This window comes from Triticum aestivum, chromosome 7A (genome assembly GCF_018294505.1).
Source record: "Triticum aestivum cultivar Chinese Spring chromosome 7A, IWGSC CS RefSeq v2.1, whole genome shotgun sequence".
Lineage (NCBI taxonomy): Eukaryota > Viridiplantae > Streptophyta > Magnoliopsida > Poales > Poaceae > Triticum > Triticum aestivum.
The window spans coordinates 710,207,339-710,279,427 of NC_057812.1; the positions used below are offsets into that span (position 1 = coordinate 710,207,339).

The following is a 72,089-nucleotide window of genomic DNA, read 5'->3' on the forward strand; positions in this document are numbered from 1 at the left end:
TTAGTTTAGGAGAGTATGAGAGGGAGTACTTGTGTTCTTGGCAAAAATGTAAGTGTAGTAGTCAACTATCTACCAGAGTGGGAGAGGTGTATTTGTAGTTCCCAAGAAAAGTGACCGTTTGGTGCACAAACTGACCTACCCGGATGATCCGGATATCTACCTGGATGATGCAGGCATTGCCCGGACAGTCCAGTTAGGGACCCGAATGTTCTGGGTGGGTCAACAAGAACAACTCACGGGAAAGAGGTCCGGATGCCCGGGGGGACTCTAGGTGCAACTTGAAACTGGTGGTTGTGCAAAGGGCAAACCTGATGTCCGGGATGCCATCCGAACGATCTGGATGTAACCGGATGAAAATGCCATCTGGTTAGTCATCCGGGTGTAACCCTATGGACACACTCTCTGTTTAGTCATTCGGGCATTCCATCCGGGCTGCGGTCGGATGATCCGGATTGGGAATTGGACGATCTAGGCAACGCCTGGACGATCCGACTACCTGTCCGTATGATCCGACTTCAGCTCAACCGTTCGGGTGTCTCCTGGTCCTCTAGCCAGATGATCTAGGATAGAGTCCGGATAATTTAGGCGATGCCTGAATGATCCGACAAAGAGACCATGTAGATGAATATTTTGACTTGGGTTTTGGCTAAGTGGTTTTTCTGAGTGCAATTAAGTGAGGTACTGGTAAGGACATATACTGTGACGCCCCGATTCAATCGTACACTAATCATGCACGCAAACGTGTACGATCAAGATCAGGGACTCACGGGAAGATATCACAACACAACTCTAAAACATAAATAAGTCATACAAGCATCATAATACAAGCCAGGGGCCTCGAGGGCTCGAATACAAGTGCTCGATCATAGACGAGTCAGCGGAAGCAACAATATCTGAGTACAGACATAAGTTAAACAAGTTTGCCTTAAGAAGGCTAGCACAAACTGGGATACAGATCGAAAGAGGCGCATGCCTCCTGCCTGGGATCCTCCCAAACTACTCCTGGTCGTCGTTAGCGGGCTGCACGTAGTAGTAGGCACCTCCGGTGTAGTAGGAGTCGTCGTCGACGGTGGCGTTTGGCTCCTGGGCTCCAGCATCTGGTTGCGACAACAAGGTAGAATGGAAAGGGGGAAAAAGGGAGAAAAGCAACCGTGAGTACTCATCCAAAGTACTCGCAAGCAAGGATCTACACTACATATGCAGGGGTATCTGTGTAAAGGGCCATATCAGTGGACTGAACTTCAGAATGCCAGAATAAGAGGGGGATAACTAATCCTGTCGAAGACTACGCTTCTGGCAGCCTCCGTCTTGCAGCATGTAGAAGAGAGTAGACTGAAGTCCTCCAAGTAGCATCGCATAGCAATAATCCTACCCGGCGATCCCCTCCTCGTCGCCCTGTTAGACAGCAATCACCGGGTTGTATCTGGCACTTGGAAGGGTGTGTTTCATTAAGTATCCAGTTCTAGTTGTCATAAGGTCAAGGTACAACTCCAAGTCGTCCTGTTACCGAAGATCACGGCTATTCGAATAGATTAACTTCCCTGCAGGGGTGCACCACATAACCCAACACGCTCGATCCCATTTTGTCGAACACACTTTTCTGGGTCATGCCCAGCCGCGGAAGATCAACACGTCGCAGCCCCATCCAGGCACAACAGAGAGGTCAGCACGCCGGTCTAAACCTAAGCGCACAGGGGTCTGGGCCCATCGCCCTTAGCACACCTGCACGTTGCGAGGGCGGCCGGAAGCAGAACTAGCCCCCTTAATACAAGAGCAGGCTTACGTTCCAATCCGGCGCGCGCCGCTTAGTCGCTGACGTCACGAAGGCTTCGGCTGATACCACGACGTCGAGTGCCCATAACTTTCCCACGTAGTTGGTTAGTGCGTATAGACCAAATGGCCAAACTCAGATCAAATACCAAGATCTCGTTAAGCGTGTTAAGTATCCACGAACGCCGACCAGGGCCAGGCCCACCTCTCTCCTAGGTGGTCTCAACCTGCCCTGTCGCTCCGCCACAAAGTAACAGTCAGGGGCCGTCGGGAACCCAGGCCCACCACTACCTGGGTGGAACCACCTGCCCCTTCAGCCCCCATCTCCGAACAGTATCACAGGTAATGTAACAGTGTAAAGTATATAGTATATGCCCGTGATCACCTCCCGAAGTGATCACGGCCCAGTAGTATAGCATGGCAGACAGACAAGAGTGTAGGGCCACTGATGGAACACTAGCATCCTATACTAAGCAGTAGGATAGCAGGTAAAGGTAACAACAGTAGTAGCAAGGACAGGCTATGCGGCAGTATAGGATTAACTGAAAGCAGTAACATGCTACACTACTCTAATGCAAGCAGTATAGAGAAGAATAGGCGATATCTGGTGATCAAGGAGGGGCTTGCCTGGAAGCTCTGGCAAGAAGGACATGTCGTCAACACCATAGTCGAACTGGGGGTCGCCGGCAGTCTCGATGTCTACCAGAAAGAAGTAACGGAGGGGGAACACAATAAATAACAAAGCAATCAAAGTATAATATGGCAATGCACAGTGCTAGAGGTGACCTAACGCGGTAGTAAGTGATACTGGTGAAGGGGGAAAACATCCGGAAAAATATAGCCGGTGTTTCGCGTTTTTGGACAGATGAATCGGAGGGGAAAAATTGCGTGTTCGCTATGCTAGGGATGCGTGGCGGACGAACGGACTGCGTAACCAGATGCGTCTCGTCGTTCTGAGCAACTTTCATGTAAAAAGTATTTTCATCTGAGCTACAGTTTATTTTATATGATTTTCTAAAATTTAATTCAACATTATCCAGAACAGTGCAAGCTGATGTCAGTAGTCAACAGGGGTGTTGACTGGTCAAACTGATGTGTGGGTCCTGCATGTTATTGATTGTTAACTAACCTAACAGATTAATTAACTAAACTAAATGATTAGGTTAATCTAATCAGGAATTATTAAGTTAATTATTTCTTTAATTAATTGATATTTAATTATTATTTATTTATTTATTTATTTATTTATTTTTAATTTTTTAATTTTCGTTTTAATCAAAAAGGGCGTGGGACCCCCTGGCAGTGGCCCATCGGGGCCTAGCGGGGCGGACACTAGCGGGCAGTGGCGTGAGCGCCCGAACCGTCACGAGCCCGAGAGGGCGCTGGGCACGCACGACGCACACCGGCGCCGGCGGCCAGAGCCACTGGCAGGGCGCGGCGGAGCAGCAGCCAGCGAGGGGGGGTTCGGGAGGAGCGCCGGGCGGGTGCACGCAACCGAGGATGGCCGGGGCACGAGCGGGCGGGACGGTCGGCTGTGGCGGCCGGAGATGGGGCGCGGGTGCGCCGGCACGAGGGCGCCAGAAGTGCGGCGAGCGCGACGAGCGCTGCAGCAGCAGCGGGTTGCAGCGAGCTATAGGGGGAACTGCGCCGCGTGGCTGTGGCAGTGGTGGCTGGGCACGGCGATGGCAGCAGGGAGCAGCGGCAGGGGTCGGCGGTGAGCGGGCGGATGGGTTCGGGACTCGCCGTCCGACGATGGATTGGCGCGCTGAAGAGGGCGTTCAAGCGCTGGCGCTCGTGCGCATCCAACAGGGCAAGCGATAGCAGTGGGGGGTGGCCGGAGCACGAGGAGGAGCGGAGCTCTAGTGCGGTCGTCGATGGGGAAGAGGGAGGAGATAAGGCCGGAGCCTCACCGCGGGCCGTAGGGTCAAGGCAACGGTTGTCGAGGCGCGGGATGGGGACGACACGCGATGGGGAGGAGATCCGACGAGGAAGCATCCCGGCGACGTGGTGGTCGCGACGATGGTGCTGCTGCAGGCGCGGCGCTCGGGGCCGGCCATGGCAAGGAGGAGGCGAGGTAGGCCAGATCCTCAACGGGGCCTTGAGGATTCGTCCATCTCCGGTGGCGAGGCGACGGCACGAGGACGGCAGGAGGACCTGCGTGGCAGAGGCGGCGGTCCGGGATGATGGGGTCGTGCTGGGATCGGGTCCTCTTCGATCCAGATCGAGGGGGAGGAAGAAGCGAACGTGGGGGGCGAGTGGGGGCGAGGGGAGTGGGGAGTGGGGCGACGGGGGGTTAGGGTTTGGGGTACGAGGGGGTAAGGTGTGGCCGGCTGGGCCGTTTCAGTAGGGTCGGCCGGATGGGTGGGATGGGCCAAGGCCCATGGGGAGCCGAGGGGGTTTCCTATCTTTTGTTTTGTTTTTACTTTTATTTAATTTTTTACTTTTCTGTTTACTTTTAGTTTCCTTTTAATTTTGTTTTAGCAAAATACCAAAATGGCACCTAAATTAGTGTTGTAATTTAAGCCTCTGCAGTAACAAGTTTGACTACTAAATAAAATAGTTTAGTATTTCAAAATAATAAAAAGGCATTTAAGTAAACATTTAAATCAATGTTTTATTAATTTTTGAACATGCAAACACATTATAAAAATGTGGTTTCTCCTCCAATATTTATTATGGATTATTTGCCACCTCTAGAACATTTTAGTTTTAATGTTTGAAAACTTTATCGGTTGACTTTAATTTAAAGTTGAATTTGGATCGGTTCTGAACTAACACGAGATTAGCAACAGTAATCGAGGTGACGTGACATCATTAGCAGAGGGTTATTGTAGCTTAATTATCCGGGCATCACATATACGAAGATGGGTATGTGTAGGATGATAGTGACATGAAGATAACTTGAGCAAATCTTGAATGGACCCCTTCGATCCCCTTTTAATAGTGCAGAATCCCTATAACTCAAGGTTAAATGAAAAAGCCTACGCTTCTTTTCTTATTATAGTCATGCTTGAGTCATATCTCATTTTGATGTGTCCATGGTCCCTATACAATGATGCCAAAGGGACGAACGTCATGTGTATACACTTAGCAAACATAATTAGTCCCTGTATGTATTTCTTCATCAAAATCAAAGTATGATTAAGGGCATGATTGCACTTTCAGTCTGGAATAGAGCAACAATTTCTACATTAGTTGTCGACACCATGCAATTTAATTTACCTTTAGGATTTGTAATGAAACTCGATAATTGTTATGATGCTTCAACTTTAAATTGAAACATTATATCTGCCTTATGCTCTATGAGACAAGGTTATGAATTCAGTATCAAGTATCAAGGACAACGGTTTTTCTATATATTTGACTAATATATTTTGTTTCTTTGCACCAATTGTGAATGGGTTATTCATATTAGTTCTTGAAGGTGAATCTGTCTATAAAATAAATGTCAAGACTTAAGCCTAACATATGCGATTGCATAGTTCTAGATTAGATACTTGAGCCACTCATCATGTTTATAATTGGACGGAGCCGGGTACAGTATATGAATTACTTGGGTACTCTCCACATCACACACGCCACTATCGTTGTTTCCCAGCTCGATTCTCACTACTAATTAAGGGTTTTCCATGGACACAGTCACAGTAAGGGTTCTCCGTCAATCCCCTGTCAATTGCAAAGGCGGGGACGAGAGGATATTACTATCACCTCTTTACCCCTATATCCCAACCTTTACAATGACATTAACATGCACCATGGCCATACATGGCGGATATGCTGAGTAGGGGCCCTTCACAACATTAACGGAGGTTATCAAATCAAACATTCATTAGAGGATCTCATATCTCTATAAGCGTCCAACACCTATACATATTAGGGTTTACCCATAATCCTGAGAATTAAGGGGATTGCTCAGACATGAAGATAACAAGCATTATATGAATGGCGGTGACAAACATGAATGATAGATCAAGCAATCCTCTAGGGTTCGATATTACAATGAAATGGAGATGAGATGGCAGTGAAGATGATGATGGAGATGGTTGACGCCGGCATCTCCTTGTACGTGGTGTTGCTGATGGCGATATTCTCCTTGCTGATTTTCCCTTCGAACCCCTTGAGGCTAGGCCCTCACATTGAGGGACACAACGAGGCTGCCTCACCACCACCGCCATGACCGACAGGATCAGAAATGACCCAACATGCCAAGTTCAGCAAGAGGTGTTTGGTAACAATGCACACACCAGCTACCTCAGCTGCATATACCGAAATAAGAACGAAATGCGTTTTTCCTGAATGAAAACAGCAATTTGAAAGGCTCACCGAACAACAAAGAAAGCAGATCTGCGAAGGGCCCCTCTGTTTCTCTCCCGGCCAACTCGACTCCACCGCCGTCCACGGTCCACCCACCGTGCCGCCGCCGGGCCTCCCCCTACCCCGACGGCTCTCTGGAGCCTCGGCTCGACGTCGGAGCGGTGAGCCCCAGGTCAACATCGTCGCCCAGGACCCCGTTCTCTCCCGCCGATTGCTCGGTCGTCGTCGCCGCCGCCGGCACCACAGGTTCGGCCTCCGTAATCGCGTTACTGCATACGCCCAGCATCCACCGATGCGGCGATTTGCATTTCCGAGCATTATGATGCCCCCATTGCTAGGTAGGATGTTCATGGTCCGGTTTCAGCTTTTATCCCCAACGGCCAACGCCATCCTGATTCCTGAACATGTCATACATGAAAACACGCATTTTCCCGTTCCTGAAAAAGTTCCATCTCAACCGGAGGCAGATCCTTCCGCATTTGAGTCTAGGAACGGCCTTAGCCCATCTTCTACCGTACTAGTTTGTCAAGCTATGGTACCCTTGCTTCTTTCTTTTTCTTTTTACAGCATGTCCTGCTCTTGTTTTAGTCTCACATTGTTACCAAATGGCGCGCAGGAAGCCGGGCACTTGTCTGCATTGCAATGCCTTGTACTAGTATCTACAAAAAGTTGCTACGTTGTTGTGCGTGGCGAATAGAGTGGCTCCTACACGAACTTGTCATGAAGTTGTGTGTCCATGGCTTCAGCAGGGATGGGCTTGTGCATTCTATTCTTGCTATTGTGCTGACTGACTGAGTGAGTGAGTGGTGTAGCATTTATCTGAGCTAATAACTGGCTGGCTAATTATAGAACATTCTGAACGTTGCCTCTTTTCTCCCTCCCAGTCAGTTTAATAATAGATAGAGGGGTCAGTCCCTTGCTGGCTAATTATAGGAACATTCTAAACACTGTCATTCCCCTCATCTCTGTCAGTTTTCCCCAGAGCAAAGCAGTCTCTCGATCCATCTGGACCCAATCCCTCTTTGCTGGTAAGGAAATCTGTCATGCTTGGATCGCTGTTCGTTCGATTCTCTCTCTTGTTCTCTCTGCTGTGAACAATTAAATCTGTTTTCCTTCGAAGATCAATCAATCCCAGTCGACGCCATCCCATCCCATGCCCCAGTTTTGCAACTTCAATACTACCTGACCGGGTTTTGTTCACGTTTTTTTCATTTTCTTTTTTTAGATTTTTATTCACAATTCCTGGGTAGAAATAGTACCATCCAGGGGCGGTGCCAGGACCTCCAGATCAGAATGTCAAATGCATCTTAGAATTTTCAGCTTCTCCTCTTGTTGATCATCGCCCTTTTCTTTTCTTTTTAGAGTAACAGGGAGATCACGTCCCCAGTTCCATTATGCATGATTACTTGATCCTAGTCCTGACTATGTTGCTTGTCACGCATCTATAGGTGTTTGATCACAGGTTGAAATGGACCCTCCAGTTGCCGATCCTGGACCAACCAAGGATGAAGGTCAGCAACACATATCAGAATGACGAACGTTGTTTATCAACTTTAAGTCACTGATGGTGACTCCAAGTTATATGTTTGCAGGTGTTGGATCTAAGGGTGAAATGGATCTTCCAGTTGCCAATCGTGGACCGGTGAGGGATGAAGGTCAGCTTCTCCAGTGCCCATATTGTGATTCCGAAGCAATGCACAAACTAGCGCAATTCTTGCTCCCTGGTTTGGCTGCGGTCTGTGTCGACGGTACGACGGGTGATCTGTTCAGGAGCCCGTCTGTTGTTGCTGTTGACCTCAGGCAAGAAATGGTGGACTACGTTACACAAAGAAGTGAAACGTTCATAGCTGATACTCTCATTGAATCGGAGGTGGAACAAAACGCTGAGAATCAAATGCCAGATGACCCTTATGAGGTCATATCAATCTTCATGGATGATTTCAGTCGCACGAAGAGGAACATCATTGGCCATGTCTCTGGGTGGTTGTTGAGCGACAGCCGCGAAGATAAGATCGATGATTTTGTCCAGGAAATGGATATGACCCGCTTCTGGCCACTAGAAAGGAGAGAAGGGATCGCCGAGGTCCTCCTCAAGAATGTGGACATTAAAACTAAGTTCCACTGCCCTGAGAAATATGAAAACGAGGAACGTCTTGCTGATCACAAGGCACAGTGTAGCTTCAGGCCTGTCACTTGCCCGAACGATGGATGCCGAGCGAAAGTTTCTGTCCGGTGCATGCAGGATCATGATGCAGCTTGTCTCTTCAAGATCCTTCAGTGTGAGCAGAACTGCGAGAAACGGCTTCTGAGGCGTGATATGGATAGACATTGTGTTACTGTCTGCCCCATGAGGCCCATGAAGTGCCCTTTCGGCTGTGATTCTTCGTTCCCTGAACATAACCTCGAGGAGCACTGTTCAGAGAGTCTCCAGCAGCACCTGCTTAAGGTCCTTCAGGTGATTCACAAGAAAGGTTTGACGGCTGATCAGCTGAACGACCGTGCTCTAGAGCTGGAGAAGGTTAGGCTTTTGATCTTGCAATTTGCAAAGTGTAACATATCTTTCTTCACTGCCCTCTTATTTGCATTTTGTGTTGTCATAAATAAATATATATCTTTGAAACAAATGAATAGACTGAACATGTGTTATTACTAAAATGATCTGTACTTTCTGCAGTCTGAAGTTCGTGGTAAACTGGCTAAAGCTCGGGATGCAAGATCTCTTACTAATATTGTGAAGGATCTTGAAGCAAAGAAGACACCACCAAGTTGATTAGCTTGAAGGATCTAATATATGCCAGAAATGTGAGCTGGATATTGGCATGGATTAGTTGCAGAGTTGTTTCCACACAAAGTATATAGAGAAGTAACCTAAAATTTGAGTCTTTCTGTCACATCTTTTATTTTTCGTTATGATTTGCAGACAATCAGTTAGGTTTTTCCTGCGTGTTTTTGTTTGAACGGAAATCGATCCAGTTTTTTTAGATGTATTTTTTTTCCGTTATTGATGTATATTTGCAATTTTTGTTTCTATGTAACAAGAAGTACATGAGATGATTATGTATTTTCCTGAACAAACAGTTCTATGCTTGTTTAGAGCTTGGAGTGTGTGTTCTAGTTCCTGGTGGTCATTTGGAAACATAATTGATATTTCGTTCCCTATTACATTTTCTACATCAGCCCCATTTGCAGAAGCTCGTGATCATTCAACCAAAAACTGCAGCACCAGCCCACCCACAAGGGTTTTTGCCACAGGGCCGATGCCCAGCCAAACATTCAAAATGCATCTTCATGCCATATGAATCCTGTTATGGTAGGTTGCTCAGTTTGATATGGAGGCATTGTCCATGAAAGGTGGTAAACTAGTCTCTGGGATGCAGTGTTTTTCCTCATGTACTGATTTGTAGCTCATGTTGTTGACACTGGTGGGAAAAAATAACGGACTCACTGTAATGCTTATGTACCCTTTTGGGAACTGTCGGATAGATCATATTGACATTCGATATATGTATTTTCCAAACTTATTTATTAGTCTGTTGAAAATTTGACAGTGGAATAAAATGGAAAATATTTGTACTTCATTCATGGTTTCTTGAGTTGTTTGGAGGGCAATTCTTGGTTTGTAGCCTAAGGTTTTCATGCCATAACACCTCAGACATGTGTTTGGTTCATTGTTATAGTTGTGGCTTTGCCACAATTCCTGAACTATATAGTTCACATGCTAATTAATACTAGAATTCTTGCCAAATCTTGTGATGAACATTTTGTTCGCCACACTTTGCGTAAGAACCGCCGTGCCAAAGTTAGTCATCAACTAAACACAGTCTGAAAAACAGGGGACATGCCAAACTTTGATATGTGGCCTATGAGTAGTTTGATCGATTATGTTTTTGTTAAGTTTTTTCGCGTTGTCCAATGCAAATTTTTTGTTACAATTCTCAATTACAATATGTTATAAAAGCATAACAAAAAAGGGCATACCACAAAAGGAAATCTTAAAGACAAATCCAATGCGAAAAATTTCCAAACAGGCAAGTGCTATCCTTTGAATAGATGAAGAAGAATATTACCAAAAATCAGCATATTTCGCTTACAAAAATGTAGGACCACTTCAGCCGCTAGCATAGAGACGTACTCCCTCCGTCACGGTTTAGAAGGCGCGATTGGAAATTCTCTGGGACCTAGGTGGTTATCTATTGGTTGTGAGATGGGCTAAAAAATAGCATTCACACTACACATGCATATAGAAATAATATATATCGAAGTACTAATTAGCTACTAGAAATAAATGCAATGCGTCTTAAACCTTGTCTATTGTGGAAACAAATTTAACTGTGCCTTCTAAACTGTGACGGAGGGAGTAGGATAAACTTTTTCCTCCGACTTTCAATTTCCTTTTGAAATTTAATAGATTATAATAGAGTAAATAAATGTGTTGTATCTGGGCAAAAAATAAATATGATAAGTGCCACATGTGTCGCACAAAGGCATTCGGTCCAAACGCCTTAATCACCATTGGATCAATTAGCACATGAATATTGAAACAAAACAAGCGCCCACACGTGTGGCACCTAAGAGCATCTACAACCACTCCGCGCCCGGGTGCGTCCGCGGACACTGACTGGTCAAGCCTCAGATAATGCAATTCACATTCGGATACCTCAAATTAGAAACCTCAAATCCATATTACTTGCAACGTAGTGATCTTTAAGCGGAGCTCGTCCAGTCGGCGACTCGCCGTGGCCATGCCCTGACGGCCGGTTGTGTTCCCTAGAGTATTGGTCCGGTCGCCGGCAAGGTAGAGTAGGGCATGGGACACGAGCCAGCTGAGGGGACTCAAGGCGTCGTCGTCTCCCATGCCCTACTATTCCTTGTCGGAGCCCGAAACCCGTTGGGTGCCGATGGACGTTAGATCGATGATGGATCCGTCCTGGGACGAGCCGGCGACATCCACCACGTCGTGGTTTGCGGCGCCCGGAGTGGTGCATCATATGGGGCGCCGGAGAATGTGACTCCACCTCGCCAACGTCCACCGGCGCGAGCGCTGCCGCTACCTCCAGCTCCTGCTGCCCGCCGTGCACCTCGCCAACGTCCACCGGCGCGAGCGCTGCCGCTACCTCCAGCTCCTGCTGCCGCGCACGGCGGGCATACCTCGCCATGGATGTTTGCGTCGGACAACACCCATGATGCGTCCATGGCTTCAGCGTGCCAACAGAGGGGTTGCATGTCCACCACCATGTTCGAACGTCAGATGGACCGCATCGCCTCTAGTGAGGCCGCGACAGCTGCCCTAGCATCAGATCCATGCGCCATTTGTTGAGGAACGCAATAATTTCAAAAAATTTCCTACGCACACGCAAGATCATGGTGATGCATAGCAACGAGAGGGGAGAGTGTTGTCTACGTACCCTCGTAGACCGCAACGGAAGCGTTGACGCAAGTAGAGGAAGTAGTCGTACGTCTTCCCGATCCGACCGATCCAAGCACCGTTACTCCGGCACCTCCGAGTTCTTAGCACACGTACAGCTCGATGACGCTCCCCGGGCTCCGATCCAGCAAAGCTTCGGGGATGAGTTCCGTCAGCACAACGGCGTGGTGACGACGATGATGTTCTACCGACGCAGGGCTTCGCCTAAGCACTACAACGATATGATCGAGGTGGAATATGGTGGCAGGGGGCACCGCACACGGCTAAGGAACGATCACGTGGATCAACTTGTGTGTCTAGAGGTGCCCCCTGCCCCCGTATATAAAGGATCCAAGGGGAGGGGGTGCGGCCGGCCATAGGAGGCGCGCGGGAGGAGTCCTACTCCTACCGGGAGTAGGACTCCCCTCCCAATCCTTGTCCAACTAGGAGAGGTGGAGGGTGTCGTGGTTCTAAGTTTGACAGTAGAGTGGGGGGTAGGTATGGAGAGGCAAGGTCCTAGCTATGGAGAGGTTGTAAACACAAGAGATGTACGAGTTCAGGCCCTTCTTGGAGGAAGTAAAAGCCCTACGTCTCGGAGCCCGGAAGCGGTCGAGTGGATTATGTGTATATGGATTACAAAGGTGCCGAACCCTTCTGCCTGTGGAGGGGGGTGGCTTATATAGAGTGCCCCAGGACCCCAGCCAGCCCACGTAATGAAGGGTTTAAGGTGTATTAAGTCCGGGGCGTTACAGGTAACGCCCCACATAAAGTGTCTTTACTATCATAAAGTCTACTTAATTACAGGCCGTTGCAGTGCAGAGTGCCTCTTGACCTTCTGGTGGTCGAGTGAGTCTTCGTGGTCGAGTCCTTCAAGTCAGTCGAGTGAGTCCCTCGTAGGTCGACTGGAAGGTGATCTCTTCTAAGGGTGTCCTCGGGCAGGGTACTTAGATCAGGTCTGTGACCCTACCCTAGGTACGTGACTCCATCATTAGCCCCCGAATGGATTGAGGCTTGAGTGATGAAGGAGTTGATGTTGTTTCCGATTAGCTTTTGCATACTGGTTGTGCGTTGTTTTTGAACCAAAAAATTCTCTCTGTTGATAGTGAACAACTTTTCTTCAGTCGACTCGATCCATTCTTCTTCTTCGTCGAGTGATCTTTTTGGACTTCGCTGATTTCCGAGCGACGGATCGCAGGAAATCCCGCGTCTGGCAGACTGATCTGCCGTCTGCGGATTCCGTGGGATATGGAATTTGGGGGAGCGCACGAAGCGGAGCGGACCGCGGCGCTCGGATGGGACGGGGCATAGACGCCTCGATTCCCGCGCCGCTTTTTTCGCCACGTATCACGCTTGCGCAACTGTTACAGGATATGATTAGATCGACGGGGCCCACCTGTCATCCACTCGGAAGGGATCTTATAAATGCGCCCGGCGAGGGTTTTTTGAACAGTGCCTCAGCATTCTCTCTCTGCTCCCTTCGTCTCCGCCCAACGCGCACGCTCTCGCCTCCCCACAACTTCTCCTCACGCGCCTCGCCGGTAGCCATGGTCAAGGAGAAGACGGCGGCGCTGGAGCGCGCGAAGAAGGCGTCGGCGACGGAGAAGGTGAAGGGGAGATCCACCAGCCGCGGCGGGTCTTCGTCTAGATCTCGCCTGCCGAAAGGCTGGGTCCAGGGAGATTGGATCCAGTCGACCATCACGGAGAAGGATCTCCTCGACATGGCCAACGAGGGCATGATCCCTCATGGAGCTGCGAGGCTTCCGGGGAAAGAGTGGCAGCCCCAGCCGGAAGAGGGTGAGTGCGTGCTTCTGGCTACCCATGTCGACCGCGGATTCTCTTTGCCGCCGAGAATTTTCTTCCGTGGTTTCTTGAACTTCTTTGGAGCGCAACTCCACCACTTCACCCCGAATTCTATCGCCTATCTTGCCACGTTTGTGTCCATGTGTGAGAGTTTTCTGGGCTGTCGACCGCATTGGGGCTTGTTCAAGCACATATTCACGTGTCGCTCTCAAACCGTGAAGAAGGCGAGCCCAGGCGACGAAAGAACCTGAGTTGTCCAAATGTGTGGAGGTCTGGGGATCCAGGTGAGGAACAAGAGCACCTTCCCAGCCATGACATTTCCCGAGTCAGTCAGAGGCTGGCAGTCGACCTGGTTCTACTGCCAGGATCAGTCGACGCCGGGGCAGTCGAGTGGACTCCCTCAATTTACCATGGACCGAGTGAACAAGCCCTCCTCTCTGAAGTTGATTCCGGAGGAGAAAACTGACGTGAAGATGCTGATGGAGCGCGTAGTTCAGTTGGTTCGGGAGGGAGTGACGGGTATGGATCTCCTGGAGGTTTTCCTTAGGCGTCGAATCCAGCCTCTTCAGTTCCGGAGCCATTGCATGTGGTTGTACTGCGGGACTGAGGATGTGACTCGGGTCAATCCAGAAACAGTCGACGATACCACTCTGGAAAGGTGGATGGCCGCTGTTACTGGGAACAAAGATAACCCTCGCGGAGCCAGAAGGATTCCTCTACTCGACTGCCACAGTGATCCAAACAAGGTATGTCTGCTCCACTTCCCATTGTATTCTCGTCACATTTATTTCTGTTTTCTCTGCTGATCGGTCGACTGATCTTTGTCTTGATGTCTATCAGGCCCTCACTGAGCTGTACTCGATGCCCAATGGAGCACAGGCTCCGACCGAGGAGGGAGAAGCGAGCGGGGGCGAGAGCCAGGAGGAGGAGTGGGACTCGGACGCCGCTGAGGCTGATGATGATGATGATGACGATGATGATGATGACGATGAGGACGAGGAAGAGGAGGAGGAGGAGGAGGTCGCACCACCGCGCTCGGAAAGGCGGTCGAAACTTGTCCATGACCCTGCGACCGAACGCGGCGAGGGGGTTGCGACTGTTACACAGTCGACCAAGCGCCCTCGGACCACCTCTCCGGCGCCGACTGAAAAGGCGTCGAAGCAGCCCAGGGCGGCCCCGTCGAAGCCGACCAAGCACCTGCCGAAGATGAAGGTGTCCATCCCCACCATATCAGGGTAATCGTGTTGCTTAAGTCTTCTTGTTTTGTGTGAACTTTATCTCTGGTTGGCGCTGGAGTTAGTCGACTGACTCTTTGGAGTTGCAGTGCTGCTACTTCTGAGACCTGGGCCCGGGCTGACGACCATGAGATGGAGGACGCAGCAACCTCAAAACCTGGTACTATACTCTTAACACCGTCTTTAGTCGACTGACTCATGATCTAATCCTGATTCTTTTCTGTAGCTCCATCCAATGTTGTTATCACTCTCCCTGATGATGATGAAGATGAGGAACCGCTGAAGTACAGAAGGAGTAGGAAAGCGTCTGCCAGCAGGGTGACCCAGGATGTGACGGTGCCTGAGACTCTGGTCGCGGAGGAGGAGAACACCACTCGACACACCGTGTCCTTCGCAGATCCACTGACGAGTGCTCCGCAGCCCTCCCTCTTCACGACGCACCACGTCCCAGAGGACCAAGCTGGCGCAGCGAAGGAGGCGATACGCCAGGCAGGGATCATGATGGAGCAGTTGAAGACCATCCGGGATGCGAGCCAGGCAGCTTACGACGCCAGTTCCGCCCTCCAAAGCAATGTTCAGGTCAGTCGACCACCGTTTGTTCTGTTAGGATATGCTATCAAAAACTTTTCTTTCCAGAATTTATAGTAGTCACCCACTGGGTGTGTCGAGTTAAACTCCGTGTTAGCGGGGGCACGCTGAGTGCACCCGCTGGGTGTAGTCCCCAAGGCTAAGGTCGACTGCTGGCAGTCGGTCTTAGGCTTTATAATTTCAGTCTTTCCGTCATTCGACTATGGCGACTGGATTTCGCAAACCGGTCGACTGGTCGACTCTGTCTCCAAGGCTAAGGTCGACTGCTGGCAGTCGGTCTTAGGCTTCATAAGTTCAGTCTTTCCGTCATTCGACTATGTCGAATGGATTTCGCAAACCGGTGGGGGCACGCTGAGTGCACCCACTGGGTGTAGTCCCCGAGACTGTGGTCGACTGCTGGCAGTCGATTACAGTCTTAAAGAATATATCTCTTTTTTGAGGTCGACTGGTCGACTTTATCTTCAATAGGATTAGTGGGGGCACGCTGAGTGCACCCACTGGGTGTAGTCCCCGAGACTACGGTCGAATGCTTGTATTCGGCTGTAGTCTTAGAAACGCGTGATTTTTCCTTTTTCACTCGGAAGTGAATTATATTTGACATTTAGTCGATTGGTTCTTCGCAGAACTCCTGTGATCTTGTGGCTCGCTACTCTGAGCTGGAAAACAAGCACATTCAGCTCGAGCTGAATTTGAAACTGGTTCAGGAGAATCTGACGAAGGCAAAGGAGGAGACCGAAGGTATGTTTGGTGAGACCTTGACGACTGCTTTTTCCCTTCATTTGTTTCAAAATCTGATCTTGCTGTAACTTGCAGGTAAGGTGAGGGAGGCCCAATGGAAGAAAGACCTTGAACTAGCTGAGAAGATCAAGCTTGTCGACGAGAAGTTAGCTTCAGTCGCAAAGCTTGAGCAAGAAAATACCAATCTGAAAGCTGCTCTTGGGAAGAAAAAAGATCTGGAGGCCTTCCTGAATGGTCTTGCCAAGAAGCTGTTTCTTATGCTTGAAGGTAAATCTCTATGCTCGGCAATCATTTCCAACCGTGGTTTTTCCATTCGACCATTGCCTTGACTCGGTGATCGTCCTTGCAGAATTTTGTCAAAACTTTGAAGAAGAAACTAGCCGGCTGGAACCAAACCTTGACCCCGTCAATTCTCCGGTGAACGACGAAGTTGCCATGAATGTTTTCCGACTGGAGTCCCGTGTTGCAGCTGTCGTGGACTATCTTGCAAGGCTGAAGGTCGCCACATCTCACATCGACTCGACGCTCTGGCCTGGGGAGACACTCCAGAACGACCTCGAGTCGCTGATGGCTCGCTTGAACACAGTCCTTGGTCGAGTGCAGGAGTGGAAAAAGTCCTCGGCTCGGTGCGGTGCAGATGTTGCTCTGTGTCTGGCCCGAGTCCACTGCAAAGATGCGCGAGAAGACAAGCTGGCGGCCCTCCGGGTGGCCAACACCAAGAAACACGACTTCAGGTCCTTTATGGAAACTTTCCTTGCTGCTGCCACTCGGATCGCAGATGGAATTGATCTTGATGAGTATGTTGCACCTTCCAGCCCTCCATAGGAGGGGTAAAAAACTTCTTCTCAGCTTGACGCTTTTAAATTTGCCTCGGTATGCCGAGTGGAGTTGTAACCGATAAACTTTAACAGGCTTAGTGCCTGAGCACTTTCGGTTCCTTTTGGAATCGATCCCAACTTGAACTTGGTGTTTGTGTTGGGGAACGTAGCAGAAATTCAAAATTTTCCTACGTGTCACCAAGATCTATCTATGGAGAGACCAGCAACGAGTAGAAAGAGAGTGCATCTACATACCCTTGTAGATCGCTAAGCAGAAGCGTTCAAGTGAACGGGGTTGATGGAGTCGTACTCGTCGTGATTCAAATCACCGATGATCCTAGTGCCGAACGGACGACACCTCCGCGTTCAACACACGTACAGCCCGGTGACGTCTCCCACGCCTTGATCCAGCAAGGAGAGAGGGAGAGGTTGAGGAAGACTCCATCCAACAGCAGCACAACGGCGTGGTGGTGGTGGAGGAGCGTGGCAATCCAGCAGGGCTTCGCCAAGCACCATGGGAGAGGAGGAGTAGGAGAGAGGTAGGGCTGTGCCAGAACTTCGTGTATAGCTCCCATGCGCCTCCCCACTATATATAGGGGTGGAGGGGCTGGTTTCTTGCCCTCCAAGTCCATTGGGGCGTTGGCCAAGGTGGGAGGAAAGAAATCTCATTATTTCCTTCCCCACCGATTGTTATCCCCCCTTTTTAGGGATCTTGATCTTATCCCTTCGGGATATGATCTTATTCCTTCTAAGGGGGGATCTTGGTGCGCCTTGACCAGGGGTGTGGGGCCTTGCCCCCACTACCCACGTCCATGTGGGTCCCCCCATGCAGGTGGGCCCCACTCCGGAACCTTCTAGAACCTTCCCGGTACAATACCGAAAAATCCCGAACATTTTCCGGTGGCCAAAATAGGACTTCCCATATATAAATCTTTACCTCCGGACCATTCCGGAACTCCTCGTGACGTCCGGGATCTCATCCGGGACTCCGAACAACATTCGGTAACCACATACAAACTTCCTTTATAACCCTAGCGTCATCGAACCTTAAGTGTGTAGACCCTACGGGTTCGGGAGACATGTAGACATGACCGAGACGTTCTCCGGTCAATAACCAACAGCGGGATCTGGATACCCATGATGGCTCCCACATGTTCCACGATGATCTCATCGGATGAACCACGATGTCAAGGACTTAATCAATCCCGTATTCAATTCCCTTTGTCTATCGGTATGTTACTTGCCCGAGATTCGATCGTCGGTATCCAATACCTTGTTCAATCTCGTTACCGGCAAGTCACTTTACTCGTTCCGTAACACATCATCCCGTGATCAACTCCTTGGTCACATTGCGCATATGATGATGTCCTACCGAGTGGGCCCAGAGATACCTCTCCGTTTACACGGAGTGACAAATCCCAGTCTCGATCCGCATAAAACAATAGATACTTTCGGAGATACCTGTAGTGCACCTTTATAGTCACCCAGTTACGTTGTGACGTTTGATACACCCAAAGCACTCCTACGGTATCCAGGAGTTACACGCTCTCATGGTCGAAGGAAGAGATACTTGACATTGGCAAAGCTCTAGCAAATGAACTACACGATCTTTTGTGCTAGTCTTAGGATTGGGTCTTGTCCATCACATCATTCTCCTAATGATGTGATCCCGTTATCAACGACATCCAATGTCCATAGCCAGGAAACCATGACTATCTGTTGATCACAACGAGCTAGTCAACTAGAGGCTCACTAGGGACATATTGTGGTCTATGTATTCACACGTGTATTACGATTTCCGGATAATACAGTTATAGCATGAATAAAAGACAATTATCATGAACAAGGAAATATAATAATAATACTTTTATTATTGCCTCTAGGGCATATTTCCAACAGTCTCCCACTTGCACTAGAGTCAATAATCTAGTTCACATCGCCATGTGATTAACACTCACAGGTCACATCGCCATGTGACTAATACCCAAGAGTTTACTAGAGTCAGTAGTCTAGTTCACATCACTATGTGATTAACACTCAATGAGTTTTATGTTTGATCATGTTGCTTGTGAGAGAGGTTTTAGTCAACGGGTCTGAACCTTTCAGATCCGTGTGTGCTTTACAAATCTCTATGTCATCTCCTAGATGCAGCTACCACGCTCTATTTGGAGCTATTCCAAACAACTGTTCTACTTGGAGCTATTCTAAATTATTGCTCCATTATATGTATCCGGTCTCTCTACTCAGAGCTATCCGGATAGGTGTCAAGCTTGCATCGTCGTAACCTTTACGACGAACTCTTTTACCACCTCCATAATCGAGAAAATTCCTTAGTCCACTAGTTACTAAGGATAACTTTGACCGCTGTCCTGTGAGCCATTCTTGGATCACTCTTGTACCCCTTGACTGACTCATGGCAAGGCACACTTCAGGTGCGGTACACAGCATAGCATACTGAAGAGCCTACGTCTTAAGCATAGGGGACGACCTTCGTCCTTTCTCTCTATTCTGCCGTGGTCGAGCTTTAAGTCTTAACTTCGTACCTTACAACTCAGGCAAGAACTCCTTCTTTGACTGGTCCATCTTGAACACCTTCAAGATCATGTCAAGGTATGTGCTCATTTGAAAGTATTATTAAGCATTTTGATCTATCCTTATAGATCTTGATGCTCAATGTTCAAGTAGCTTAATCCAGGCTTTCCATTGAAAAACACTTTCAAAATAACCCTATATGCTTTCCAGAAATTCTACGTCATTTCTGATCAACAATATGTCAACAACATATACTCATCAGAAATTCTATAGTGCTCCCACTCACTTCTTTGGAAATACAAGTTTCTCATAAACTTTGTACAAACCCAAAATTTTTGATCATCATCAAAGCATACATTCCAACTCCGAGATGCTCACTCCAGTCCTTAGAAGGATTGCTGGAGCTTTGCATACTTATTAGCATCTTTCGGGATTGACAAAACCTTCCGGTTGTATCACATACAACCTTTCCTCATTAAAATCGTCGAGGAAACAATGTTTTGACATCCTATCTGCAAGATTTCATAAATAATGCAGTAATCGCTAATATAATTCCAACAGACTCTTAGCATCGCTACGAGTGAGAAAATCTCATCGTAGTCAACTCCTTGAACTTGTCGGAAAACATCTTAACGACAAGTCGAGCTTTCTTAATGGTGACATTTACCATCATTGTCCGTCTTCCTTTTGAAATCCATCTGTACTCATTAGCCTTACGACCATCGAGCCGTTCTGCCAAAGTCTACACTTTGTTTTCATACATGGATCCTCTCTCGGATTTTATGGCCTCAAGCCATTTATCGGAATCCGGGCCCACCATCGCTTCTCCATAGCTCGTAGGTTCATTGTTGTCTAGCAACATGACCTTCAAGACAGGATTACGTACCACTCTGAAGTAGTACGCATCCTTGTCATCCTACGAGGTTTGGGAGTGACTTGATCCGAAGTTTCATGATCAATATCATAAGCTTCCACTTCAATTGGTGTAGGTGCCACAGGAACAACTCCCTGTGCCCTGTCACACACTAGTTGAAGAGACGGTTCAATAACCTCATCAAGTCTCCACCATCCTCCCACTCAATTCTTTCGAGAGAAACTTTTCCTCGAGAAAGGACCCGATTCTAGAAACAATCCATATTGCTTTCGGATCTGAATTAGGAGGTATACCCAACTGTTTTGGGTTTCCTATGAAGATGCATTTTATCCGCTTTGGGTTCGAGCTTATCAACCTGAAACTTTTTCATATAAGCGTCGCAGCCCCAAACTTTTAAGAAACGACAACTTAGGTTTCTCTAAACCATAATTCATACGGTGTCATCTCATCGGAATTACGTGGTGCCCTATTTAAAGTGAATGTGGTTGTCTCTAATGCCTAACCCATGAACGATAGTGGTAATTCGATAAGAGACATCATGGTACGCACCATATCCAATAGGGTGCAACTATGATGTTCGGACACACCATCACATTATGGTGTTCCAGGCGGTATTAATTGCGAAACAATTTCCACAATGTCTTAATTGTGTGCCAAAACTCGTAACTCAGATATTCATCTCTATGATCATATCATAGACATTTTATCCTCTTGTCACAATGATCTGCTACTTCACTCTGAAATTACTTGAACCATTCAATAATTCAGACTTGTGTTTCATCAAGTAAATATACTCAACATTTACTCGAATCATCTGTGAAGTAAGAACATAATGATATTCACTGCATGCCTCAGCACTCATTCGACTGCACACATCAAAATGTGTTACTTCCAACAAGTTGCTATCTTGTTCCATCTTACTGAAAATGAGGCTTTTCAGTCATCTTGCCCATGTGGTATGATTTGCATATCTCAAGTGATTCAAAATCAAGTGAGTCCGAACGATCCATTTGCATGGAGTTTCTTCATGCATATACACCAATAGACATGGTTCGCATGTCTCAAACTTTTCAAAAACGAGTGAGTCCAAAGATCCATCAACATGGAGCTTCTTCATGCGTTTTATACCATTATGACTTACATGGCAGTGCCACAAGTAAGTGGTACTATCATTACTATCTTATATCTTTTGGCATGAAAATGTGTATCACTACGACCGAGATTCAATAAACCATTCCTTTAGGTGCAAGACCATTGAAGGTATTATTCAAAAATAGAGTAACCATTATTCTCCTTAAATGAATAACCGTATTGCGATAGACATAATCCAATCATGTCTATGCTCAACGCAAACACCAATCTCGGTGGTAGAGGGAGCGTGCGATGCTTGATCATATCAACCTTGGAAACACTTCCAACATATATCGTCAGCTCACCTTTAGCTAGTCTCCGTTTATTCCGTAGCTTTTATTTCGAGTTACTAACACTTAGCAACCGAACCGGTATCCAATACCCTGGTGCTACTAGGAGTACTAGTAAAGTACACATTAACATAATGTATATCCAATATACTTCTATCGACCTTGCCAGCCTTCTCATCTACCAAGTATCTAGGGTAATGCTGCTCCAGTGGTTGTTCCCCTTATTACAGAAGCACTTAGTCTCGGGTTTGGGTTCAACCTTGGGTTTCTTCACTAGAGCAGCAGCTGAATTGCCGTTTCATGAAGTATCCCTTTGTTCCCTTGCCCTTCTTGAAACTAGTGGTTTCACCAACCATCAACAATTGATGCTCCTTCTTGATTTCTACTTTCGCGGTGTCAAACATCATGAATATTTCAAGGATCATCATATCTATCCCTGATATGTTATAGTTAATCACGAAGCTCTAGCAGCTTGGTGGCAATGACTTTGGGGAAACATCACTATCTCATCTGGAGGATCAACTCCCACTCGATTCAAGTGATTGTTGTGCTCAGACAATCTGAGCACAAGCTCAACGATTGAGCTTTTCTCCCTTAGTTTGCAGGCTAAGAAAATCGTCGGAGGTCTTATACCTCTTGACGTGGGCACGAGCCTGAAATCCCAATTTCAGCCCTCGAAACATCTCATATGTTCCGCGACGTTTCGAAAACGTCTTTGGTGCCTCTACTTAAACCATTTAATTGAACTATCACGTAGTTATCAAAACGTGTATGTCCGATGTTCGCAACATCGACAAACGACGTTGGGGTTCAGCACACTGAGCGGTGCATTAAGGACATAAGCTTTCTACTGATCGCATAATCGCTACTATCAACTTTCAACTATATTTTCTCTAGGAACATATCTAAACAGTGGAACTAAAGCGCGAGCTTACGACATAATTTGCAAAAGGTCTTTTGACTATGTTCAGGATAATTAAGTTCATCTTATGAACTCCCACTTAGATAGACATCCCTCTGGTCATCTAAGTGATCACATGATCCGAGTCAACTAGGCCGTGTCCGATCATCACGTGAGACGGACTAGTCATCATCGGTGAACATCTTCATGTTGATCGTATCTACCATACGACTCATGCTCGACCTTTCGGTCTCCGTGTTCCGAGGCCATGTCTGCACATGCTAGGCTCGTCAAGTTAACCCTAAGTGTTTTCGCTGTGTAAAACTGTCTTACACCCGTTGTATGTGAACGTAAGAATCCATCACACCCGATCATCACGTGGTGCTTAGAAGCGACGAACTGTAGCAACGGTGCACAGTTAGGGGAGAACACTTCTTGAAATTTTGTAAGGGATCATCTTATTTACTACCGTCGTCCTAAGCAAACAAGATGCATAAACATGATAAACATCACATGCAATCAAATAGTGACATGATATGGCCAATATCATTTTGCTCCTTTTGATCTTCATCTTCGGGGCTCCATGATCATCATCGTCACCGGCACGACACCATGATCTCCATCATCATGATCTCCATCATCGTGTCTTCATGAAGTTGTCACGCCAACGACTACTTCTACTTCTATGACTAACGCGTTTAGCAATAAAGTAAAGTAGTTTACATGGCGTTCTTCAATGACACGCAGGTCATACAATAAATAAAGACAACTCCTATGGCTCCTGCCGGTTGTCATACTCATCGACATGCAAGTCGTGAATCCTATTACAAGAACATGATCAATCTCATACATCACATATCATTCATCACATTCTTCTTGGCCATATCACATCACATAGCATACCCTGCAAAAACAAGTTAGACGTCCTCTAATTGTTGTTGCATGTTTTACGTGGCTGCTATGGGTTTCTAGCAAGAACGTTTCTTACCTACGCAAGACCACAACGTGATATGCCAATTGCTATTTACCCTTCATAAGGACCCTTTTCATCGAATCCGTTCCGACTAAAGTGGGAGAGACTGGCACCCGCTAGCCACCTTATGCACCAAGTGCATGTCAATCGGTGGAACCTGTCTCACGTAAGAGTACGTGTAAGGTCGGTCCGGGCCGCTTCATCCCACAATACCGTCGAAACAAGATTGGACTAGTAACGGTAAGCATATTGAACAACATCAACGCCCACAACTACTTTGTGTTCTACTCGTGCAAAGAATCTACGCAATAGACCTAGCTCATGATGCCACTGTTGGGGAACGTAGCAGAAATTCAAAATTTTCCTACGTGTCACCAAGATCTATCTATGGAGAGACCAGCAACGAGTAGAAAGAGAGTGCATCTACATACCCTTGTAGATCGCTAAGCGGAAGCGTTCAAGTGAACGGGGTTGATGGAGTCGTACTCGTCGTGATTCAAATCACCGATGATCCTAGTGCCGAACGGACGGCACCTCCGCGTTCAACACACGTACAGCCCGGTGACGTCTCCCACGCCTTGATCCAGCAAGGAGAGAGGGAGAGGTTGAGGAAGACTCCATCCAACAGCAGCACAACGGCGTGGTGGTGGTGGAGGAGCGTGGCAATCCAGCAGGGCTTCGCCAAGCACCATGGGAGAGGAGGAGTAGGGAGAGAGGTAGGGCTGTGCCAGAACTTCGTGTATAGCTCCCATGCGCCTCCCCACTATATATAGGGGTGGAGGGGCTGGTTTCTTGCCCTCCAAGTCCATTGGGGCGTTGGCCAAGGTGGGAGGAAAGAAATCTCATTATTTCCTTCCCCACCGATTGTTATCCCCCCTTTTTAGGGATCTTGATCTTATCCCTTCGGGATATGATCTTATTCCTTCTAAGGGGGGATCTTGGTGCGCCTTGACCAGGGGTGTGGGGCCTTGCCCCCACTACCCACGTCCATGTGGGTCCCCCCATGCAGGTGGGCCCCACTCCGGAACCTTCTAGAACCTTCCCGGTACAATACCGAAAAATCCCGAACATTTTCCGGTGGCCAAAATAGGACTTCCCATATATAAATCTTTACCTCCGGACCATTCCGGAACTCCTCGTGACGTCCGGGATCTCATCCGGGACTCCGAACAACATTCGGTAACCACATACAAACTTCCTTTATAACCCTAGCGTCATCGAACCTTAAGTGTGTAGACCCTACGGGTTCGGGAGACATGTAGACATGACCGAGACGTTCTCCGGTCAATAACCAACAGCGGGATCTGGATACCCATGATGGCTCCCACATGTTCCACGATGATCTCATCGGATGAACCACGATGTCAAGGACTTAATCAATCCCGTATTCAATTCCCTTTGTCTATCGGTATGTTACTTGCCCGAGATTCGATCGTCGGTATCCAATACCTTGTTCAATCTCGTTACCGGCAAGTCACTTTACTCGTTCCGTAACACATCATCCCGTGATCAACTCCTTGGTCACATTGCGCATATGATGATGTCCTACCGAGTGGGCCCAGAGATACCTCTCCGTTTACACGGAGTGACAAATCCCAGTCTCGATCCGCATAAAACAATAGATACTTTCGGAGATACCTGTAGTGCACCTTTATAGTCACCCAGTTACGTTGTGACGTTTGATACACCCAAAGCACTCCTACGGTATCCAGGAGTTACACGCTCTCATGGTCGAAGGAAGAGATACTTGACATTGGCAAAGCTCTAGCAAATGAACTACACGATCTTTTGTGCTAGTCTTAGGATTGGGTCTTGTCCATCACATCATTCTCCTAATGATGTGATCCCGTTATCAACGACATCCAATGTCCATAGCCAGGAAACCATGACTATCTGTTGATCACAACGAGCTAGTCAACTAGAGGCTCACTAGGGACATATTGTGGTCTATGTATTCACACGTGTATTACGATTTCCGGATAATACAGTTATAGCATGAATAAAAGACAATTATCATGAACAAGGAAATATAATAATAATACTTTTATTATTGCCTCTAGGGCATATTTCCAACAGTTTGAATATGATTGCTTTTGGCTCGAAATGTCTTTTGCAGGCTCAAAGCAAGACGCTCACTGCAGTCGACTTATTCCTTAATCCACTTAGGCGAGCACTGGGCTGCAGCTAAGCCCTCGAGTGAGAGGTTTGCTCTTCACTCGGTATGATTTTCATAACTTAGGCGAGTACTTGGACTGCAGCTAAGCCCCCGAGTGAGAGGTTTGCTCTTCACTCGGTAGGATTTTTATATCTTAGGCGAGCACTGGGCTGCAGCTAAGCCTCCGAGTGAGAGGTTTGCTCTTCACTCGGTAGGATTTTTATATCTTAGGCGAGAACTCGGCTGCAGCTAAGCCCCCGAGTGAGAGGTTTGCTCTTCACTCGGTAGGATTTTTATATCTTAGGCGAGTACTTGGACTGCAGCTAAGCCCCCGAGTGAGAGGTTTGCTCTTCACTCGGTAGGATTTCTATATCTTAGGCGAGCACTGGGCTGCAGCTAAGCCCCCGAGTGAGAGGTTTGCTCTTTACTCGGTAGGATTTCTATATCTTAGGCGAGCACTGGGCTGCAGCTAAGCCTCCGAGTGAGAGGTTTGCTCTTCACTCGGTAGGATTTTTATATCTTAGGCGAGCACTGGGCTGCAGCTAAGCCCCCGAGTGAGAGGTTTGCTCTTCACTCGGTAGGATTTTTATATCTTAGGCGAGCACTGGGCTGCAGCTAAGCCTCCGAGTGAGAGGTTTGCTCTTCACTCGGTAGGATTTTTATATCTTAGGCGAGCACTGGGCTGCAGCTAAGCCCCCGAGTGAGTGGTTTGCTCTTCACTCGGTAGGATTTTTATATCTTAGGCGAGTACTTGGACTGCAGCTAAGCCCCCGAGTGAGAGGTTTGCTCTTCACTCGATAGGATTTTTATATCTTAGGCGAGCACTGGGCTGCAGCTAAGTCTCCGAGTGAGAGGTTTGCTCTTCACTCGGTAGGATTTCTATATCTTAGGCGAGCACTGGGCTGCAGCTAAGCCCCCGAGTGAGAGGTTTGCTCTTCACTCGGTAGGATTTTCATAACTTAGGCGAGTACTGGGACTGCAGCTAAGCCTCCGAGTGGAAGTCTGGCTTACCACTCGGTAGGATTTTATTTAATCTTAGGCGAAACGGATTCGCAGCTAAGCCTCCGAGTGAGAGGTTTGCTCTTCACTCGGTAGGATTTTTATATCTTAGGCGAGCACTGGGCTGCAGCTAAGCCCCCGAGTGAGAGGTTTGCTCTTCACTCGGTAGGATTTTTATAACTTAGGCGAGTACTGGGACTGCAGCTAAGCCTCCGAGTGAAAGTCTGGCTTACCACTCGGTAGGATTTTATTTAATCTTAGGCGAAACGGATTCGCAGCTAAGCCTCCGAGTGGAAGTCTCGCTTACCACTCGGTAGGATTTTATTTAATCTTAGGCGAAACGGATTCGCAACTAAGCCTCTGAGTGGGAGTCTGGCTCACCACTCGGTAGGATTTTTACAAACTTAGGCGAAAGGGATTCACGGCTAAGTCACCCACTGAGGGGAAAATTTTATTGGACAAAATAAAAAGTGACAAAAATTATGGAGGAACTATGACACTATTATTTTGAGACCCATGAACTACAGAAGTACTTTATTGCAACTCATCCGAGTGATTAAACTTAAGTGTAAAATGGGCGGAGTAGTTCCGCATTCCAAGCTCGGGGCTCGTCGATATTATGTTCGACGTTGTAAAGACGGTACGGCCCATTGTGGAGAACTTTGGTGACGATGAAGGGTCCTTCCCAAGAAGGAGCAAGCTTGTGTTGTTTCTTCTGATCCACTCGGAGAACTAAATCTCCTTCCTGGAAGGCTCGACCCCTCACATTTCTGGCGTGGAAACGACGCAAATCTTGTTGGTAGATGGTCGACCGGATCAGAGCCATCTCCCTTTCTTCCTCTAAAAGGTCGGCTGCGTCCTGCCGTGCTTGTTCAGCTTTTGCTTCGTTGTAGATTTCAACTCGAGGAGCATTGTGGAGAAGATCACTCGGCAAGACTGCTTCAGCTCCGTAGACCAAGAAGAATGGAGTTCTTCCGGTCGACCGATTAGGTGTGGTCCGCAGTCCCCAAAGCACCGAGGGAAGTTCGTCGACCCAAGCTCCAGCTGCATGCTTGAGATCACGCATCAGTCGGGGTTTCAATCCCTTGAGAATCAGGCCATTGGCTCGCTCTGCTTGTCCATTCGACTGCGGATGGGCGACTGAAGCGTAGTCGACTCGTGTGCCTTGAGAGTTACAGAAATCTCTGAATTCCTCCGAGTCAAAGTTCGACCCATTATCCGTAATGATGCTGTGCGGGACTCCATATCTGAATATCAGTTCCCTGATGAAGCTAACAGCAACACCGGTGTCAAGGTTCTTGATTGGTTTAGCCTCAATCCACTTGGTGAACTTGTCGACTGCCACCAGTACATGCGTGAAGCCACTTCGACCTGTTCTCAAAGGACCGACCATGTCCAACCCCCATACTGCGAAAGGCCAGACGAGTGGAATAGTCTTCAGAGCTGATGCAGGCTTGTGTGACATATTCGAGTAGAACTGACATCCTTCGCACTTATCCACTATTTCCTTTGCCATCTCATTCGCCTTTGGCCAGTAAAATCCGGCTCGGTATGCTTTGGCCACGATGGTCCGAGAGGACGCATGATGACCACAGGTTCCCGAGTGGATATCATTAAGGATGATTCGACCTTCTTCTGGTGTTATGCACTTCTGACCAACTGCAGTCGCGCTTTCTCTGTATAACTGTCCTTTGATTACGGTAAAAGCTTTAGATCGACGGACGATCTGTCGAGCCTCTTCCTCATCCTCCGGGAGCTCTTTTCTCAGGATATACGCGATATATGGAACTGTCCAGTCGGGAATGACCACCAAGACCTCCATGACCAAGTCGACCACTGCTGGGACTTCAACCTCAGTCGGATCTGTGGCACTCTTGGGCTGTGGAGCTTCTTCGGTGAAAGGATCTTCTTTGACTGACGGAGTGTGTATATGCTCCAAGAACACACCACTCGGAATGGCTTCTCTCTTGGAACCTATCTTTGCTAGATCATCAGCTGCTTGATTTTTCAGTCGGGGTATATGATGGAGCTCCAACCCCTCGAACTTCTTTTCCAGCTTCCTCACTGCACTGCAGTATCCAGTCATGGCTGGGCTTCTCACATCCCACTCCTTCATCACCTGGTTGACCACTAAATCCGAGTCGCCATAGACCATCAGGCGACGGACGCCGAGTGAAATGGCCATGCGCAATCCGTATAAGAGGGCCTCATATTCTGCCTCATTGTTGGAGGAATCAAAGTGAATCTGGAGCACATATCTGAGCTTATCTCCTCTGGGGGAAACCAGGACAACCCCAGCACCGGAACCATTCAACATCTTAGAGCCATCAAAGAACATGGTCCAATGCTCCGAGTGAACTTCAGTCGGCTGCTGCTGTTCAATCCACTCGGCAAGGAAATCTGCTATTGCCTGGGACTTAATGGCTTTCTTTGCCTCAAACTTGATATCAAGGGGAAGAAGTTCAATCGCCCATTTAGCCACTCGACCAGTTGCATCTCTGTTGTGCAAGATCTCTGATAGTGGAGCGTCGCTGACGACTGTGATGGAATGATCAGAGAAATAATGAGCAACCTTCTTTGTGGTCATGTATATTCCATACACAAGCTTCTGATAATGAGGATATCTTTGCTTGGATGGAGTCAAGACTTCAGACAAATAATACACTGGGCGCTGAACTTTGAAAGCTTTTCCTTCTTCTTCCCGCTCGACCGTAAGCACAGTACTGACAACTTGTCCTGTGGCTGCGATATAAAGCAACAAAGGCTCTTTGCTGATTGGAGCAGCAAGCACCGGCTGGGTGGAGAGCAGAGCTTTTAGCTCGGCAAACGCTGCATCAACTTCTGGAGTCCACTCGAACTTGTCTGCCTTCTTCATCAGTCGGTAAAGAGGCAATGCCTTTTCACGGAGTCGTGAGATGAATCGACTTAATGCGGCCAAGCATCCAGTAAGCTTCTGGACATCGTGCACTCGCACAGGGCGTTTCATTCGGAGAATAGTGCCGATCTTCTCTGGATTAGCGTCGATCCCTCGCTCGGAAACGAGAAAACCGAGTAACTTGCCACCAGGAACTCCGAATGTGCACTTTGATGGATTGAGCTTGATATCATACCTTCTGAGGTTGGCAAATGTTTCGGCGAGGTCAGCGAGCAGGTCGGAACCTTTTCGTGACTTGACGACAATATCATCCATATACGCTTCCACATTCCGACTGATTTGAGTGAGTAGACACTTCTGAATCATTCGCATAAATGTGGCTCCGGCATTCTTGAGGCCGAATGGCATGGTGATATAGCAGAAGCACCCGAATGGAGTGATGAAAGCTGTTTTTACCTCGTCAGGTCCGTACAGACGGATCTGGTGGTACCCGGAGTAGGCGTCTAGAAAAGACAATCTCTCGCATCCCACGGCCGAGTCAACAATTTGATCTATGCGAGGGAGAGGAAAATGATCTTTCGGGCAGGCCCGGTTGATGTGCTTGAAATCAATGCACATTCGGAGTGATTTGTCCTTCTTAGGAACCATGACGACATTAGCGAGCCACTCGGAGTGGTATATCTCTCGGATAAATCCTGCCGCCAACAGTCGAGCCACTTCCTCACCAATGGCTTTTCTCTTCTGGACGGCGGACCGCCGAAGATGCTCTTTGACTGGTTTTGCAGAGGAGTCGACTCTTAGGTGATGCTCAGCCAGTCCCCTAGGAACACCTGGCATGTCAGCGGGCTTCCATGCAAAAATGTCTCAGTTCTCACGGAGGAACTGGATGAGCGCTTCTTCCTATTTCGGGTCGAGTGTCGTGGAGATGTGGGTCGGCTGGGGCTGCCACTCTTTCCCTCACGGTTAATAACTTTCAATCGACTCTTGCTTTCCACATCTGCAAAGATCATCAGAGTGGAGTTGATATGCGGATATCCTTCCTCACTGTCCTCCTTGTCTTCGGCCTTGTCCGACTCCTTCTCCTTGTCTTTAGACTGTTTTCCCTGAAACTGCTGGATCAGGAGTCGACATTGGCGAGTGGTATGCTTTGGGTAGATGATATTCCCCTCTTCATCTTTCTTTGTGTGGATGTGACACGGCATATCCATCACGTCGTTCCCTTCTTTATCCTTTACCTTCTTAGGGTTCCAGGATCCTTTTGGTTTCCCTTTAAACTTTCCCTGAGTCACGGCCAGAGCCTCCCCAGGAGCTGCCGGTTCAGCCTTCCGCTTCTGTTTCCGACTGGTGTTTCCCTTTTCCGACTGACTCGGCTTGTGCTTGCCACTTCGGAGTCGGTCTTCTTCTTCGCCGTTGGCGTACTTGGTAGCAATCTCCATCATCCGACTCAAGGTCATGTCACCGGTTCGACCAAATTTCAAACTCAATTCTCTGTTCTTGACACCATCCTTAAAGGCGCAGACTGCCTGATGATCAGACACATTCTCCACAGTATGGTGCAAAGTGATCCATCTCTGAATATACTCCCTGAGGGTCTCATTGGTCTTCTGCACGCAGACTTGCAGCTCCGTCAATCCAGCCGGTCGCTTGCAAGTTCCTTCAAACATTCTGATGAACACTCGGGAGAGATCTTCCCAAGTGTAAATGCTGCTAGGAGGTAATTGAGTCAACCATGCCCTGTCAGAACCTTCCAGCATGAGGGGCAAATGCTTCATGGCCACCTCGTCGTTCCCACCACCAATCTGAACCGCCACTCGGTAGTCCTCAAGCCAAGTTTCAGGCTTAGACTCACCAGTGAACTTGCTGACTCCTGTTGCCAACCTGAAATTGGGAGGGATCACTACGGCTCTGATAGCTCTGCTGAAACATTCAGGACCAGAAACATGCACTCAACTGCTCGTGGGCGCATCTCTGTCGAGTCCACCTCAATGGGCTCTGTTCCGGTCGACCAAGCCTTGCACGATAATGGATCGCGCGTCGAAGCCTGGTTCTCTAGGGTCGACTGGAACTCTTCGCCCCGCACTGAGCTGACGTCTGTCATCTTGCTGCCGAGGAGCGTAAGACCCACCCCTCGGAGGGGAATTGGGCACTCGACGCCTATCATCTCGGTCGTGTCGGTCTCCATATTGGTCTCGCCGATTCTCGCGCCCTTCACGCCGCGGAGGCGATCTGGGGCTGTGAGCCGACTGAACAGTATTCGCAGCGACGGATCGACTGTGAATTCTGTTGCGCGACTGCGATACGGCCGAATTCTGATCGCCTGCTGCCCGGAGCAGATCCCTGATCTGCATCAAGCCTCTGCCAGCTTCCGACTGAGAGGGCTGGATGGACTCTGCAATACGGGTCGCAGCTGCTAAATTCTGGACTGGGGTTCGATATACCTGAGTCGGCGGGAAGAGTTGACGTCGACTGGTGTCGGGAACTCGTTGCCGCGCGCGCTCGTCGAGTGCTCGCTGAAGATTCTCCAGTCGAGTGCGTTCGGCCAAATTGGCCAAACGCGCCTCCTCCAAGGCGCGAGCCTCGGGGGTTTCTCCTGCGATGGGAGTACGCAGGGCATCCACGTTCCTGCGGCGAAGTTCCTCTCTTTGCAGAGAGTCGAGTGGCTCGGGCTGGTACTCTTCGTGGTCTCGTGCGGGGTCGCCTCCGTCGCCTGCCCCACCATCACGGGCGAAGCCAGGGGGACTGCGGGGCCCGTCGACCATCAGGATTTCCGCCGCTGGATCACTGCTATCGCACTCGGATGCAGTCTCTACGGAGCCAGTCGACAGATCGAACAGGCCGTAGAGAGATTCGTCGGGCTCGATTGCCGCAACTTGGGTGGTGGCCGTCTGGCGAGCCACCGCGTGCCTCACCCACCGCTGAAGCCTCGACCGGCCCGAGCGCTTACGCTGGCAGGAGACCGGGAGGGTGGCCGACGGGGGAGTCGACCGATACGGGGTCGACGGTTGCCGCAGCAGAACGCCGCGGACACATGCGCGAAAATGCGTCGCACCGCGGACGGGGAGCGCATCGACGTCGAGTGGAGCCTCCTGGAGCCAGGCGGAGTCGTCGGCGACGAAGGTGAGAGCACCGAGACGGATCTCTCGACCCTCGACCAAAACTCCAGCAGCCACCATGATGAAAGTACTCGGAAGAATCGCAACTTCTCCACAAAATCGCTAAAACACCAGCCCCACGGTGGGCGCCAACTGTCGTGGTTCTAAGCCTGACAGTAGAGTGGGGGGTAGGTATGGAGAGGCAAGGTCCTAGCTATGGAGAGGTTGTAAACACAAGAGATGTACGAGTTCAGGCCCTTCTCGGAGGAAGTAAAAGCCCTATGTCTCGTAGCCCGGAAGCGGTCGAGTGGATTATGTGTATATGGATTACAAAGGTGCCGAACCCTTCTGCCTGTGGAGGGGGGTGGCTTATATAGAGTGCCCCAGGACCCCAGCCAACCCACGTAATGAAGGGTTTAAGGTGTATTAAGTCCGGGGCGTTACAGGTAACGCCCCACATAAAGTGTCTTTACTATCATAAAGTCTACTTAATTACAGGCCGTTGCAGTGCAGAGTGCCTCTTGACCTTCTGGTGGTCGAGTGAGTCTTCGTGGTCGAGTCCTTCAAGTCAGTCGAGTGAGTCCCTCGTAGGTCGACTGGAAGGTGATCTCTTCTAAGGGTGTCCTCGGGCAGGGTACTTAGATCAGGTCTGTGACCCTACCCTAGGTACGTGACTCCATCAGAGGAAGAATAGGAAAGGGGGGGCGCCGCCCCTCCCTCCTTGTCCAATTCGGACTAGGGGGAGAGGGGGCGCGCGGCCTGCCCTGGCAGCCCCTTCCTCTTCTCCACATTGGGCCCATGAGGCCCATTAACCCCCAGGGGGGTTCCGGTAATCCCCCGGTGCTCCGGTTTTATCCGATACTTCTCCGGAACCCTTCCGGTGTCCGAATATAGTCATCCAATATATCAATCTTTATGTCTCGACAATTTCGAGACTCCTCGTCATGTCCGTGATCACATCCGGGACTCTGAACTAACTTCGGTACATCAAAATGCATAAACTCATAATAACTGTCATCGTAACGTTAAGCGTGCGGACCCTATGGTTCGAGAACAATGTAGACATGACTGAGACACATCTCCGGTCAATAACCAATAGCGGGACCTGGATGCCCATATTGGCTCCTACATATTCTACGAAGATCTTTATCGGTCAGACCGCATAACTACATACGTTGTTCCCTTTGTCATCGGTATGTTACTTGCCCGAGATTCGATCGTCGGTATCCAATACCTAGCTCAATCTCGTTACCGGCAAGTCTCTTTACTCGTTCCGTAATACATCATCCCGCAACTAACTCATTAGTTGCAATGCTTGCAAGGCTTATGTGATGTGCATTACCGAGAGGGCCCAGAGATACCTCTCCGACAATCGGAGTGACAAATCCTATTCTTGAAATACGCCAACCCAACATCTACCATTGGAGACACCTGTAGAGCTCCTTTATAATCACCCAGTTACGTTGTGACGTTTGGTAGCACACAAAGTGTTCCTCCGGCAAACGGGAGTTGCATAATCTCATAGTCATAGGAACATGTATAAGTCATGAAGAAAGCAATAGCAACATACTAAACGATCGGGTGCTAAGCTAATGGAATGGGTCATGTCAATCAGATCATTCAACTAATGATGTGACCTCATTAATCAAATAACAACACTTTGTTTATGGTTAGGAAACATAACCATCTTTGATTAACGAGCTAGTCAAGTAGAGGCATACTAGTGACACTAAGTTTGTCTATGTATTCACACATGTATTATGTTTCCAGTTAATACAATTCTAGCATGAATAATAAACATTTATCATGATATAAGGAAATAAATAATAACTTTATTATTGCCTCTAGGGAATATTTCCTTCAGTCTCCCACTTGCACTAGAGTCAATAATCTAGATTACACAGTAATGATTCTAACACCCATGGAGCCTTGGTGCTGATCATGTTTTGCTCGTGGAAGAGGCTTAGTCAATGGGTCTGGAACATTCAGATCCGTATGTATCTTGCAAATCTCTATGTCTCCCACCTGGACTAGATCCCGGATGGAATTGAAGCGTCTCTTGATGTGCTTGGTTCTCTTGTGAAATCTGGATTCCTTTGCCAAGGCAATTGCACCAGTATTGTCACAAAAGATTTTCATTGGACCCGATGCACTAGGTATAACACCTAGATCGGATATGAACTCCTTCATCCAGACTCCTTCGTTCGCTGCTTCCGAAGCAGCTATGTACTCCGCTTCACATGTAGATCCTACTACGACGCTTTGTTTAGAACCGCACCAACTGACAGCTCCACCGTTTAATGTAAACACGTATCCGGTTTGCGATTTAGAATCGTCCGGATCAGTGTCAAAGCTTGCATCAACGTAACCTTTTACGGTGAGCTCTTTGTCACCTCCATATACGAGAAACATATCCTTAGTCCTTTTCAGGTATTTCAGGATGTTCTTGACCGCTGTCCAGTGATCCACTCCTGGATTAGTTTGGTACCTCCCTACTAAGCTTATAGCAAGACACACATCAGATCTGGTACATAGCATTGCATACATGATAGAGCCTATGGCTGAAGCATAGGGAACATCTTTCATTTTCTCTCTATCTTCTGTAGTGGTCGGGCATTGAGTCTGACTCAACTTCACACCTTGTAACACAAGCAAGAACCCTTTCTTCGCCTGATCCATTTTGAACTTTTTCAAAATTTTGTCAAGGTATGTGCTTTGTGAAAGTCCAATTAAGCGTCTTGATCTATCTCTATAGATCTTTATGCCTAATATGTAAGCAGCTTCACCGAGGTCTTTCATTGAAAACTCTTATTCAAGTATCCCTTTATGCTATCCAGAAATTCTATATCATTTCCGATCAGTAATATGTCATCCACATATAATATCAGAAATGCTACAGAGCTCCCACTCACTTTCTTGTAAATACAGGCTTCTCCGAAAGTCTGTATAAAACCAAATGCTTTGATCACACTATCAAAGCGTTTATTCCAACTCCGAGAGGCTTGCACCAGTCCATAAATGGATCGCTGGAGCTTGCACACTTTGTTAGCTCCCTTTGGATCGACAAAACCTTCCGGTTGCATCATATACAACTCTTCTTCTAGAAATCCATTTAGGAATGCAGTTTTGACATCCATCTGCCAAATTTCATAATCATAAAATGCGGCAATTGCTAACATGATTCGGACAGACTTAGGCATCACTACAGGTGAGAAGGTCTCATCGTAGTCAACCCCTTGAACTTGTCGAAAACCTTTTGCGACAAGTCGAGCTTTGTAGACAGTAATATTACCGTCAGCGTCAGTCTTCTTCTTGAAGATCCATTTATTCTCAATTGCTTGCCGATCATCGGGCAAGTCAACCAAAGTCCATACTTTGTTCTCATACATGGATGCCATCTCAGATTTCATGGCTTCAAGCCATTTTGCGGAATCTGGGCTCACCATCGCTTCTTCATAGTTCGTAGGTTCATCATGATCTAGTAGCATGACTTCCAGAACTGGATTACCGTACCACTCTGACGCAGATCTCACTCTGGTTGATCTACGAGGTTCAGTAGTATCTTGTTCTGAAGTTTCATGATCATTATCATTAACTTCCTCACTTATTGGTGTAGGTGTCGCAGAAACAGTTTTCTGTGATGTACTACTTTCCAATAAGGGAGCAGGTACAGTTACCTCGTCAAGTTCTACTTTCCTCCCACTCACTTCTTTCGAGAGAAACTCCTTCTCCAGAAAGTTTCCGAATTTAGCAACAAAAGTCTTGCCTTCGGATCTGTGATAGAAGGTGTATCCAATAGTTTCCTTTGGATATCCTATGAAGACACATTTCTCCGATTTGGGTTCGAGCTTATCAGGTTGAAGCTTTTTCACATAAGCATCGCAGCCCCAAACTTTCAGAAACGACAACTTTGGTTTCTTGCCAAACCACAGTTCATAAGGCGTCGTCTCAACGGATTTTGATGGTGCCCTATTTAACGTGAATGCGGCCGTCTCTAGAGCGTATCCCCAAAACGATAGCGGTAAATCAGTAAGAGACATCATAGATCGCACCATATCTAGTAAAGTACGATTACGACGTTCGGACACACCATTACGCTGTGGTGTTCCGGGTGGCGTGAGTTGCGAAACTATTCCACAATTTTTCAAATGTACACCAAACTCGTAACTCAAATATTCTCCTCCACGATCAGATCGTAGAAACTTTATTTTCTTGTTACGATGATTTTCAACTTCACTCTGAAATTCTTTGAACTTTTCAAATGTTTCAGACTTATGTTTCATTAAGTAGATATACCCATATCTGCTTAAGTCATCTGTGAAGGTGAGAAAATAACGATATCCGCCACGAGCCTCAACATTCATCGGACCACATACATCTGTATGTATGATTTCCAACAAATCTGTTGCTCTCTCCATAGTACCGGAGAACGGTGTTTTAGTCATCTTGCCCATGAGGCACGGTTCGCAAGTACCAAGTGATTCATAATCAAGTGGTTCCAAAAGTCCATCAGTATGGAGTTTCTTCATGCGCTTTACACCGATATGACCTAAACGGCAGTGCCACAAATAAGTTGCACTATCATTATCAACTCTGCATCTTTTGGCTTCTACATTATGAATATGTGTATCACTACTATCGAGATTCAACAAGAATAGACCACTCTTCAAGGGTGCATGACCATAAAAGATATTACTCATATAAATAGAACAACCATTATTCTCTGATTTAAATGAATAACCGTCTCGCATTAAACAAGATCCAGATATAATGTTCATGCTCAACGCTGGCACCAAATAACAATTATTTAGGTCTAATACTAATCCCGAAGGTAGATGTAGAGGTAGCGTGCCGACCGCGATCACATCGACTTTGGAACCGTTTCCCACGCGCATCGTCACCTCGTCCTTAGCCAATGTTCGCTTAATCCGTAGTCCCTGTTTCGAGTTGCAAATATTAGCAACAGAACCAGTATCAAATACCCAGGTGCTACTGCGAGCATTAGTAAGGTACACATCAATAACACGTATATCACATATACCTTTGTTCACCTTGCCATCCTTCTTATCCGCCAAATACTTGGGGCAGTTCCGCTTCCAGTGACCAGTCTGCTTGCAGTAGAAGCACTCAGTTTCAGGCTTAGGTCCAGACTTGGGTTTCTTCTCTTGAGCAGCAACTTGCTTGCCGTTCTTCTTGAAGTTCCCCTTCTTCTTCCCTTTGCCCTTTTTCTTGAAACTAGTGGTCTTGTTGACCATCAACACTTGATGCTCCTTTTTGATTTCTACCTCCGCAGCTTTCAGCATTGCGAAGAGCTCGGGAATAGTCTTGTTCATCCCTTGCATATTATAGTTCATCACGAAGCTCTTGTAGCTTGGTGGCAGTGATTGGAGAATTCTGTCAATGACGCAATCATCTGGAAGATTAACTCCCATCTGAATCAAGTGATTATTATACCCAGACATTTTGAGTATATGCTCACTGACAGAACTGTTCTCCTCCATCTTGCAGCTATAGAACTTATTGGAGACTTCATATCTCTCAATCCGGGCATTTGCTTGAAATATTAACTTCAACTCCTGGAACATCTCATATGCTCCATGACGTTCAAAACGTCGTTGAAGTCCCGATTCTAAGCCGTAAAGCATGGCACACTGAACTATCGAGTAGTCATCAGCTTTGCTCTGCCAGACGTTCATAACATCTGGTGTTGCTCCAGCAGCAGGCCTGGCACCCAGCGGTGCTTCCAGGACGTAATTCTTCTGAGCAGCAATGAGGATAATCCTCAAGTTACGGACCCAGTCCGTGTAATTGCTACCATCATCTTTCAACTTTGCTTTCTCAAGGAACGCATTAAAATTCAACGGAACAACAGCACGAGCCATCTATCTACAATCAAACATAAACAAGCAAGATACTATCAGGTACTAAGTTCATGATAAGTTTAAGTTCAATTAATCAAATTACTTAAGAACTCCCACTTAGATAGACATCCCTCTAATCCTCTAAGTGATCACGTGATCCAAATCAACTAAACCATGTCCGATCATCACGTGAGATGGAGTAGTTTCATTGGTGAACATCACTATGTTGATCATATCTACTATATGATTCACGCTCGACCTTTCGGTCTCCGTGTTCCGAGGCCATATCTGTATATGCTTGGCTCGTCAAGTATAACCTGAGTATTCCGCGTGTGCAACTGTTTTGCACCCGTTGTATTTGAACGTAGAGCCTATCACACCCGATCATCACGTGGTGTCTCAGCACGAAGAACTTTCGCAACGGTGCATACTCAGGGAGAACACTTCTTGATAATTTAGTGAGAGATCATCTTATAATGCTACCGTCAATCAAAGCAAGATAAGATGCATAAAAGATAAACATCACATGCAATCAATATAAGTGATATGATATGGCCATCATCATCTTGTGCCTGTGATCTCCATCTCCGAAGCACCGTCATGATCACCATCGTCACCGGCGCGACACCTTGATCTCCATCGTAGCATCGTTGTCGTCTCGCCAATCTTATGCTTCCACGACTATCGCTACCGCTTAGTGATAAAGTAAAGCATTACATCGCGATTGCATTGCATACAATAAAGCGACAACCATATGGCTCCTGCCAGTTGCCGATAACTCGGTTACAAAACATGATCATCTCATACAATAAAATTTAGCATCATGTCTTGACCATATCACATCACAACATGCCCTGCAAAAACAAGTTAGACGTCCTCTACTTTGTTGTTGCAAGTTTTACGTGGCTGCTACGGGCTTAAGCAAGAACCAATCTCACCTACGCATCAAAACCACAACGATAGTTTGTCAAGTTGATGCCGTTTTAACCTTCGCAAGGACCGGGCGTAGCCACACTTGGTTCAACTAAAGTTGGAGAAACAGTCACCCGCAAGCCACCTATGTGCAAAGCACGTCGGGAGAACCGGTCTCGCGTAAGCGTACGCGTAATGTTGGTCCGGGCCGCTTCATCCAACAATACCACCGAACCAAAGTATGACATGCTGGTAGGCAGTATGACTTATATCGCCCACAACTCACTTGTGTTCTACTCGTGCATATAACATCAAACCATAAAACCTAGGCTCGGATGCCACTGTTGGGGAATGCAGTAATTTCAAAAAAATTCCTACGCACACGCAAGATCATGGTGATGCATAGCAACGAGAGGGGAGAGTGTTGTCTATGTACCCTCGTAGACCGCAACGGAAGCATTGACGCAACATAGAGGAAGTAGTCGTACGTCTTCCCTATCCGACCGATCCAAGCACCGTTACTCCGGCACCTCCGAGTTCTTAGCACACGTACAGCTCGATGACGCTCCCCGGGCTCCGATCCAGAAAAGCTTCGGGGATGAGTTCCCTCAGCACAACGGCGTGGTGACGATGATGATGTTCTACCGACGCAGGGCTTCGCCTAAGCACTACAATGATATGATCGAGGTGGAATATGGTGGCAGGGGGCACCGCACACGGCTAAGGAACGATCACGTGGATCAACTTGTGTGTCTAGAGGTGCCCCCTGCCCCCGTATATAAAGGATCCAAGGGGAGGGGGTGCGGCCGGCCATAGGAGGCGCGCGGGAGGAGTCCTACTCCTACCGGGAGTAGGACTCCCCTCCCAATCCTTGTCCAACTAGGAGAGGTGGAGGGAGAATAGGAAAGGGGGGCGCCGCCCCTCCCTCCTTGTCCAATTCGGACTAGGGGGAGAGGGGGCGCGCGGCCTGCCCTGGCAGCCCCTTCCTCTTCTCCACATTGGGCCCATGAGGCCCATTAACCCCCAGGGGGGTTCCGGTAATCCCCCGGTGCTCCGGTTTTATCCGATACTTCTCCGGAACCCTTCCGGTGTCCGAATATAGTCATCCAATATATCAATCTTTATGTCTCGACCATTTTGAGACTCCTCATCATGTCCGTGATCACATCCGGGACTCCGAACTAACTTCGGTACATCAAAATGCATAAACTCATAATAACTGTCATCGTAACGTTAAGCGTGCGGACCCTACGGTTCGAGAACAATGTAGACATGACTGAGACACATCTCCGGTCAATAACCAATAGCGGGACCTGGATGCCCATATTGGCTCCTATATATTCTATGAAGATCTTTATCGGTCAGACCGCATAACAACATACGTTGTTCCCTTTGTCATCTGTATGTTACTTGCCCGAGATTCGATCGTCGGTATCCAATACCTAGTTCAATCTCATTACCGGCAAGTCTCTTTACTCGTTCCGTAATACATCATCCCGCAACTAACTCATTAGTTGCAATGCTTGCAAGGCTTATGTGATGTGCATTACCGAGAGGGCCCAGAGATACCTCTCCGACAATCGGAGTGACAAATCCTATTCTTGAAATACGCCAACCCAACATCTACCATTGGAGACACCTGTAGAGCTCCTTTATAATCACCCAGTTATGTTGTGACGTTTGGTAGCACACAAAGTGTTCCTCCGGCAAACGGGAGTTGCATAATCTCATAGTCATAGGAACATGTATAAGTCATGAAGAAAGCAATAGCAACATACTAAACGATCGGGTGCTAAGCTAATGGAATGGGTCGTGTCAATCAGATCATTCAACTAATGATGTGACCTCATTAATCAAATAACAACACTTTGTTTATGGTTAGGAAACATAACCATCTTTGATTAACGAGCTAGTCAAGTAGAGGCATACTAGTGACACTAAGTTTGTCTATGTATTCACACATGTATTATGTTTCCGGTTAATACAATTCTAGCATGAATAATAAACATTTATCATGATATAAGGAAATAAATAATAACTTTATTATTGCCTCTAGGGCATATTTCCTTCACCATTTGGGCGGACGGAATGGATTCTCGATGCAAGGAGTCTGAGCGCCGCCGTGCATGGGCCTCCTCCCGGGAGCGGCGGAGCGCAAGCCGGATGACCATCTCCTCTCCTTGGGGCCACGTGGGATAAGCTCGGGTCGGTGGATCTGGAGGTGAAGGACTCGGATCGCTGCCCGCCATGCCAGAGACGGCCGGACACCGCTGGAGAAGAGCTTGGGTGGAGGAGGGGAGTGGAGTCAAGTGGCTAGGGTTTGGTCTGACCAACGGATGGGGAGTAATATATGTGGGGTCGGGTGGGCCAGTGTGGGCCGTATATGACGTGGCGAGTGTGTCCGGGCGTGCCCATGCGCCCCCATATTCGCCCCATATTTGGGCTTGATATGAGGGGTGCCGGTGAGTCCAAGCGTTTGAGGCCCGTTTGAGATGTCCGGTTGGGTCGAAATTCCATGACCGGTCAGTGACCAGGCGGCACGCCCGGACATTTGAGAAGGGTTTGGGGTGCCCGGTTGTAGATGCTCTAAGGCTTCGTGCCACAGGTTTCCCCTTCCCGTTAACATATGCATGCATATAAAGAAGAAAGAGATGATGGCAGCATGAATCTTTTTGTTCTTTCAAACTTTAAAATGTTTTATCCCTTATATAAAAAGCTGATTAAAATTCTGTTTTCACCATTTAATTCACCATGATGAGATCTTCAAAATTCGATCACATATTGGTGCGCTTCGCCAACTTTTGTTGGGGCAAAAGTTACCATGTCTATAGCACAAAAATTGCCACGGTGTTTACACTACAGTTACCATGTGTTGTTTTAACCATCTTTTCTCCTAGTTTTAAAGCAACCATTGCATTTCAACTACTTTTCACTCATCGGGCGAGGGTTCTGGTGAGCTACGGCGATGAACCGTGGACCCCGAGAAGATATGGGGGGTGATGCGCGCCATGGCGGGCTCCTGGGACGCAAATGCGTCAAGGAGATTCTCAGGCGCGTCCTGACGTGTGGTGGCAGGGAGAGAGGGGTTGTGGGTCGGGTGGAGAGGCCGGCAGTGTGGTGCTGCGCCCACGGCGACTCTTTTTTCTTTCCATGGCAAATATACTAAACACGCCTATCACCCATGGCAAACTCTTTTCCCTTTTTTGTCCAATGCAATTATTTTTTTTCATGGCAATTTAAGATGTGTTCTTGCGATGGCAAATAAACATGTGTACTTCATGGATCACTGAAATGTTTAGTAGTTCATCACGGCAATTTTATTATTTTGACCATTGCAAATTTTGTTTTTTGGCCATGACAATTAATTTTTTGGTATGAACCATGGAAAATTTAGTGCATGGGTCATGGCAAATTTGAGTAATCCACCATGGAATTTTAGTATTTTGACCATGGCAATTTTAGTACTTTGGCCATCGCTACTATTATTTTTCTATGAACCATGGAAAATTTAGTGCATGGATCATGACAAATTTGAGTAATTCACCATGGCAAATCTAGTTTACGGTTCATGACAACTTTTAGTTATTGACCATGACATTGTTTTAGTAATTGATGACAATATTTTTAGTTATAAACCATGTCAATTTGTAGCTTTTATAAGATTAGGGCAAGTGAAGTCTACACATCACGACAATTTTATCTTTTTCGTACATGGCAAAATTTATTTCATTTGTAACATGTTAAATTTTACTTTAAACTTAGAATAAAAAATAGTCGAAACATATCATGGCAACTTCAGTGCAAACACCATGGCAACTTTTGACCCAATAAAGAAGTCATCAAACAACACCGTCACTTCAAGTCAAACCCAAGGCTCTCTTCAACACCATTGAGGTACCATCTAAGGTCAATGCAACCGATGGTCCGATTGTGATCTAAGTCAACCATGCACCACTGAGCGGTGTGAAACGGAGTATGGGCCTATCATCCAAGATATTTTTAAGCAACAAAACAAGAAGTTTGGTCAGAAGCATTTCACATTATTTCATTGCTACAAAGAAATTTCCAGCAATAAGAAGTGCATTAGGAGAAACTCAAATACAATACGAAAGAGATCAAAATTAATTACACCCATTGAAGATGTTGACAAGGAGGATAAAAATCCCAACAAAAGACCGAATGATAACAAGTATGCGAAAGAGAGACATAAAAGAGGAGTATTCGGCGACACATACAAAGAAGAGTTTGTGATGATTGAGACCAAGAAAGCCTTGGAGGGCGAACGAAAGAAAGAGAAGGCGACAAGATGAGTTGGAGGAGAAGAAATGCAGGTCAAAGGTTGCGGCCGAAGAGAGGAAGTTGAAAGCGGAGGAGCGTATTATACTAAATATTTTTACTTATTGTATACTATCACTAGCCTTATGTTTCCGTTGATACACCTAACAATCTTGGCAAGTTATTAAATATATGTGACAACATTTCACACATATATTTATATTATAACTCAAAATTGATCATTATATATACATGTCAAACTCTTATCAGTACACATACAAAAGTAGAATGGTGGAACTCCACTTTTTCTTCATGTTTTTGTAAATTTATTTTAAAAAAATTCATTGAATTAATCTAAATCTTGGCCAAATCACATTCACCTAAGCTGTAATTTGTGTCACTTAGATGCACTATAGTGTGTTTATATGTTTTGTGTCTGTTTTTAGTATCTTTAAATATCATGATCAAGATTTTGTGACAACGTACAAGTCCAAAACAAATATCATAAAATAGTTTTGCAGAGTAGGTTTATCTAGTTTAGGTGTACCTAAGAGAACAATTGAAAAGCGTATGAGGTTTAAATGTTGTCCTTGAATTATTCTCGCGCCGTCAAATCCACATTGCTTGTTTTATCATGGTTAAATATTTCGTACTTCTCCTTAGGCCTCATTCGGCAAGCCAGTGTTGACATGGTTTGTAGACTTTTTGCGGGGCCAGGCACGAATAGTTTGATGTTTGGAATGAAACACTGGATCAAGGTGTTGTCTAGGTAACTGAAATTTAAGTTTTCTGTATCCGCAATATCATGTTCCAGCAATTATGATGTTCCAAGAAACTAAGATGTTGCCTTGCCTCAACTAATTCCAGCCATCTATCATCCAAAGACCGAGGATGATAGATTAATTGTAATCGTTAATTTTTAAATACCATGTTTTCTAAACAATTGGATTATTAGTTGATTGTAAACGACTATTAATTTACAATATTACCATATGTGCCCACTAAAAAAGTATTTCAGTAGAAAGAGGACTTTGACTGGAAGACAATTCAAGGAAATTGGCTCATGTAATCCAGTACCCCTAGGGCTTGAAATACCCCTCTCCCAACAAATCCTTGGGGACTATGACAGTATGACTAGTTACTTAGCGGTCATAGGTGCTATGTCCAAGCCGATAGCATGATTCAAACTTCAAATATCGCCTTTACACATATGTGAACGTGTTTCAATACAAATGAGATCAACATAATTATTTAGTCGATCAAATAATGAGGTATTAGAAACTAATAAGTTACCAGCTTATATCACTGCCGATCATGGAGTTGTAACTTGAGAAGTATCTTTTCACTGGTCAATCAATAAGGGAATATATGTCGAACTAGGAGATTCGGCTGCAAAACATATCTTCTTTTTTCTTTTCTTTTTTTGCGATGAAAAACATATCTTCTTCGGAGGGCCATAACAATGGGCTGCACTGTTCCCGAATTTCTAAGCCAGATCACTCACACTCTCACATAATTGAAGGTTCCATCAGTCAATCAGTGCATCGTCATGGGAAACTGTTAACCAGCTCAGCTAGCCAATACACCATGCGAACACCGATCGAATTCTGCCTCGCAAAAAGGAAAACAAAAAAGAACACGATCGAATTATTGAGTATCATTGGCAGCAGAGCAACCACCAGTCAACGAGCAAGTTTTTCTTTCTTTTCAAGTTCCTTTTTTTTTTAGAACTGGGCCTAGCCCTCAGGAGCCCATCAGTAGCCACAAGTCCAACACGAAACAGGCCCACGTCCCAGCAGCCCGTAAGCTGCATCAGCAGCATCCTCTTGTCTTGTTTAGTACCACATCGACGCCACAAGAAGATTAGAGGAGGAGGGCTGGCTACATTAAGACCCCTAGGTGCGACATTGCAACATACTTACCTGGACGGGGTCGACGGTTGATCAAGAAGGGTCGTGGCCTAGATCAATGGCTCGCATTACACTTGGTGAGTGTGTTGATCTACCATCTTCCCAAGTGGGAGAATGGATGTCATAATTTGTGGTAGAGGGGGTACGCGTTCGCGTGGCCCCTGCCAAATCAAAAATGTAAACTTTAGTGATCTTGCTTTACTACTTGACTTGATTATTATTTTCTACTTTTTGAAATTTTGATTTGATAATTATTTTCCTCCTGGATTTTTAGTTCAAACAAGAGGCAATTTGAATGGAAGAAGATGGGCAAAATGCAGCACCCATCCCAGACACATTCCATATTTAGCAAGACTGTGGGTTGCACTGCTCTCATGTTTCCCAGCCAGATCCTCACACTCTCACATAACTGAAGGCTTTATGAGTCAATCGGTCCATAAAATGTTCAGTCAGCGGCACAGAAGCTCGAAAAAATAAGAAATAAAATTCAGAGTAACCTATGGCGATTACATAAACACAACCGTTTTAGCAGTGTGTCTGCGTCCATGACATGTTCCACGAGTAAGCTCTCTCACAGATGAATAATAAAATGAAATGAAATCAGCCTCACAGATAAGATAGACAGACTTGTTATGGTATATTGCTATGGTATTGGTATTGATCACTACCACTGTACCAGTCTTGTTCCCCTTTATAGCAACGGTTACGCCAGTGGATGCATCTTTCAGTTTTGTGTATGGAGGCTAATCTGTAGCTGAGTTCCTGATCTAGTGCTGCTGCTTTCGGAAAATGTTGCGTAGCCTCCTATCTGGATAATATTGATGCATTTCCTATCTGTAACTTCTTTATGTGACAGTTTCTTATGTGGATAATATTGATGCACGAGGCTAAGGTTCTGGCTTGAGCGGTGGTTAAATGTCGGCGCACCAGAACTTGATCAAATTATGCACCAAAAAGAATTGCTGGATGGACGATGGATCAGACACCTACCTGGACTACTACCACTGTTCAGTTTACCAATGCGTGGAATGATGCGTGAATGCATATCCCGGGTTCAGTTGGTCCAAGGGCGGCCAGGATTGTGTTTCCTGGAAATGGACTGCAAATGGCGAGCTCTCCTCGGCGTCCGCTACTCCGCCTACGCCTTGCAGTTGGAGGGATGCTGTCGACCTGCTTCTCGGCATCTTTTGTCGTTGGGCGCCTGAAGATGCTTCGCACTTGCTGGCTAGGTGTCTTTGAGGGCTCATGCTAAACCATTGTAGGCTACCAGCAACCTTGGGCGACCAACGCAGGTAACTCTGTCATCCCCAACAAGAAAGAAAGGTTGGTGCAATCTATTTGGTGGAAAGAAAGAAACGAGAGGATTTTCCATAGCAGAGTTTCTTCGGTAAATTCAGTTTTTCCATCTTGTCATGGACAAGATCACACTATGGAAGGTGGCCAGCCGTCCCAAGATACTGACTGAGTAGCCACATAGTTGAGTCAGTTATCTCCAAGATTCCGTCGATGAGCATCCTCGGCGAAATTTATGCAAATCCTGGGAGTCCCTGGAGTCGACTGTCAGGCTTCTGAAACAATATGCTATGTGAAAATAAGCAGCAAGATGGCCAAAAATAGAAAGAAAAAAAACAAAGCGAGGAATCAGTACAGTGATCTGCATCTATATGTATGAAAAACACTAGGGGCAGACCAGTTGACCATCTGAAAATTTTAGTTTGCTAGTGGTTCTCAAGTTGCCTTGTTTGGATCTGGAATACAAGGAAATGAGGTCCGTCAATGCTGCGGCACAAATCTAATACAAGCATATCACAAAAAAAAAATTGTAATACAACCGTCAAAGTTGTATAAATACAAGTGGTCAGAGTTTTTCTTATGGTTAGAATTTTGTGCTTGTGTTGTGTCAAATTTTGTTTTTCAAATCCGACTCGGGCACGATTCCTTTTGCCTCCTCTCATCTTATCTAACCTGAAGATCAGTCACCGACACACGCACACGCACCCAGCCATCCATCCTTCTCGATCTTAGCCATGGATGCATCAACACAATCCATATGGGGTGATCGCCATCGGAGGAGACCGAGGCGTGGTGGCGTGGGTCGGCTCGAGCATCGCATCCTCCTCTGTGACATGCTCTCGGGAGCCCCATGATCCACGGCCCCATCAGCCTGCTGCCGCCGATGCCTCCCAGTAAGGGGGTTCGAGACCGGCGACCCACATGGCAGCCGGGACGTGGCTGTCGTCGTCCGCTCCATTAGGTTCACCTATCTTTAAGATTTTGAATTGTGTTGATCTCCTTGGCAGGCTCCTCTCAATTTAAGATAATAAAATATTGATTTTACATGGAATGTCATGTTAGTTTGGAGCTAAGATTCGAGTAAACCGCGGGCCAAAACTCAGAAATAAATTGCTTCACGTTCAGATGCATGGAAAAAAAATCTAGTTCCGTTGCCCCGTTACTATATGGTTTAGATCCAGTGACCGATTGCCAACAAATTTAAGCTACTTTTTTGTTAAGTTGTTCTAATTTCTTAAGTTGATTTGATGGTTACTAAAAAATAATATTTATCTTATATTCTTATAACATAAAATCTATTTAAAATTTATTAATAATGTATTAATATTACAATTAATAGAAAAAAAAGATTTGGCATGTTGCTTTCTCCTATCGGGTTGGACAGTTAATCGCGAAAAAATAATTAGTTTTCCTTGAACTAGATAGTGTTATGAGTATTTTAGAAATCTCCGTTGAATGCTAGATGTTAAGTTATAAATTATTTTTCACGCAGAACAAATTAAAATTTACTATGTAAGTTTATAAAACTTTTAGACTTACATCATGTCTTCAGGCATCCAGAGCATAGCTTCACCCATGTGTCTTGTCATCGGTTTTTAATTAACAATTATTTAGATGGATTGGGATTTGCTCTAACTTATTTTCCATCATGTATAAATTCTTTTTGTATTATTATTTGTGATTAAATTAATAATAAACATTCTAAAAAGATCATTTATATCAAATATTTTTACTTATTTATAAACTATTCAGTCAGTAAGTCTTACATTTTTTATTCATACAACTTAAAATCCTTACAACTATATATCATAAAAGTCTTTTTTTTATCATATAAAAATAATGTGAGGGGGTTCAATTTTTCATTATTATATTGTTATTTTGTATCAACTAGCTACGGACATTTTGTTGAATAGATTATCTATATGTCAGCAATTAATATAAAAAACATAGCATATTGACGTTCACGTATGGTATAATTTGTGTGCCACTTAGATGTGCTAGCGTGTTTATATGGGTTTGTATCTATCTTTAGTTATCACAATGCACAAGTCTATCAAAATATCCTGAAAAGATTTGTGGAGTATATCAAGTTTAGTTGTAGGCTTAGGGCATCTACAATGGACAGGCGCTTGTGTGGGTGTTTAGAACATTAAAAAAATATTTAAAGAAGAAGCATCGATGGAGGAGTCCGTTGGGGCAACGCATGAGCGCCTATTTGAGCGCTACCGTAATCAGCGGAGGATTTGTAGCGCTGGTTAGAAAGGGCCATGCGAGCGAAAAGGAGACCAGGCGCCCGATGACTACCTTGGCATCGATGCCAGGCAGAATCCTGGGATTGATCGGGATTTAATCAAAACAGACAGGAATTGAAACCTAGCGCCTGGTCTTAACGCCTGCGTTGTAGATGCCCTTAGCAGACAGGGAGAGGGAGAGGGAGGGACGGAGGGAGAGTGAAGCCATATAATATGCTGACAACGGTTATTACTATAGTGCTACTTCCTCTATTCCATAATGTAGTGCATTTTTTTTTTCAAAAGTCAAATATTACAAACTTTGACCATGTCTATAGGCAAAAATATGTACACTAAAAATACCAAATGCATATCTTTGGATACATCATCAATTATATTTTCATATTGTATAAATAGTTTTCTCTGCAAACATGGTCAAATTTTGCTTAATTTTGCTTTTTCAGAAAATCTATACACACTACATTATGGAACGGAGGGAGTATTGTACAACACCACAATTTTACATCTTACATTTATTATCTGATACGGCTGCAAATAAAATAGCTCCGATAACAAGTGCTAGCTGCTATGCAACTTCCATTATTGCAGGATCATATCATTTCAGCTCGATTGTCTCGAGTCGAGGCTCATCTTTTCCTCCATGTTATGCTCATCAGCAAACAGGAGGTGTGCATCTCTACCGTTGTATCTCGTACTAATGCCCGTTGGCCATGTCTTTGAGTAGGATATGCCAAGCCTAAAGACAGATACAGAACATTCCTAGATTCCACTACCTGTAACGCTATCCTTTGGTTCTCTATGCAGCCAAACTGTCAGGTCAACTATCACCAAGGTTCTATCTAGAAGAGCATTATTGGCATACTTATGCAGATGAAGCAAATCCCTGAATGTGTTATCTGTTGGGCTTCTTGTGGCAAACATCTCAAGCAGCAGTATGCCGAAACTATAAATATCACCAGGTGCAAGTGAATCCGTGGATGTGTCATCTGTTGGGCTTCTCCCAGCAAACATCTCAAGCAGCAATATGCCAAAACTATAAATATCACCAAGTGTTCAGATCAAAATGCCTTCCCTATACTCTGGAGTTATGCAAAAAGTTATGTGGTTACCATGCCATATTTGAATGAAAAGTAAAAGATGATATTAGAAGTGTTTCAGTCACCTAGACCAACATAGCCTATGAAACCTCTAATACCGGTCGAGCTATATGAAACTTGCATCCCTTCCTTGTAATTTCATGAAGGATCCTTGATAAGCCGATGTCTCCAACTCGGGCGCTCATGTCTTCCGCAAGAAGAATTGCTTGGCTTAAGATCACAATGGATTACATGTGGTTGACAGAGGAGGTGATGATGTTCAACTGCATCCATGATATCGCCAGCAATATCCAGCCTGTGAGCAAGGCTGAACGTGTTGCTTCTAGTTAGTTTCTGACACTTCGGTTGAATCCAACCATCTAAGTACCATTAGACATAAACTCAAAACCATTACCTTAAACTCTCGACCTTCAGTATCAAAACTTGAGCAACATGTTATGATCTTTATTAGATAATGGTCCCATATCCTTCTCATGGCCTCACATTCAACCTGAAAACTCTTGTAAGATCCGAGTTGCTGAAGATCAAATACACTTATAAACTGCACTGTAACTTCCTCTCCCAAGCATACTAGCTTCTGAAAACCCATTAGTTCATATAAATAGCGCTTGTTATGGATTCTTTCATGAAGAATAACTGGAAGTGACAGCAAGATTGCTCTAGCTATTGCTAAAAAAATTAAAAGAGACTTTGGCAACCTTTTTTTGTTCTTGTTTAAGGGTCTAGTGGAGCATGGAGCCAAGTGAAACCGAGGTGCGCCACCACACAAATTGATATTTCCAGCAACTGCTATGTAAGTAATGTTTCTAAAAACACTTCCGTGTGGCACCTCGCCTTGCAAACTACTGAAGGATACATCTAATTGGACAATGTTGCAGATTCTGTAGAATTGTCGATATTACCATGTTAAGTTGTTGTGTGCTAGGTACAGTTCCTGCAGGTTTCCAATATTACCAAGGGCACCATGAATATTACCAAAGAACTTATTCACAATAGATCCAGGCAATTTTCCACCGAAAGAGTAGCCTCCTAGTGTCAACCACTCTAGATTTTTTTTTTTGAAAAGAAGGATGACCCCCGGCCTCTGCATCTGCCAAAGAGGTGATCAATTCCCACCCCTTGTTGTCATTTGTTTCAAGCTTATTGTCAATGAAGTCTAGATACTCGAGAGGTCTCTTAGATTCTCAAATGTGGGAGGCACATACCCACTAAATCTATTATGCCCGAGGCCAAGTGTTCCGAGGAAAGATATATTGGATATTGAGGAAGGGGTGGTTCCTGCGAAGTGATTATCACCCAAGCCAAGATATTTCAGTTTGGGGAACTTGTTGCCGATATCATCTGGAATGTTTCCGCATAAAAAATATTTGACCTTACGTCAAATGCTTAGCGAGGACCAGTTGTAGAGAGAAGGTGGGACCATAAGAGAGAGGTTGTTGAGATCGAATAGGCACATGCTCTGGATGCTGCCGAGCCCTGGTGGGATTGAGCCTAGGATCAGGTTATTGGAGAGATCAAGCTTTTGCAGATAGGTCAAATTCAGCAGTTATCAGTACAGGAAAATCATTTTTTGCCTTGTGTTTGTTTCCCAATACGCCGAGATGTCGCCGCGAGCCGTTGCGCGTCCATCGTGAGGACGCCCCAGGAGCTCTGCATGTACCACTCCGAGACCGGGCCCTGGACCACCAAGAGGCCGGCGGGGCCGCGGAACGTGCCGTACTACTAGCACTGCACGCACAGGGCGTTCGCCATCGGAGGAGACCGCGGCGTGGTGGCGTGGGTCGGCCTAGAGCGGGGCATCTTCCTCTGCGATGCGCTTGCCGAGAGCCCCACGGTCCGTGGTCTCGTCCGCCTGCCGCCGCTGATGCCGCCCAGCGAGGGCACAGTGCAGCCGCGACGTGTCCATCGTCGGCGGCTCCATGAGGTTTCACCCAGCTGGAGATCCGCATCGTGCCGGGGTCCTTCGTGGACGACGGCCGCGTCGTCTTAAACGGCTGGAGGGTCGCCACATGGAGCATGCCTTTCAACGGCGCCGACCCGATGTCCATAGCGGCGGCGCCGGCTTGGCGCAGGGACTACAAGCTCGACTCGGGCAAGATCTACGAACCGAAGGTGCGGTCCGACGCCGGCCCGGCACCTCCGCCGACCCTGCGGAGGCTCCACACTGGCATGCCCGTCCGCAGCCTGCGAGACGACTGCATCGTTTACTTGCTTGGGAAGATCGACTACCGGGACAACGAGCAAACGGCGTGGGCGCTCGCCGTTGACATGGAGACCAGGACAGTGCAGGGAGTGGCCGAGTTTGGGGCAGGCAACACCATTGGTTTGGGCCAAGCCTATATTATTGCCAGTCATGTCTCCAAGTATCTCAAAATGTAATTGACTCTTGTTGTGATTTACTTGCTTGAGGCAGCGTGGTCTTGTTTTTGCTTCAAATCAAGATCTCAAATACAAATGTAAGCACAAGGACGGTACTTAATTCTCATTTATGCTACCCGCAAGTGTTGCAAAACCAAAACACATGCTCGATGACTTTGTCGTGGCAATGGATCAGAAAAATAACTTCCATAAGCCTGACCATAGTGCTGGTATCTTAGCTAGTATTATGCACTTGGGATTAACAAATAGGCTGATGTGGCAGAGAATTAAAGAAAAGAAAAAAGGTTATAGTAATATAGATAGATAGATACTATATCATAAAAGATGTTATGCTACTTTGTGTCATGCATGACAATGAATAAGATCATCTATAATACTACTCTATAATAGTATCATATACAAGTTATTTGGTACTCTACTGCACCAAGCAACTACGAAAATTTGTGCGGGAAGTGACACTCGTATTGTATTTCTCTACTTTGTTTCACCGGTTTTTCTTTAGTTTTTTCGTATTTTCTTTTTTCTCTTATTTTTCTTTTTTTTAAATTCACAAACTTTTTTACAAATCACAGACTTTTCTTAATGTTTTTAATATTTTTATATATCCGTGAACATTTTTCTTCAATTCATGAACTTTTTCCCAAATTCGTGATTTTTTTTTCATATGCATAAAATATTTTCAATTTTTATGAATTTTTTTCAAATTTTTAAGAAGAATTGAAAATCTATTAAATTTTCATTTTGAAATTTTTCATAATTCGTGAACTTATTTCATTTTTCATGAAAAATTACAAATTCATGCAATTTTCAGAATTGGTGCTCTTTTTCAGATTCACGATTTGTTTTTCAAATCCGTGAACTTTTTTCAAATTTGTAAACTTTTTTTCAAGTCCACGCACTTCATAATATTTGTGAACTTTGTTTCAGTGATGTTTTTAAAATTCGTGAACTTTTTTACTTTAAGAAAACGGCAGTGAACAACAAACCATAAAAAAGAAAATTGAGGGAAAAAGTGAACCAATGAAAATGAAAAAGAAAAGTGAGTGAGCTTAGGACGCGAGCAAGCGAGCGATGGACACGAGCGAGCAAGCGACCATCGGCCTGTGTTTGGTCAGGCGTAGTCGGCTAGCGCCGCCATGGAAGGTAAGTAGTACTACATGCGCCAAAGAGGAGGTCTCGCTCAAATATGCAGCGGCCCAGTGGGACTATTGACATTATTTAAAAGGGTCCGTCTATGTCACATTTAGATGTGAGATAATATCTCACATCTAAGTTTTTTTTGTCCTATTTGTTTGTCCTGTTTCTTTGATTTTAATTTGTCAGTGCCCAAAACTAAAAATTACCTCGTGGTGCGTCCGCCTTGGTCACCAGCCTATACGCAAATCTGGTCACTAGCTCCCCTCGTAAAAAAAATTCTGGTTGATAGCTACCGGTACAAGGAACCTGATCGCTAGCTTTTTCTAAATCGCTAGTGAATTCTCTTCCAAAAGTGCTTACAAGCACTGCTTCAACAATCTTCAGCTTCCACCAAGGCAAAGGCCTAAAATTGTCCCTATGCAGGTCATTTCCCTTCTTAATCAGGTGTGGGAGGATAAGCAAATGGCACCAAGAGTCCAGACATTTGCTTGAAGGCTTCTTAGGAAAGCACTTCCTACAGGTAAGAGGGCAGGTAGGTACTCCAAACATATCAATGAAAACTGCTCTAGATGTGGACTATTAGAAGATGAAATGCATATGTTGTTTCTCTGCCCTTTTTCTAAAGCTGCATGGTTTTGCTATCCCTGATTTATTAAAACAGAATCTCTGGCTGAAAATTATCATTCTATTTCTGATATGATTCGTGCTTTGATTACATCTCAACATCCAAAAATAAACGTGACTACTCTTTATACTTTTCTATGGTGTCTTTGGAAAGCTCGAAACGACAGTCTATTTTGCAGCAAATTATGCAAGCCTCCCTAGGTGTATGCTTCAGCAAATGCAATAATTGAAGCAACCAATTTAGAAGATAAGAACTTCGCTCAACAACAAGAAAGCGATAAAGCTCAGGAGCAGTTGCAGGCTTCTTCAACAACCACGCATACACATGACTGTAATAACCTTATAGGGAATGTCATCTTTTGCGACGCAGCCTGGGAGAGACGCACAGATTCAGAGCTGGGCCATGCTGGCTTAGGAGTAATCATCACCATGCAAGACAATCGGCACCTCCAACGACTACACGTCTCTGCGCTTTCGCCGCCAGTTTCATCACCCCTCCAGGCTGAGACTTATGGGCTGCTACTAGCTACTAAGTTAGCAGATCTTCTGCAGGTTCAGAACCCTCACTTTTGCACCGACTGCTCGGTGTTAGTTTCGGCGGCAAGGTCATCAACGGTATTTGCTGCTCCAGGATGTTGGGAGAACAGACCTCTCCTTGCAAAGATCCAAGCCTCTCCCTCTTTTAGTCGTAACAAGATCACTCACATCAACAGAAGCAACAATGTAAAAGCTGATCATCAAGCTCGATTAGCTTTGCGGATTCAGTCAAGGTCCTTAGCTCTTCGTTGCTTATGTACACAAGCAGATCAAGGTCAATGTCCCGGAAAGGACATAGTTTCTAGTTCTAGCATGAGTCCCTTCATGCTTCTTTCTGTAAAATGCACCTGATCATCAATAAAGTTTTCTTGTGTTCAAAAAAAAAATCGACTTGTTAGCTTTTGCCTATCATTACACATTTACAAGGACATCTCCCAGAGCTAGCTTCTAGGCAACCAACGATTTATTTTATTTTTTGCCTTTATGTTTTTTGCGGTTTTCACTATTATATTTTATAATTAATTTTTCCGCAAAAAATATATTTTATAATTAATTTTCAGTAAAGAACAAAATTTCATCAACACATATTTCAAAAACATGTTCATGAATTTACATAAGTTTTTTCAAATTATAAAAAATGTTAAGGAATACCAAAAATGTTCTAATATATGGTGAACGATGCTTTATATGATGATCATTTTCTAAATACACACTAATTTTTTTCCAATACACACTGAACATTTTTTTGATATACATGAACTTTTTAATATATGATGAACTAAAAGTGAAAATTTTTATATACATTGAACTAAAAGCGAACAGGAAAAAACAAAATAGAGAAAATATATAAATAACAAGACAAAAAAACACATTTTGATTTGCTTTGAAAAATTGATCAACATGAACAATTTTAGAAAAATGAACTAATTTACAAATTTTGAAACATGTATTGAAACTTGTGAATTTATGAACAAACAAAAAATTATCAGAATATAAAAAACAATGAGATCAACTTTTGAAAATATAAAAATAAAAAGGAGATGAAAAACAATGAAGAAACATGATAAATAAAAAAGCAGAAAGAACATGAAGAAAATGAAACAAAACAAAAAAAAAAGGTATCCTCACTACTTGGGCCGGCTCATCTGCAGTTTGTTCGCTGACTAGGGTGGACTTGAAACTAGGAAAAAAATATTGGACCCCCAATGGCAAGTCGAGGGTGGACTCTCAATTGGGAACAAAAAAGGTCGGGCCCCAGTTGCGAGTCGAGTTTGGACTTGCAACTGGGGACAAAAATGGTTGGACCCTAATTGCGAGTCAAGGGTCGACTTGCAACTGAGACTAGAAAGGGTCGAACCCCAGTTGCGAGTCGACGGTGGACTTGCAACTGGGGTAAAAGGTCGGCCCAGTTACGAACGGAGGGTGGGCTCACAATTAGGACTAAAAAATGCCGGGCACCAGTTGCGAGTTGAGGGTGAACTTGCAACTCAAAAAAAGGTTCGGCTATAGTTGCGAGTCGAGGGTGGACTTGCAACTCGGACAAAAAATGTTGGGCCCCAGTTGCGAGTCGAGGACGAACTTGCAACTCAAACAAAAAAATGTTGGACCCTAGCTGCGACTCGAGCGTGGACTTGGAACTCAGACAAAAAAGGTTGGGCCCAAGTTGCGAGTCCAGGATGAACTTGCAACTTGGACAAAAAAGGTTGGACCTTAGTTGCGAGTCGAGACTGAACTTGCAATTCGGACAAAAAAGGTTGGGCCCCAGTTGTGAGTCGAGGACGCACTTACAACTCGGAAAAAAAAGGTTGTGCCCTAGTTATGAGTCGAGGGTGGACTTGCAACTCGGACAAAAAATGTTGGGCCCTAGTTGCGAGTCGATGGTGGACTTGCAACTTGGGAAAAAAAAGTCTAGCCCCATTTGCATTGAGAGTGGACTTGCAACTAGGACAAAAATGGTTCGGCCACAGTTGGACTTTCAACTGGAAAGAAAAGGCTGGACCCCAGTTGTATGTCGAGGGTGGACTTGCAATTAGGACAAAAAATATTCAGATCTAGTTGTGAGTTGAGTGCAATTCCAACCAAGAAAAAAGGCCAGGCCCAACTGTGACTCAAGGGTGGATTGCAACTAGGACAAAAAAGGGCCATGTCCGAGTTACAAGTCAAGGGGGGTGTTGCAACTGCGACAAAAAGGTTCGGTCCCTAACTGTGAGTCGAGGGTGGCTTGCAAATAGAAAAGAAAGTCAGGCCCCATTGCGAGTTAACGATGGACTTGCAACTAAGAAAAAAAAAGTCCGGGTCCCAGAATCGAGAGTGGACTTGCAATTGGGAGGGAAAAAATATCAGACCCGAGTTGCGAGTCGAGGACGGACTTGCAACTAGGACAAAAATAGACTGGGCCCTAGTTGCGAGTTGAGGATGGACTTGCAACTAGGACAAAAAATGCCAGGGCTTAGTTGCAAGCAAAGGGCGGACTTGCAAATGGGACAAAAAAGAATGGATCCCAATTGCGAGTCGAGGATGGACTTACAACTAGGACAAAAAAAAAGGTCAGACCCCAATTATGAATTGAGGGCCAACAAAAGCGGAGTCAAATAGGCCTAGGCCAACAACATGATACACAATAAACAAACAACGACAAGGGAGGCGGAAGGTAGAGCTTGCAGGAAATGATGAAAAATAAATCAAATGATGAATTTAAAAAGTACTTATAAAATTTTAAAAATCATGGACAAAAGAGAAAAGAAGTTTTAAAAAACGGGACCTCTATTGCATGTCAGTGTGTGGTTGGACTTGCACCTAGAACAAAAAATGGATTGGGCCTCAGTTAGAGACAACTAGATAAAACATAACAAGGAGACACTGGAATACATCATCCAACGCCGGGAGATCAAAATTTTACGCGAAAATTACAATAATAAAAAAACTTGCAACATAATATAAAAATATGTTGGACCGAGTTGCATCTCGGTGGTTTACTTGCAACTGCGACAATAAAAAAAGAGACGAGCTCCAGTTTGCATGTCGGTGGTCAACTTGTAACTAGAATAAAAAAAAGGCGAACCCAGTTAGGAGTACACTTGTAGGACCAAAGCGGTTTGGACAAGATATATGTCGGTAATCGACTTGCAACTGGAACAAGAATAATAAAAAAGACACAAGGTTCTTACATATTAGGGTTAGACATGAGAACAAAAATAAAAACAAGAAATTGGCCGTTGCCCGTCATTGTACTATTTAGAAACTTGGCCGGGTCGCCTCCACTCCTTAGACAAAGAGCAATGGGATAGATAGAGCGAAGAAACAGAGCCGACGATCGAGCGGTCAGCTCGTCTCTCCAACTTATACAGGCAACACTTATCTTCAACTACAACACAGAAAAAAAGATCATGAAAAACGGTCCAAAAAAGAAAAACGCATGGTGTGATGGGCTGTAAAATGAACATGATTTACAAAATTCCATGGGACAAATGAACATGAATATAAATGATTTTGATACATGATTTACAATTTCATGGACACGTTGCATAGATGAATACAAATCAAAACAACCAAAAATATGCACGAACAATCATACGGTATATACACGCACAAAGGAGATGCCTGCACACGTCATCTAATATATACACATATCATAGTATCACAAGTGGGAGAAAAAAGAAATGAAAAAAAGACAAAAAAATACCTCACAAACTGCAACAACTGCAGTGTATGGAGACAATACAACAATAGACAAAAGAAGGAAAAAACAGAAAGGAAAGGCAGCCCACGCTAGCACACATGGGCTAGCCCACGCTGGCACTCTGCATGCCGGCTGCGCTAGCGCACGCTACAGATCGCCAGATCGTATAATCAAACGCGAACAGATCGTCAGATAATCAGTGCATGAATTTTAAAGACAAAACAAATCCAACGATAAGGGACTTAGATGTGAGATAGTTATTTCACATCTAGATGTGAAATAGCAAATCCGTATTTAAAGATACTCAAGCACGATGTCATCTTCCTGAAAAATAAATTTTGTCAACTGAAACATTTTATGGCTTGGGCATTAATAACTTGGATTTTCAAACAATTGTCTTCCTATGAAATTTGCAAATAATTAGTTCCATTTCACAACATCACATGCACACTTTGTTTAATTAGTAAAACCATATATTTATTTCATATTTTCGATATATATTTAGAAAAAAGATCAAGTAACACAAATAATTACTAGTTGGATTCTCATTTACAATGGTTGTGTTTTTTACGTTGTCCGATTATTGAATTAAATCATAGCAGGCGTAATCTAGTCAAACCTATGAAATTTGGTTAACATTTGTTACTATATATGAGTTCAATGCGTTGTTGATATGACCTTCACTTATCTTATCAAGATCATAAATTTAATAAATTATTATGCAAATGTTCTAATTACGATTTATTTGGTTGATTATAAGGCTACATCAGAATCTAATTTATTTCTTAAACTATAATTGGTGTTTAAGAATAAAAAAATAAAACAGCAATTTTTTATTTATACTAAATATTTTTATTTATTTTATACTATGGTCTACTAGTATTCCTTATATTTTTTTCCATTGATACACATTACAATCGTGGCAAATTCTCTATGTATGTGACGACATTTAACACATGTATATATATTACAACTCAAAATTCAAAAAATAAAACTCAAAATTGATCATTATATATACAGTTCAAACTATTATCAGTACACGGACAAAAGTAGTACGGTGGAACTCCGATTTTCTTTAAGTTTCAGTTATTTGTTTTTATAATTTTGTTGTGAACATTTTATAACTAAATTTCATCTAAATCTTGACAAAGGACATTCACCTAAGGTGTAATTTGTGCCACTTAGATGCAATATAGTGCGTTTATATGTATTTGTGTTTGTTTTTAGTATCTTTAAATATCATGATCAAGATTTTTGACAATGTACAAGTCTAAAACAAATATCATAAAAAGGTTCGCACAGTAGGTTTATCTAGGTTTGGTGTAGCTAAGAGAAGAATTGACAAGTGCATGAGGCTTAATGGTTTGTCCTTGAACTATTTTCTCAGTCTCAAGTCCACATTGCTTGTTTTTCCATGGTTTAATATTTCATACGACTCCTTTGGCCTCGTTCGGCAAGCTAGTATTACCATGGTTTGTAAAGCTTTTGCCTGGCCAGGCCCAACATCCCCAAAATTCCCATATATGCAGGCCGACTCCTGGTTTTGGAAAAAGAAGAAACCTCGAAAGTCTGCCCCTCCCATATATGCAGGCGCAATGAAATCCCCCTCTGCTAACCAAATTCTTGCGGATTATGATTGGTTAACTAGCGTCATAGGAGCTATATCGAAAGTGATATCATGATTCAAACATCAAATATCATCTTTACACAGGTGTAAATGTGTCTCGATACAAATGAGATCAGCACATTTATCTATTTTTCCTAGTTGATCAAATAATGAGTTATGATAAATTAATAATTGATATCCTTTTTTTGCGGGAAAAACTTCCAATCTATTCATCTTCAATCATGGTAGTACAACGAACACTAGAAATAATAAAAGTTACATCCAAATTCATAGACCATCTAGCGACGACTACAAGCACTGAAGCGAGCCGAAGGCGCGCCGCTGCCATCGCCCCTCCCTCATCGGAGCCAGGCAAACCTTATTGTAGTAGATAGTCGGGAAGTCGTCGTGCTAAGCCCCCATAGAACCAACGCACCAGAACAGCAACCGCCGCAGATGAAGAATGTAGATTAAAAGGATCCAGCCTGAAGACACACGAACGAAGACGAACGACGAACAGATCTGAGCAAATCCACCAAAGACAGATCAGCTGGAGACACAACTCCACACGCCCACCGATGATGCTGGACGCATCACCGAAACGGGGGCTAGGCGGGGAGACCTTTATTCCATTTTCAGGGAGCCACCACCGTCTCGCCTTCCTGAGCAGGACACAAACCCTAACAAAACTCAAAAAAGATCTAAAAACAGAGCCCTCCCACCGTCAAGGGGCGAGATCCACTCCGCCTCCATGTCCCTAAGGCCACCGGAGACGAGACAGACTGGCGCCCGCGCCGGCGTCGGCGCCGGCAGGAGGCAGAGTACCCTAGCATTTTGGAGGGGTGGTTGGCTAGGTCAAAGAGGCAGTAATTAATAACAGATATCCAACTAGCGATCTCCCAAAGGAGGAATTGAAGTGGGCATTGCGGGCTAAGGTTCGCAAGATCGTCCAAGGGGATGACAATACTCAGTTCTTTCACATGATTGCCAATGGCAAGCACCGCAAGAAGAGGATATTTCAATTTGAGCAGGATGAGGGGACGATTGTAGGTCAAGAAAATCTGAAAGTCTATATTACGAATTACTATAGGTAGCTGTTTGGGCCGCCGGAAGATAACTGTGTGTCCCTAGATGAGTCCAGGGTTGAGGATGTACCTCAACTTGCATCGGACGAGAATGGAGTCTTGACTTCCCCTTTTACGGAGAAAGAGGTGTTTGAGGCTATTTCACAAATGAAGAATAATAAGGCTCCCGGGCCGGATGGCTTCCCGACAAAGTTTTATAAAAAATATTGGCACATCATCAAAGGGGATTTACTCCCAATATTCCATGATCTTTTCTCTGGACAGCTTCAGTTGTTTCAACTTAATTTTGGAATGATTACTTTACTCCCCAAGAAGACAGAGGTTGTTCGTATTGAGCAGTTCCGACCCATCTGTCTTCTTAATGTAAGTTTCAAAATCTTCACCAAGGTCGGGACTAATAGGCTTACGCAAATCGCACACTCTGTGATGCAGCCGTCCCAAACTGCTTTCATGCCAGATAGAAATATCCTGGAAGGGGTTGTCGTTTTGCATGAAACACTCCATGAAATCCACTCAAAAAAACTAGATGGAGTAGTTTTCAAAGTGGACTTTGAGAAGGCATACGACAAGATCAAATGGCCGTTCCTTCAGCAGGCTTTGCGTATGAAAGGTTTTGATCAGGCCTGGAGACACTAGGTCGACTCCTTCACGCAAAAAGGGAGTGTTGGAATTAAAGTGAATGATGACTGTCGAAGTAATGGGCCACGGGTAGGCTAACCCGACGCCCATAACCTTTCAAGACATCGGGGCTGACCGCGCCCCTCAGGATGCCAAGGAAAAGATCTGCCTTCTGGAAGCCAGCTGGAGAAATAGTCGGCTGCCCTTAGACGGCCGAGTCCAGAAGGCGAGGTCGAGATGAGCCGACTCCTGCCAGGCGGCTTCCAGAGAAGTCGGCTCCGAGGAGTCGGCCCGCGGCCCCTTCGAAGCCCGTACCCACATCAAGGGGGACGGGGCGGGGGATGGCTACAGTGCAGCCCATCCCCTCCCCTTCCTAAGGGCTGGCGCAGCCACAGTGCGATGTACCAACGAGGAGCCCCGCCTGACGCGGCATTGTTGCCATGCCAACCCTGACGTCACCACGAGCAGGCGGAGTCCTGCTCCCACGACGGTCTGTCTGTATGGCCCAAGGACGACGGCCCCCACCAGTCAGCGAGAGTCCAAAAGACGGCGAAGAGCCCTACCAGTTGGACCCGATGGGAGTCGGCCCCTAGGAGTCGGCCTGCTCCTCCCACGGGCCCCACACGCCATTAACCAGACTAGACGGGGAGTGGCTACAGTAATCGCCCGCCATGACGGCGGTGCTCTAGCCATGATCCTTCGACCAAGCCTGCGTCATTAGAAGCGCGGCACAGTGATCAGCAGCCGGCAAGACCCCCAAGCGGCAGGTACGGCCTGTCGGCTCCGTACCAGACCAGTCGGCGGGCCCCAGCAGTCGGTGGAGAAGTCGGCGGCCGAAGAGACTGACGGCTGGGCCTACGCCCAGTCATATTACCCTTGTACACCTGGGGGATAGGCCTATATAAACCCTCCAGGGCACCCATGCAAAGGGTTCAGACCCATTAGAACTAGACCAGAGATATAGGTAGGAGAAAGCTAGCCTTGCCTTCTCCTACCTCCAGCATACAGCTCGAGGAGCACCCTTGTACTCACTTGGCCTTAGTGATCATGCGGAGACCCCGTAGAGCAGGACTAGGGGCGTTATCTCCTAGGAGAGCCCCGAACCTGGGTAAAGGACGTCGGCGTTCGTGTCTATGCCTAATCCCGCTTCCGGGCACCGGCGACGTTCTACTCGCTCCCACCATGATAAGCCATCCTTTGACATATGTCGCACCCAACCCCTGACATTTGGCACCCACCGTGGGCGAGGTGCACCGTCATCCGGAGACCTGTTTTGGACGGGAACCCTTTTTCTCCCTGGCGAGCGCAGCTAGCCCGGCACGCCAGACGGAGTCTACGCCAACGTGCTGCTTGGCGCAGAAATCGCCTGCGCGGCCAGTTGCCTCGCCGATCTTGTCGGCGAGGTCCGCCTCTCCAACGAGCCCGCATCCGACGCGGGCACAGGTGACCCCGAGAGCCTCCTCGTGGGCCTCCTCAACCAACTCCACGTCGCTAGCGAGCCTGCTGTGGACTTAGAGTCCGTAGGCTCCACCGACCCGATGTTGGTCGACTCCGACACTACATCGCTCGACGCGTTTCCCACCAACGTGGTGGTCTACAACGAGCCGCTCCTTCGCGCGGAGAGCGGCGGAAGCACCGTCATGGAGGTACTTGTCATCGGTCACGGCGAGCACTCCGACGGAGGTGCTCGCGACCCGCTTGATGCGGCACTACAAGACCTGACCGCGCCCATTCCCGAAGACGCTGATGCCGAGATGCTGGAGGTGCGCCGCCTTCAGCTTGTCGAAGGCGCCAAGAAGCTGGCTAGCATGAGACGCCTGTCGGAGGCCTATCAGCGCGAGATGGACCACGCTGTGGGCGTCACGCCGGCTCCCGCTGGGCCCAGCCGCCTTGGCGTAGTCCAGCAGCGCGACGTGGCCATCACCAACCTGTTCGGGGCAGATCGCCCCGTCTACGCCACACCGGCGGAAAACATCCGAGCTGCCCAAGCGGCAGCAGACGAGCTGGACAAGTTCGAGGGCGAGGAGCGTCACCTGATGGCGGAGCACGTTCAGCGGCTCCTCGACGCAGCCGCCAAGCAGAACGAGGCCGGCTGCCACACCAATGCGTTGCGACGGCAGAATGACGACCTGCACCCCGCCGAGACCACGGCGCGACGTCTCGGACGCCGACCGACGGCGTGCATGGAAGAAAAGACAAGGAGCCGGCTGCTAGCCGCAGTCGGACTCATATCACCATAGAGCGCGACCAAGACGGCCACCCAAGAGCAGTGGAACGACGGGACACCTGTCCTCCTCCTCCCCCTCGCAGGGAAAGGCGAGTCTCCCCGCCGCCTGTTGACCACCCGACGCTCGGCGACCGTCTTGGCCGCCGAGAGGGAGTCGGAGAGAATGATGCCCGCCACCGGATCGACCGTCTCCACCGATCCCTGGCGCTTGAAGAAAAAGATGAGCTGGGCCCGCGTGCTTCGGCCCCCGCATTCGAGACGAGCCTTTTCCCAGAGGGTTCACACTCCCAAGAGACACACCCAAATACACCGGCTCTATGAAGCCGGAAGATTGGCTGATTGACTACTCCACAGCAGTCAGCATAGCAAACGGCAACAAGCGTGTTGCCGTGAAGTATGTTCCGCTCATGCTCCAGGATACGGCCCGGACTTGGCTAAACAGCTTGAAGCCCCGCAACATCAACAATTGGGTCCAATTCACCGATGCCTTCATCCGCAACTTCACCAGCACATACAAGCGGCCTCCCAAACCTCGCCAGCTTTCCTTGTGCGTGCAAGGCCCCAACGAGTCAACTCGCGACTACCTCATGCGCTGGGCCGAGCTCTGTAACTCCTGCGAGGGCGTGCACGAGGTGCAGGCCATCGAATACTTCACCGCCGGGTGCCGAGAGGGCACCCTGCTCAAGCACAAGCTCCTCTGCGACGAGCCAGAGACCCTCGACGAGCTGCTGATCATAGCAAACAAATATGCCACGGTCGACTACTCCATGAAGGCGGAAATCCAAGTTAGTGCGACTGGCAAGGTGGCTCCTCAGGCTCGTCGAACCCCGGCTGGAGACGCCAGTCGGCGTCAGCAACAGAACGACCACAAGCGCAAGGCCACGCAGCCGGCTTCCATCAGCCGGCAGGTGGCAATAGTCGAAGACCAGCAGCCGGAAAGGCCGCCTCCGCCCAAACGACAGAAGGGCGGGAAGCCCAATTGGTTGCCGGCTTTCTCATATGAGCAGACTTTGGATGCTCCCTACAAATTCCATAGTGGTGCGAAGCCGTCCAACCACACCACTCGGAAGTGCCACTGGCTCACCAGGATCGTCAAGGGAGACGACCTCATGCCACCCCCGCCTGCTGGGCAGCCTCCTCCTCCTCCCCCCAGCAGCCGGCGGTCAGACCAGTCGGTGCAATACAAGACGAATACCCAGAAGAGCATGGAGCCTATGTCATCTTCACCAGTGTGGCCGATGATCGACGCAGGAGGCGGCTGCGGCAACAAGAAGTAAATGCGGTAGCATCAGAGACCCCGGAGTTCATGCATTGGTCTGAAAAGCCCATCAGCTGGAGCAGAGCTGATCACCCAGAGGTGATGCCAAAGCCTGGCTCCTATGCCCTGATTTTGGACGCCACCTTTGCCACGGACAAGCGAGCAACTCGCTTCTCCCGAGTCCTGATAGACGGCGGCAGCAACATTAACATCTTATACAAGGATACCATGGAGAAATTAGGAATCAGACAGAGGCAGCTTCAGCCCAGCCGGACAGTATTCCATGGCATAGTTTCTGGCCTTTCCTGCTCCCCAATCGGCAAGATTCTGATAGACGTCCTTTTTGGCGACAAATATCATTTCTGTCGAGAGTCAGTATGGTTTGAAGTGGTGGACCTTGAGAGCCCATACCATGCATTACTTGGCCGGCCTGCCCTGACCAAGTTCATGGATGTTCCCCACTATGCCTATCTCCAGATGAAGATGCCAAGTTCCAAGGGGATTCTGACCATAACTGGCGACTACAAGAAGTCGTCCGCCTGCGCAGCAGAGAGCAGTCGATTGGCCGAGTCCCTCGTGATCGTAGCTGAGAAGCGGCTCCATGACCAGGTTGTGGCGATGGCAAGCAAGCAGCCAGAGATGTCGTCTGATCCCAAGGAGTCAGAAGCTAAGGGCTCATTCAAGCCGACCAAAGAAACAAAGAAGATACCCTTGGAACCAGAGCACCCGGAGAGGTACGCTGTCATAGGTACAAACCTCGACAGCAAATAGGAAGGCAAGCTCATCGATTTCCTTCGTGAGAATCGGGACATCTTTGCATGGTCCCCCAAAGACATGCCAGGTGTCCCGACGGATTTTGCCGAGCACAAATACATGTCCGGTCTAATGCCAAGCTAGTCAGGTAGCCCTTGCGCCGCCCGTCAGAAGAGAAGAGAAGAGTCGTCGGAGAAGAAATTGCCCGGCTGCTGGCAGCCGGCTTCATCATGGAGGTGTTCTTTCCAGAGTGGTTGGCCAACCCGGTCCTTGTGCTGAAGAAGAACAAGCAGTGGCGTATGTGTACTGATTACACCAGCCTCAACAAAGCATGCCCCAAGGACCCATTTGCTTTACCAAGAATCGACCAAGTAATAGACTCCAGAGCCGGATGCGAGCTGTTGAATTTTTTGGATGCATATTCAGGATACCACCAGATCAAGTTGAACCCGGCTGACAGACTAAAGACCGCCTTCATCACGCCATTTGGAGCCTTCTACTACTTGACTATGACGTTCGGCTTGAGGAATGCCGGCGCCACCTTTCAACGTTGCATGCAGAAGTGCCTCCTCAAGCAACTCGGCAGAAACGCCCACGTTTACGTGGACGATGTGGTGGTGAAGACGGAGAAGCGTGGAATGCTGCTAGAAGACCTCAAGGAGACCTTTGAGAATTTGCTCCGATTTCAAATCAAGCTCAACCCAGAGAAATGCGTCTTCGGAGTACCAGCCGGCCAGCTTCTTGGCTTCCTGGTCTCCGAACGCGGCATAGAATGCAACCCTATGGAGATCAAGGCCATTGAGAGGATGGAAGTACCCAGCCGACTGCTGGACGTACAGAAGTTCACCGGCTGTTTGGCATCCATCAGCCGATTCATCAGTCGGCTGGGCGAGAAGGCTCCCCCCTATACCAACTCATGAAGAATACCACTTTTTCGAGTGGAACCACAAGGCTAACGAAGCTTTTCTCCAGTTGAAGAAGATGTTGACCACTCCACCTGTCCTGGCGGCTCCGACTCCTAAGGAGTCCATGCTCCTATACATCGCCGCCACCAGCCGAGTGGTCAGCACAGTCATCGTAGTAGAGCGCAAGGAGGAAGGCAAGGCCCTACCAGTCCAGAGATCGGTATATTATTTGAGCGAAGTACTGTCGACCTCTAAGCAAAACTACCCCCACTACCAGAAGATGTGCTACGGTGTGCACTTTGCCGCCAAAAAATTGAAACCGTACTTTCAAGAGCATCCAATCACTATGGTCTGCACAGCTCCACTGGTCGAGATCATTGGAAGTCGGGATGCTTCAGGCCGAGTGGCCAAATGGGCCATAGATCTGGCCCCCTACACCATCTACTACCAGCCTCGCACCGCCATCAAGTCACAAGCGCTGGCCGACTTCCTCGTCGACTGGGCCGAGACCCAGTACTTGCCGCCAGCACCTGACTCCACCCATTGGCGAATGCATTTTGACGGCTCCAAAATGTGCACCGGCTTGGGAGCCGGCATCATCCTCACCTCTCCCAAAGACGACAAGCTCAAATATATGCTGCAAATCCACTTTGCCGCCTCCAACAACGTCGCTGAATACGAGGCACTCATTCATGGGCTCCGGCTTGCCAAAGAGCTCGGCATTCGCCAGATCCTGTGCTATGGGGACTCCGACTTGGTGGTCCAGTAGTCGTCAGGCGACTGGGACGCCAAAGATGCAAACATGGCGAGCTACCGCTTCCTTGTACAACAACTCATTGGATATTTTGAGGGATGCGAGTTTCTCCACGTGCCAAGAAATGACAACGACCAAGCAGACGCCCTGACACGAATCGGCTCCACCCGTCAAGCAATACCAACTGGCATTGCCCTTCAGCGCCTTCTCAAACCGTCTGTCAAGCCATCACCAGAGTCAGACTCTATCTTCGTGTCGGCTCCTCCTGAAGCAGTCGGATCCGACTTGAGAGCTCAATCAGCTGGCACAGGAGTTCTGACAGACGGCTCGGGGGTCGCAGCAGTCGCACCCGGCCCGGGGACTGCAGTGACTAGCCCGGGTACTTCAGAACTCGGCCTGAGGACTGCACCAATCGGCCCGGAGACTTCATCAACACAGCAAGCAACTGCCGACTCCAACCCGCCGCCTCCCGGCCCAGCCGCCCTTGTCCAAGTTGCAGTCCTGACAGTTGCAGAAGCCGCAGCACCTTCATGGGCCCAACCCATCCTCAGTTTTTTGGTGAACAAAGAGCTACCAACTGATGAGATCTCGGCCCGGCAAGTGCAACGTCGGGCAACAGCCTACACCATTGTCAACAGAGAGCTCGTGAGGCATAGTGTTACTGGTGTCTACCATCACTGCGTGGAGCCAGAGCAAGGCCAAGCAATTCTCAAAGACATCCATCAAGGCGATGTGGCCACCACACGGCTTCAAGAGCACTCGTCGCCAAAGCCTACCGCCATGGTTTCTTCTGGCCGACTGCTCTTGAAGACGCCAAGGAATTGGTCCAAAAATGCAAAGGGTGCCAGAAGTTTCGTTCCAAGCCACATCAGCCGGCTTCTACGCTCAAGACTATTCCCATTGCCTGGCCCTTTGCTGTCTGGGGCCTGGGCATGGTGGGACCATTCAAAATAGCGTGAGGCGGCATGACCCATCTACTTGTCGCGGTGGACAAGTTCACCAAGTGGATAGAGGCCAAACCAATCAAGAAGCTGAACGGTCCGACTGTTGTGACTTTTATCTCCGACATCACCATCAGATACGGCATACCGCATAGCATCATCACCGACAATGGCATAAACTTTGCCAAAGGCGCCTTGGCCCGTTTCTGCACGACGCAGGGCATCAGACTGGACTTAGCGTTCGTTGCCCATCCGCAGTCAAACGGATAAGTAGAGCGAGCAAACGGCCTCATCTTGTCCGGCATCAAGCCTCGACTGGTCGAGCCTCTGGAGCGTTCGGCCGGTTGTTGGCTCGACGAGCTACCGGCCGTCCTCTGGAGCCTGCGCACAACTCCAAACAAGTCAACTGGCTTCACGCCCTTCTTCCTCGTCTACGGTGCCGAAGCCGTCATCCCAACATACATAGAGTTCGACTCCCCTCGAGTCACCATGTACACCGAAGAGGAGGCAGAAGAAGCACGTCAAGACGGCGTCGATCTGCTGGAAGAGGGCCGACTATTAGCACTCAATTGGTCCAGCATCTACCAGCAGAGCCTGCACCAATATTATAACCAGAAGGTCAAGCTGAGATCTTTCCAAGAGGGAGACCTTGTGCTCCAGCTGATCCAGCGAACAGCCGGTCAGCACAAGCTCTCAGCGCCTTGAGAAGGCCCCTTCGTCACCAGTAAAGTGCTAGGCAACGACTCCTACTACCTGATCGACGCTCAGAAGCCTCGAGCACGCAAGAGGGACGACTCCGGCAAGGAGATGGAATGGCCGTGGAACGCAAACCTCCTCCGAAGATTTTACAGTTAAAGCAGTATGTACCACGGTACCTTTTGTATTAAGTACGAAAACTCCGTGTCCCCTGAGACAAGCTCGGGGACTGCACTCTTTTATCTATATGATAAGAATCATGCCCATAAGTGTTTTATTTTTTATGCCGCTTGGCACCGGGTCCGACTAGGCGGCCCGGGGACTTGCCGCCTTGCACTACGAAATGCTTCCTGCAGCCGAACAAGTAATGTGTGGCACCTAAGCCGTCTCCTGCCAGAAGCCGCAACTCGCAGAGCGACTGGACAGTGGGCAGGAGTAAGGTAGAAAGGGTGCCCATATGAAAAATGGCTAAGGACACAAGCATGGGCATAGTCTAAGCCGGCTTCCCGCCTCTTACGCCGACTGTTGAGCAGCCGGCTCGCCGTGTTCTACTTAACTTGCCAAAGAACTCTAAACGGCTAAGTACTTGCCTTCCCAAAAGAAGCTAAGTACTTGATCCAGCAACAGTCCGCAGAGCGGCTGTCTGACTGGCAAGACGGCAACCAAGGGAAGGCGTCAAAGGAAAAAAGCCAGCAACAGGCAAGAAGAGATAGAACTCGGAATATATTTACATAGCAAGGCCCTTGGTGAAAGTGCGTTATATTGACTAGAGGGGGTGAATAGGCGATTTTTATGAAATTCTTCACTGAGGAATTTGCCGGTGAGGAAATTCCTTAGCGAAGAACTACTAGCAGCGGAATAAGTACTCAAAAGTAAACATAACAGAACACAAGCATAGTGATCATGATGAAATGAAGACATGCACAGAGTACAGGAAGCGTAAGCACAGGATAACACAGGATGAAGACAAACAGACTGAAGAAATTGAACTGAGGAAATTGAGAAAGTCTTCAGTCAAAGTCTTCAAACACATATATGAACAAACACACAACACAGTTATGAGGAAATGGAAGAGTTGAAGGAATAGAACCAGTAAGCTTGGTGAGGATAATGATTTGGTAGACCAGTTCCAACTGCTGTCTCAGTTGTACGTCTGGTTGGAGCGGCTGAGTATTTAAATGTCACATCCCTAACTTCTGGTTTGCTCTGAGCTAGCTAGTCATGTGTTGCATCATGTTTAAATTTTGCCTAAAATTGAAATGGGGATGTTCAAACCCTAGCATTAAATCAACTCAACTAGGGTGAATTAAAATCTTTTCAATAAACCTAAAAGGTTCCTAAGAAAAGTTCATGATTTCTGGTTAAGGTGGAAACCTCTGCCAAAAATGATGAATATATTCTTAGGTCACTTTTGGATTTTTGAATTAAATCATATTGTATTTGACTTTGGGCATTTAAATACTATAAATAATTTAAATGTTCAAATAAATGTTGGAAATTGTTAAGGGTCACTGAAATAATTCAGAAAGCACCCATAATTGTTTCCAGGATTTTATTAAATGATTTGGTATTTTAAATCAAATCAAAAACAAAATAACAGAAATAGAAAAGAAATAAAAGAGAGAGAGAGAAGGAACTTACCTGGCGCTTACCTGTCCAGCCCAGCCGGCCCAGCTCCCCCAGCGGCCCAGCCCGCCACCGCTACCCCCCTGTCGCCTTCCTCCTCTGCCAGGAGGACGGGCACGCGCCCGGCGCGCGCGGCCACGCGCCCCGGCCACCTCCTCCCTGCCTGGCTGCCTCCTCCTCCCCTGGTCCCTCCCGCGACGCCACGCAGCCCCCGACCCCCTCTCACTTCTCCCTCGCTCTCTGGACCTCCCTCCCCCTCGCTCCTCTGCTTCCCCCCCCATGACCGAGAGTCGCCGTCGCCGCCGCTCGCCATAGCCACGCCTACCGGCCACCCCACGCCTCGCAGACGCTCCGGAAAGCTCCCTCTCGTCTCCCTCTTCATCCCCACCCAGACGAAAGGCGCTGGAAGCCCTGGATGCCGCTAGCTCCGCCATTCCCCTCCTCGGCCACCGAGGATCGCCGTCGTCAAATTCGTCGCCGTGCGGCCTTCCCTGAGCTCGCCGACCCCTCCGTTCGATCCACTATGAGCCCCTCTTCCTCTTCCCCCTTCTCTCAAGCTCGCGCTCATCCCCTAGCTTCTTCTCCGCCGCGACCGATTGCTCCTCGCCGCCGGCCATGGCGCTGCCGTGGCCAGGGTCACCCCAGCTTGCGCCTGAGCATGTTACCAAGTTCGCCGCCCTCTCAGGAGCCCGCAGAGCCCTTCCGTTTTCCCTCTAGTGCACCGCAGCGCCGTGTTCGACCTCGGCCGAACTCCAGCGGCCACCTAGGTCGTCGCCGGCGCCGATTCCGGCCGCCCCGACCCCAACCGACTCCACAGGAAGACGCGGCGCCCCTCCAGCTATCCGTAGAGCCCCTCCTCCGTCCGTTTGGTCGCCGGAGCAAGAAACCCGAAGGCCTCCGCCGCCTCGGCCTCGCCGGCGACTCACCGCCGGCGGGTTAGGCCCTGTTGACCAGGGGTTTGACCCCCCTGGGTCGATGACAGGTGGGGCCGGCCCCTGTTAATTAGTTTAGTTTTTCTAACTCTTTTAGCCACTGACTCACTGACATGCAGGCCCGGCCCGGCTAATTAAACTAGGTTAGGTTTAAGTTATATTAGGATTAGCCATAGTCACTGACCAGTGGGCCCCACTGGTCAGGTTTGACCTGGGATGGCCAGTTGACTCTGCTGACGTCAC

At 47.0% G+C, this 72,089-nt stretch overlaps 1 protein-coding gene and 1 non-coding gene across 3 annotated transcripts; both read left to right on the forward strand.

Moving 5' to 3' along the window:
• The first annotated feature begins 6,068 nt into the window (after window positions 1-6,068).
• Window positions 6,069-9,651, forward strand: LOC123149569 (uncharacterized). Of its 2 annotated transcripts, none has more exons than XM_044569251.1 (4): window positions 6,069-6,330; window positions 7,533-7,595; window positions 7,677-8,602; window positions 8,759-9,651. In XM_044569251.1, the coding sequence occupies exons 2-4, from the start codon at window positions 7,553-7,555 to the stop codon at window positions 8,852-8,854; spliced, it is 1,065 nt and encodes a 354-aa protein (XP_044425186.1). In that variant the 5' UTR covers window positions 6,069-6,330; window positions 7,533-7,552; the 3' UTR covers window positions 8,855-9,651. The 2 variants fall into 2 exon arrangements, with proteins under 2 accessions (XP_044425186.1, XP_044425187.1); XM_044569252.1 differs by lacking the exon at window positions 6,069-6,330 and adding an exon at window positions 6,977-7,112.
• Window positions 9,652-45,451: 35,800 nt separating this feature from the next.
• LOC123155279 (U1 spliceosomal RNA) lies at window positions 45,452-45,612 on the forward strand. The gene has a single exon (XR_006477330.1). It is a non-coding gene; the product is annotated as a U1 spliceosomal RNA (small nuclear RNA).
• Window positions 45,613-72,089: the final 26,477 nt, after the last annotated feature.

Bases quoted from the DNA above. Each gene is read 5' to 3' on its own strand.
- LOC123149569 (XM_044569251.1), top strand. From the start codon at position 7,553: ATGGACCCTCCAGTTGCCGATCCTGGACCAACCAAGGATGAAG. The intron at 7,596-7,676 runs GTCAGCAACACA...ATATGTTTGCAG, and splicing joins TGGACCAACCAAGGATGAAG to GTGTTGGATCTAAGGGTGAA. The intron at 8,603-8,758 runs GTTAGGCTTTTG...TACTTTCTGCAG, and splicing joins GTGCTCTAGAGCTGGAGAAG to TCTGAAGTTCGTGGTAAACT.